Source organism: Oryza brachyantha, chromosome 2 (assembly GCF_000231095.2).
Source record: "Oryza brachyantha chromosome 2, ObraRS2, whole genome shotgun sequence".
NCBI classification, from domain to species: domain Eukaryota; kingdom Viridiplantae; phylum Streptophyta; class Magnoliopsida; order Poales; family Poaceae; genus Oryza; species Oryza brachyantha.
In genome coordinates, this window is record NC_023164.2 from 6,012,814 (window position 1) to 6,076,530 (window position 63,717).

The 63,717-nt window shown below is 38.4% G+C and overlaps 4 protein-coding genes and 1 long non-coding RNA gene across 14 annotated transcripts; 3 read left to right on the top strand and 2 right to left on the bottom strand.

Annotated features, from left to right (window-relative positions):
• Positions 1–7,273: 7,273 nt before the first annotated feature.
• Positions 7,274–8,517, top strand: LOC102707371 (peroxisome biogenesis protein 7). Its single transcript, XM_006647050.3, has one exon. It carries the CDS (start codon positions 7,408–7,410, stop codon positions 8,371–8,373), a length of 966 nt encoding a protein of 321 aa, XP_006647113.2. The 5' UTR covers positions 7,274–7,407; the 3' UTR covers positions 8,374–8,517.
• A 4,262-nt stretch (positions 8,518–12,779) lies between these two features.
• Positions 12,780–17,480, bottom strand: LOC102719083 (probable splicing factor 3A subunit 1). Of its 8 annotated transcripts, none has more exons than XR_005811205.1 (4): positions 15,299–17,480; positions 14,874–15,166; positions 14,536–14,587; positions 12,780–13,410 (listed from the first exon to the last, which is right to left on the bottom strand). XR_005811205.1 is itself a non-coding variant. In XM_040521483.1 (3 exons), the coding sequence occupies exons 1-2, from the start codon at positions 17,387–17,389 to the stop codon at positions 14,897–14,899; spliced, it is 2,361 nt and encodes a 786-aa protein (XP_040377417.1). In that variant the 5' UTR covers positions 17,390–17,480; the 3' UTR covers positions 12,780–13,410; positions 14,874–14,896. The 8 variants fall into 8 exon arrangements, 4 of the variants coding, with proteins under 4 accessions (XP_040377417.1, XP_040377416.1, XP_040377415.1 ...); XR_005811204.1 differs by lacking the exon at positions 12,780–13,410 and adding an exon at positions 13,446–14,151; XR_005811203.1 differs by lacking the exon at positions 12,780–13,410 and adding an exon at positions 14,159–14,423.
• A 4,490-nt stretch (positions 17,481–21,970) lies between these two features.
• On the top strand, positions 21,971–25,585 carry LOC102707646. Of its 3 annotated transcripts, XR_423144.2 has the most exons (4): positions 21,971–22,239; positions 23,566–23,628; positions 24,768–24,885; positions 24,962–25,585. It is a non-coding gene; the product is annotated as an uncharacterized LOC102707646 (long non-coding RNA). The 3 variants fall into 3 exon arrangements; XR_005811049.1 differs by having other exon boundaries at positions 24,768–25,585; XR_005811050.1 differs by lacking the exon at positions 21,971–22,239 and adding an exon at positions 22,250–22,445 and having other exon boundaries at positions 24,768–25,585.
• Positions 25,586–36,875: 11,290 nt separating this feature from the next.
• On the top strand, positions 36,876–43,361 carry LOC102708123 (phosphoenolpyruvate carboxylase 1). Its single transcript, XM_006647051.3, has 10 exons — positions 36,876–37,236; positions 37,342–37,733; positions 37,799–37,883; positions 38,709–38,931; positions 39,261–39,364; positions 39,455–39,542; positions 40,628–40,782; positions 40,868–41,866; positions 42,247–42,633; positions 42,789–43,361. The coding sequence occupies exons 1-10, from the start codon at positions 37,054–37,056 to the stop codon at positions 43,080–43,082; spliced, it is 2,910 nt and encodes a 969-aa protein (XP_006647114.1). The 5' UTR covers positions 36,876–37,053; the 3' UTR covers positions 43,083–43,361.
• Positions 43,362–44,633: 1,272 nt separating this feature from the next.
• Positions 44,634–49,800, bottom strand: LOC102719360 (polyadenylate-binding protein-interacting protein 9-like). The gene is made up of 10 exons (XM_040521118.1): positions 49,161–49,800; positions 48,419–48,529; positions 48,287–48,331; positions 47,311–47,383; positions 47,115–47,227; positions 46,937–46,996; positions 45,829–45,876; positions 45,329–45,397; positions 45,141–45,202; positions 44,634–45,055 (listed from the first exon to the last, which is right to left on the bottom strand). The coding sequence occupies exons 1-10, from the start codon at positions 49,605–49,607 to the stop codon at positions 44,998–45,000; spliced, it is 1,086 nt and encodes a 361-aa protein (XP_040377052.1). The 5' UTR covers positions 49,608–49,800; the 3' UTR covers positions 44,634–44,997.
• Between the last annotated feature and the right edge of the window lie 13,917 nt (positions 49,801–63,717).

Sequence of the window (63,717 nt, forward strand, 5' to 3'; positions counted from 1 at the left end):
AGGCTGAGGGGGAGGCAACGCAGGCGGAGCAGCCGCCAGAGCAGCCAGCAGCGCACAAGGCCCTAGAGCCGCAGGTTTTAGGTGGCCACACTACTCAGCAGGAGTTTGTGTTTGGTGCGCCTCAGATGGAAGAACCAGCACAGCCAGAGGTTGCTGCAGAGGCAGAAGTCACTGAGAGTGATGGCGTCTAGACAGAGGACGAGACTGCGAGCGTCAACTCCGGTGCCACTGAGATTATCGTGTCAGATGATGATTGACCATCTCATTCCCCTGCTTGCTCCCTTTTCTTGTGTATTAATGCCAAAGGGGGAGAAGTTGCAGAATTGAGAGGGGTCAAAATGTTTCTGAGTCTGTGTCGGCCGGACCGTCCGCCCTGAAGTCGGACAGTCCGGCCCCTCTATCATGTTTCCTGAACTTTTGTGTCACTGGGATGTTCTGATTGTCGGATAGATCTTATTTTTAATACCCTGCCTGTGATGTGTGATGATTGCATGAGCCTTGTTGCTTTATGTTGTTTTTGGCTTAAGTTTCATGCATATTTGTGTATTGATGTTGGCATACATCTAGGGGGAGTTAGATGTTGGCATCTAGCCCCTAAACGAAGTTTTAGATGATTAATGACAATGCTAGCCAAGCATGTGTGTGCTAATGAGCTCTGATTGCAGAGAAGTTTAAAGGATCAATTCGATTGAAGGATTACGCGACTTACTTGATGCATGTGTGACCCGGAGCGACCGTTCTATGAAGACGAAGGAGATCGAAGGAGATTTTATTTTTTGTTTTGAGTCATAGGTGCTATTAAGAGGGGTCACCAGAAGCTAAGCATGCATCCAAGACCCGTGTTGGTCTTGTGGGAGGAAGCTAAGAGAGGGAAAGGATCGAGAGAGATCCCACTCGCAGGAGCGTCTCAACAGAGAGTAGGATCGAAAGATCCGAACTACGGGATAAATCTCTCGTGTTATTGTTATTGTGATTTTTGTGTTCTGTTTCTGTGTTCTGTTCTCGTGGAAGGACGACTCCGTTTGTAAGTAGTACTAGTTACATATCCATGTGTGGTAACAAAATTATATTTGACAAGAAATAATTAGCTCAAAGCATAAATTTTATTTCCGGAATACCAGAAAAAAAAAAGTTTTTAAATTATTACACATATAAACACAAAGAAACAATGATGTGGATAACATGTAATGAAAAGTAATAACACTGCTAGAAAAAAAAAAGATGATTATAAGTTGCAGCCGGTAGCGAGGGAGCTAATATATTTGCATATGCCTAACAGGCTAGGGGATTTGACAAGCTGCCTAGATGGTTTGTATTAGGGCGTGTTTTCACGAAAACAAAATTTTGAGTGTCACGTCGAATGTTTGACCGTATGTCGGAAAGAGTTTTTGACATGAATGAAAAAACTAATTTTATAACTCACCTGGAAACCACGAAATGAATCTTCTTAGTCTAATTAATCCATCATTAGCATATATGGATTAATGTATCACTTATGACTAATTATGGACTAATTAGACTCAAAAGATTCGTCTCGCGATTTTCCTCATAACTGTACAATTAGTTTATTGAATCTATATTTAATGATCCATATATGTATCCAAAGATTTGATCCAAAGATTTGATGCAATATTTTTGAAAAAAATTAGGAACTAAACAAGGCCTAAATATGAAACAAGGAGGCAATATATAGCCAGTGCAACCTACACTACACTGGCAGCTTTGTTGGGAACTCATTTGATCCCAACGATTGGCCTATCTAATAACTTTGGCGCCACCATCAAATGAGCAGCTAGCCATGATGTAGCAGCAACAGCAGTATTATCGGGCCAACAATACTTCCAGGTCCAGCAATAATAGCAAATGGTGATGATGTCACCGCAAGAACAGTATAGTAGATACTAAACAGGTAAGATAGATTAGACTGGATTGCAGAAGAGACGAGGAAGTGCTGGAAAGGCACAAATGTGTTCTGAATGAGAAAATTACGAAAAGTCACATTTTTTTTATGAATTGTGAAATTGTTGAAGCATTTCACAATTAGGCAGCGTGAGCAAGAAGCGAGAAACTGAGATCTCAAATGGTCGAATTCTATAGAACTCTTACCATCGATGAAGTAGGTCGAGCAGGGGAATCCGTGGGAGGACGAGGCGACGGCGCATCCCTCGTCGTCGGAGAGCCAGTAAATATTGCATAAATATAGAAGCCCAAATTTAACTTTCGCAGGTGGTAAGTTGTAACAAAAACATGAAACACAAAATAGCGGACTGATACAACATGATTTCAGATCAATTTTCACTGTTTCCTCCACAAGCTTGCAAAAATTCAGAGATCGTCTGAGAAGTAAATCTAGAGATGATGTGTAGTATATGTAGAATGAATGCATTCTCAGCGATCTGCAGTGTAGCAATGGATACATCATGCAGTGTAGCAGCACTTCGATTCCCCTCTGCCGGGAGTTGGCCGCAAACACATCCATGTGGTGTGGGAGCGGCCGAGCATGCCAACAATCAATCTTGTGCCACACACAAGAGAACATGCCACAGCCCACAACGCACGGGTAAGTGGCGGTGCCGTGTGAGGTGGCTTCGCCGGCGGCGGATCGAGAAGCGGTGGCGGCAATGCGGATCGGGCAGCGGCTGCGTCGGTCGGTGTCGGCGGGAGAAGGGGTAGATATTTTTCGTGTTTCGTCACGATTATAATTATTACTAAACTAGCAAAATGCCCATACGTTATAACCGAGTAAACAAAAGTTGAAAAATTATAAAAATATTCGATTGGCCAATACTTGTTTAATATTATAACTAATATGTCTTTTTTATTTTGTATTCGAGCTTGAATTTTTTTAACACGGAAAATTGACGGTTCCAAATATATGGATGAAAATGGACGGGAACCCTATTATTAGAATTTTATTTTAGAAAGAATTCAACTATTAGTGCCAGATTCTAAAGTAGATAAAATACATCAACTATGTAACTATGTAGTAGGGACTTCTGTCATTATGTGTATACAGTATTATGTCGTGCTACTTCTGTGTACACAATATTCTTCGTATGCATCTTAATAAAATTTTGCTTAGAAGTCTTCTTTCTTTTCTTTGAATAGGTACCACTCCTTATATTCTTCTCACTCATATTTTGTTGGGAATGTCTTTTCTTTTTCTTTGAATTGTCATCGTATACTGCTACAACGATCTTTATTTTTTTTCTTTTGATGTGGCTATAAAAGTGCGACATATAACTGACCACGAGAAAATACTGCTTCCGGTAAGTACACGCCAACATATGGTATTGTTTGACGTTGTGCCTTGTTTATTTTCATGGCAAAACTTAGCCTTATAGGAAATTGTTTTCTTTTAAATCGAAACGGGAACATCTCATTATCAGATGAGCACAATGGGATTCGAGGAAGGAAAACTTGTGCCCTAAATGTTGTCCTAACATAATCTCCGCGTCAATGGTATTTTTTTTAAAATCTTCGCACCATCAACCTTGTACCATTACAATGTCTATTAGCTAGGTCAATATTCAACACCCGTTAGACTTTTCGAACAATGTGTGCCTTCAAAACAAAATTTTGTGACATCACGGCGTAGTAGTACAGTGTAGTATATGTATTCTTGTGCACTGTGTAACAATGCTAATTAGACATATATACTATTCACCTTGAATTTTTTAATTGATGTAGCTGACTTTTAGATCTAAGTTTGACCTTTTGTCTTATTCAAATTTGTTAGAGATATGGGTCCGGAGGTATCCCATGTGTGCCAATAGCGCGCGGTGACCATGGGACCACGGACTGAAACACCCGAAAACAGAGGTTGGGCTCCGGAAAGCCACGTACCTCCAGGAGGTCAGGCCTGGAATGTTGCCGGGCAGCCAAACGCAGAAGGGGTCAGGCCGCCCTCGACCCCCTCAGCATGAGGGATGTGCATTGCGGGGCCCACCTATAGTGTAGTGTATGTATTCTCGTGCACTGTGTAACAATGCTAATTAGACATATATACTATTCACCTTGAATTTTTTAATTGACGTAGTTGACTTTTAGATCTAAGTTTGACCCTTTGTCTTATTCAAATTTGTTGGAGATATGGGTCTGGGGAATCCCCTGTGTGCGTATGGCGCGCGGTGACCGTGGTCCATGAACCAAAACACTCGAAAAGAGAGGTCGGGCTCCGGAAAGCCGCGTACCTCCAGGAGGTCAAGCCCGGAACGTTGCCGGGCAGCCGAACGCCGGAGGGGTCGGGACGCCCTCGACCCCCTCAGCCTGAGGGATGTGCATTGCGGGGCCCACCCTACGTCTGCACCGGCCACAGTACCCAACCACCACATTTATGGTGATGGGAGGGCGCCAGACGTGCACCTCCCTGAAAGCACAGTGACATCACTATCACCGTAAGGATAACCCGTCTCCCTCGCGTCATTGTCGCATTAAATGCGACGGACGACTATGTGAGAGGATCGAGCGGCGGTCCCCCGTTCAGACCACTGAGTCAAGCGGGGTTGCTACCCACTCATCACTGGTTGACTGACAGGAACCATCGGTAGGGGTATGGCGGCTTATTGACTTGCAACATCTACAACAATCCTAAGAAGAAAGGTTTCCACCTATCATAGGGGAAAATCAAGGCCGTTGTAGTGTCTCCTTACACCATAAAAGGAGGTCATGGATAATAGAATGGAGGACAACACCAGACAAGTAGAATATTCTCACATAAGCTTGTAACGCATTTACTCTAGTATTGCACAAGCGACGAGAATATGGTATTACGTCTCACGGTGGCCTGAACCTATGTAATTGCTCTGAGCCTATCGAGTGGCCCAACCCCTTAGGTCCCTCTTGCTTTGCTTTCTTTTTTTTACGAAGCTTTGCGCCCTAATCCACTCCTTTGGCCAAACTCACAAAGGGGGCCATAGTCCCCGTTTGACAAGCTCGCGCTCCGACAAAGTTTCTTGCAAATATATAAAATTATAAATTATACTTAAATTACTATAGCACTCAATCAAATTATAAGAAAAAGAATTAATAAGTATATAGATTTTTAAATAAGATGAATAATATTAAAAAGTTAACATAGTCATTTAAAAAACCAAGTACTATATGTTGGTACGGCCACGACGTACGTAGGAATATGCGGCGCGCGGAGCGGCGTGTGCATCGTCTTGAAGAAGCCGTCCCGCTCCACCAGGTCCACGCCGTCGCCGGTGCCCCACTTGAACTCACGCACGAGCGCCGCCACGTGCATCCTCAGCCCCATGCCCGGGGAGAACATCCACCCTGCACCGAACGGCATAATCCTGTATTCCTGTTTCGTCTCCGGCGGGCCCATGCATTTCTAGAACTTTTTCAGTTATTCCTAAGAAAAAGGGATCGGAGAGAATTGAGGAGTAATAATTCCACAGCTCAATAGGTGCGGAATAAATCACTTTTTAATCCTCTTCAATCCTTCCACGAGAGGGATTAACCGAAAGGCCTAAAGAGAAAAAATTTCATCAGAGGTACCTAAACTTAAATGCGAGTTTGTTTTTCGTCTCTTAACCATAACACAAAAAATGTGTATCTCTAAACTTACTTACAGAATCCGTTTAAAAAAGTCTCTCTATAGTATTGATTTATTTTTTTAACTAGTTTTACGGATGTGGCGTTTGATGGGTCTCACATATCATTTTCTTTATTTTTTTACTCTCCCTTCCTCTCTCACTCTCTTCTTCCTCTCTTCTAGATGGCACCGACGGCGACGAGCAGCGTCTGCTCCCACCTAGGCCACCACGCCAGCTGCAAGAACGTCTCAAGCCCACACATGGCGCCCCACGACGCCACCCAAAGGGTTCGCCGTTCATGTCAACGGCGTTGAGGTGAACGCGAGCATGACGACCGGCAGCGCCGCTGCTAGGAACCACAAGAACGGACCGCCGCCACCGCTAGAGAAGGAGGGAAGTTAGGAAGAAGAGAGAAGACGAAGGGAGAGAAGGAAAGAGAAAAAAAAATCTGATATGTGAGACCCACCGGACGTCACGTGAGCAAAACTGGTTAAAAAAAATAAGTTAATACTGTCGAAAGATGTTTTTTAATAGATTATGTGAGTTTAGGTGTACGCATTTTTGATATTGCTGTTTAAGAAATAAAAAACGAACTTATGTACCTCTGGTAGACTTTTTCCATGCAAAGAAAGGATGAAAGTGATTTACGTTAGGCCTGATTTGACGTGGGCCTGCTGGGCCTAATGTATTAATCGATGTTCTGTTTGATTTGGTGTTGATGCGAGTATTTAGCATATGCGTACGTTATCTTATCTTGGAAGCGACGGACAGACGACGGCACAGACGCAGCCAGACGAAACATTTTGCCAGAATCAATACTTCTTTTAATACTCCTTTTTATAATAAGTAAAGACTACGTTACACCGGGTTAAGTAAATTTTATTTTTTTCAAATTAAAATAAACTTTTGATTATTTGTTTACTTTTGATTATAGAATATTTTTAACGTACAACGGAATAGTTTTTCATTTTTATAATATGTAAAGATAATGTATGTGTGCTATACCGGGTCAAGTTAATTTTAATTATGTAAATTAACATAAATTTTGAAAATAAGTTTTGAAAATAATTATGTGTTTAAACAGGAATAATAAATTATAATCAACGTATAATTAATTTGAAAATTATATGTTGCAGAAAAAGCTTATAATTAAGGACAGTAAACTATGTTCAACATCATAAACAAATTAAACAAGCTAGATATGAAAAAGGAAAAGAAAACAAATTAAACAGGCTAGCAATGCTGAAAAGAAAAAAGAAATTAAAAACACATGTGTTGACGGCTGAGGATGAACCCACGACCTTGAGGGATAGATAGCAACGCAGAAAACTAAATTTAAATTCTCGCCTATGTAACTATGTCGAGGGTCGAAGCCCAATCGAAGTCTGGATGAATTGATCAAATAAATTTGGACCGTTGGATTTTTCAATAATTTTAAGTAATAAAAAAGAAAAAAAAAGAACGGAGACGACGTGCGTGGGCCGCGCGTTCTGCGCGCTGTGGGCTGCACGCTCGAGGCTGGCTTTGGGCCGTCAACGGACAACCGCATGGGCCGCTGCCACACCCCTGCGCTTGGGCCGCGTGCTCCAGGCTAGCTATGGGACGTGACTGACCAAAAAATTGGCAAAGTCAATATTTCTTATATTAGTATAGGTATTAGTATAGGTATAACCCGACACTAAATAAGTATTAGTAATCGTAAACAGAATACAATAGTTAATACAGGAAAAATAAAAAGGTAGAAGGAAAAGACAAAAAAAAAAGAGAGAGAAAGATAAAGAGAGAGTGGAAGAGCAAGTCTTCCCAAGTCACCCGTCCGTCCGGATCCGTTCACCACTGCCGATCCGCCTCGCCGCCGACGACGATGCCGGCGTTCAAGGCGCCGGCGCCGGGCTTCTCCGTCCGGTTCAGCCCGTTCCACGAGCACCGCCTCCTCGCGGCGGCCTCCCAGCACTTCGGACTTGTGGGAAACGGCCACCTCCTCGTCCTCGATCTCTCGGCCGCCGCCGCCGGGCCCGCTCCGGCGCCGGCGCCGCTCTTCGCCTTCCCCACCTCCGACGCGCTTTTTGACTGCGCCTGGTCGGAGTCGCACGAGTCCCTGTGCGCCGCCGCGTCGGGGGACGGCTCCGTCCGCCTGTTCGACGTCGCGCTCCCCCCCGCGCAGAACCCCGTCCGCCTCCTCCGGGAGCACGCGCGGGAGGTGCACGGCGTCGACTGGAACCCCGTCCGCCGCGACGCCTTCCTCTCGGCCTCCTGGGACGACACGCTCAAGCTCTGGTCCCCGGACCGCCCGGCCTCCGTCCGCACCTTCCGCGGCCACGAGTACTGCGTCTACGCCGCCGCCTGGTCCGCGCGCCACCCGGACGTCTTCGCCTCCGCCTCCGGCGACCGCACCGCGCGCGTCTGGGACGTGCGCGAGCCGGCGCCCACCCTCGTCATCCCGGCGCACGACCACGAGGTGCTCTCCCTCGATTGGGACAAGTACGACCCGTCCATCCTCGCCACCGGCTCCGTCGACAAGTCGATCCGCGTGTGGGACGTCCGCGCGCCGCGGGCGCCGCTCGCGCAGCTCGCCGGCCATGGCTACGCCGTCAAGCGCGTCCGGTTCTCGCCGCACCGCCAGGGCATGATCATGTCCTGCTCCTACGACATGACGGTGTGCATGTGGGACTACCGGAAGGAGGACGCGCTGCTCGCGAGGTATGGCCATCACACTGAATTCGTTGCAGGGATCGACATGAGCGTGCTCGTCGAAGGGTTGCTCGCGAGCACCGGATGGGATGAGATGATCTATGTGTGGCCATTTGGGTCTGATCCTAGAGCAATGTAACAAAATTGCATTTGGGGAAACACGGAACGCCTTTTGGTATTGGATTATTTCTGTTGCGTTTTGCATTGGTCATACTACTAATACATGTGGATTAACTCCTTATGAGTTGAAGAAATTGCAATAAAGATCCCATTGTTGTCTAAAGCACCTACTAGTTGTTAAGTTCTTCACTTAACACTGTCATTTGTGTTGCTAGTATATGGAAAATGAGTGGGAGTTTTATATCCCCAATAGTGCATAGGGCTACGTATGTCGTCTATGACATAAGGAGCTATGCAAAGCACATTAAAACCTACAACCTATGCAGTTCTGTTTGCAATTGATACAACTCCTCTCATACTTCTTATTGCCTTGCACCAATAGCCTCGTAGGCCTTCTTTAGATAGTGACATAATCTAGCAGCCATGCCAATATTCCATATGCGCTACTGTAATTTTTAAATGGTGACATGTGCCGTTATTAACATATTGAGAACATATAAGTAGAGTTCATCTACTCCCTCTGTATCACAGTGTTTGTCAATTTTGCTAACTTTCACAATGTTTCTATGCTAATAAAACCAACATTGTAGCTATTGCAACATTTGCACTCCTGAACCTAATTTAGTGCAGTAAAAGAGGTTTAATATTTGTAGTGTGTGATTTGATAGAGGTATATGTGTCAACAAATACATAACCCTATTAAATAACTGCAGTAAAAGAGATTGAATAATTGTAGCGGTGTACTTGAGAGGAATGAATAATTCGAAAAAGTTTGACTTGAGACGTCCAATATGGCATGCTTTTTGTTACCAGAGGGAGTAACAGGAGTTAAATAATTGAACACTGTGTATGTAGCAATATGTCTTGTATTCGAACAATTAATGAGATGATTCAGTTTAGAGTTCAGATTTATCATGATTAGGATGTAATCATGTAATGTGTTCGGGTGCTTTATATACACTTTTAAGCATGCGCGTGGTGACGTGTGTATGGGTTGCGGAACGTAATACAAGACTTGCCACTTCCATCTTATCTCAACATAAATATTGTCGGAATAAGGGAAGTGTTAAATTTAGCACAACATGTCTGTGACACAAGTTGCTTGATTTGGTATTCTTGGTTGCATCAGTTTGTTACTGCTACATGAATTATACAAACACTATTATATTGACTCTCTTCTGTAAATTTCTGACCTCAATAGATTATCTCGATTGTACTCGGTTATGACTTGGGTTCGAAAGTTAAATTTTACACGATATGTGCTAACTTTACTAGTTACATGATTATTCATCTACTTAGTAAATTTTATTAGTGTTGATCAAAACTTTAAAGTTCCAAGAGACATTATCTGTGTGAGGAATTCTTACCATCTGGCTATTTCATGTTCAATAACCAATACTAGCCATGTGATGTCTCTAGTGTATTGTTTATTCTATTTCCTCTTCTGGTGATCTCTTAAGTCATAAGTGACACCACTATTTTCCCTTGACACAATACTAAAAATCTATCATTTATTACTGGCTAAACAAATCATACTATTTACTTCACACGATCACAACAATGTAACAGCAATTTTACAATTGACAAGCCCGTTGAATCCAAAATATACTATCTTGTTTCAGTTGCTACATTTTGAGCATGATGTTTCTCCAACGCATCGTTTTTGTGATGGGGCTGTTAGCATTGTCAATCACACCTTTTCACTTTAGCTTATATATTTATATTGTCTTTTCTGCTTCATAGTCAACTTGGTTTATGGCTGATCGATTTATAAATATTCCTTATTTATTATTTTTTTGGCATATTTACTCTCAGTGGCATAATAGCATGGCACACATTTGGGACCTGTTTGAGATGTCTCTGATCTCTTGTATATATTCATTAAAAAGAAAAGTTTTGTAGATGTGTGATGTATTTTATTTTATTAGTATTGCATCAGTTGAATATGTGTGTATGTTGTATTCACTAATCAATTGTTGATATGATTATATATATGCAACTTTTAGATTGAATGTGAATACTCTTTAGACCTGCAATTTGTATATACTAATTTGAGATATAGTCCCATCATATAATATGGAAGTGTTTGATGCGTGGTGTAAAAAAATAAGTGAGTTTTATATGATTTCAAGATAATAGTTGGTACTTCATAAAAACTAATGTCAATAATGTGTTATAGTAGGCTGGGTAAATGTCTCCTATCCATATTAACTCTCAACTAATTTAGAAAGTATGGATTTGTAAATCTGATGCTTTTGTTCTCCGAGACTTAAATTATCCCGCAATTATGAATGGTGGATACTTGAGAAGATTTTACATAATTATGCCCTGAAGTTAGCTGTTTGATGTCAGCTTTCTCAGCTCAAAGATGTACTCCTTCACCATGTTTCTGTTTGTAATACCTTTGGAATTTGGACTCTGAAGTTTGAACGGATGTTAATTTTTCACTGCTTCTATCTGTTTATATTCTTCCGTTGCAATTGTCTACCTACCTCCTGGTGTGCTTGCGTCCATGGTTCACAGATGAGTTTGTCCTGTTATATTGACCAGACGTTAGGAATCTAGCAAGGCCATCTAGCCATGTTTGGATGGTCCTGAGCAGGCCACTTTCCGATATCTTCTCTGCATTGTGGTGATGTCTTGAATTTGGTCACCCATCTAAGTTATCAATATATAAGCTTGCACTGTTATTGGTGCAGGATTGTTGCCCAGTTATTTGTTTGTTAATCAGTTATTGTACATGTGTTTGTATGCCTCATTGATGGTGCTGTGAATCTGCCTGGCTTAACTCTCCTGAATCTAAGAAAATTAGCTTACATTTATGCCTCTTCAAATGAATTCCTGTGCTAACTTGATTCTATTTCAAAAATCAGATTTGATTTCAGCTACTAAGACACAAAGCGACATAAAAGAAATGATTTTTTTCCAGTACTGAAGCTATTTGTTATGACGCCAAAGTCGGGTATGGTAAGATCATCCTTCAACCGACCTCGCTGCTGCGGCGCAATTACAATTTTGCAGTTTGCTTCCTTAGATTTGTACTGCCTTTAAGACTAGAAAGTTGCAGTTTTAATGAGTATTGATGAATATTCAACTGTTTTTAATGGAAACAAATTCACAAAACAAAAGTTGGTATTTTTTTGTGACAATCTAAATTGTAGCCATTTTTTCTAATAATAAGTTGGGTCTCAAACTGATTCCATTTTAGGGTCTCCTAATCCGGCCAGCACGAATGAGCTGCCACCTTACGAAAAGCCCAAAGAAAATGTGATGAATTTTTTATTTGCTTGTCAACGGTCCCCTAAGTTTGAAGCAATTAAATCTATTGATTATTTTGGTGCATATGTTGTATAGCGTCTGTTGATTGTCCAACACTTAGTTTATGCGTAGCAATGCTTTTTCCTGTCATTTATATTGGTGCTAGCAAGAACTATCAGCACACAGAACCAGGCTTAACTGCTACGATGATATATAATTGACCGTTACATGTTTGCTAATGGAAGATGACAAGCACGAGGGGTTGAAAATGGATCCGAAATTTTTTGGAATTTGGACCTGTTTTCGGAAATGGAACTAATCGGTCAGAATTTTTTGGAATTCTTTGGAAACGGTATCGGAATTAGAATATTTTTTCAGAAATGAAAACGGATACAGTAAAAGTATCGTCGGAACACGGAATCGGTCAAAAGTACTGTCCAGCGGAACACGGAATCGGTCCGAAACTTTTTGGATTTTTTTCTGGATTTTTAAACAGTAGCTTCAGCAAAATTTGGCCCAATGGCCCAACCGGTCAGGCAGGCCCAAAGCTAGCACTGAGTGTTGCCTGTGCGTGCAGCACTGCCTGAGCTGAGCGTTGCCCGTGCGTGCAGCAGCGTACGTTCGTGCCGAGTCTACCGATGCGGCCGCCGTCCAGTCCCTCCCCGGAATCGCTGCCCCTTCCAGCCTCGGCAGCCCCTGACGCCGCCTCCAGCAGTGGCCGTCGACGCCACGCCACGGTGCTCGTTCCTCGCCGGTCGTCACCCTCTACTGCTCATTCCGTTTTTTTTTTTAAAAGAAAGATCTGGATACCCCGATAAATTTTCGATACCCGATAAATTTTCAATACCCAATAAATTTTCGATACCGTATTCGTTCTGCTCCGTATTTGCTTTATTTTTGTTTTCGATAGTGCCCGATACTGTTTTCATATCCGGGGTTTCTAATTCCGGTTCCAAAAAAAATTATAGAAATGAAAACGGTAGAGATGGTTTCCGTCGGTTTCCTTGCCGTTTTCATCCCTTAGTATGGTCTTCACACTGCCATTAACAGGTGAAAAGGTCAGCACTCACAGAAACATATATCGTCATTACAGATTACACTTGTATCCATATATGCAGATTCATTCATCAGCACAAGAGAGTATCAAACATATGCATACATTACATGGCTCATTACCAAAGGTTAGCATTACTAAAAATAACAGATATAGTCATACTCAACATACAGCAGTGTTCCCAGCTCATCTTGGTGCTCTTACCAGGTAAGAGTTAACACATCGTCAAAACATACCAGTAAATACTTCCATGACTCCATTAGCAGAAACATAAGATGAACTAACAACATACAGGCTGGACTGCATTTGTTAAGGAAAACAAGATGCAACTTGGAACAGATTGTGCTTTGCATTTCTACATGAAAAAAGCACTGAAGACAATGGTTTATATCCTGTAGCCTTCAACTACCAATATATACATAGATGATGCTTCAATATAAGCATATATAGAATATAGGTGCTTGAACCTTATGTAATATGCAGACGATCATACATGTATAACGTATTTTGCTGTAATTGGTAGTTAGATAATATACATGGCTACCTCCCATGCATACACCAAAATTCTCTCGCCCTGCAGTTCCTACCATCACCAGGTCTTCTGTAGGGCAGGCTTCACGCACCATGCCTCCTAATGCACTTAACCCGTGGTCTCCTAAAGGACTAAAGATAAGGTGACCGGCTAGGTGGCTACATTGTTGGATCATAGAATCCTCCAGTCATCTTTGGGGCCAAAAACAGCATCTAAAAAAGAAAACACATGTATCAAGTAATCGAGGTGTCTGGAAAAAATTCAAACAAGAATACTCGCTCCTGGACTGAGACTAACAGTCAAGAATTTGACCTATAGAGACAGAGTTGGTCCAGTTGCACCAGTAGTGTGAATAAAGGAAAGGAATCGTGGTCAAGTATAATGCCTACATGCCCACCGTTTACTCCGCTATCAAACATTCTCAACAATAAGTCCCAGAAAATGTTAAGAAAAAAACAGCTGGTGAGAATATACATAAGTTTCCTAAAAGAAAATGGTAGAGCATACAAGCTAGCCTGATGTACACCCAAAAAAAAACTACTTCCCTTCATTATTTATCTGATGCACAGAACATGCTTTAATTTCATTGCACAAAATGTGCAAATTCACCACCAATACTTTCAAGTAATATAAGTTCGGTGATAATGTCCAAAAACAATATGTATTTGCAGGATCATGCAAACCAACATGGCAGAACATGAACAGGCAGCAACAGTCTGCTGAGCTTAATGAGTTCAAACTAAAAATAGCAGAACAAGAAACAACATCAAGAGCATATTAACAAATGTCTGAATCCCTCTCTCCTGCCGAATTTCTGAAAGCATGAACAAAGCAGCTCAACCATTGTTCGTAACCTTTTTTTTCTGAAGAATAAAAATATATATAACTATTGTCATACAAGAAAACAAAAACATATCTTTCCATGTCATGTTCTGCATCAGCAGCACTCGGAACTGCAAATGAAAAAGAAAAGCTCAACAGAAATAGCATGGGAATGGTAAATACCTCTTAACAAAAAACTTAAAGTATGTGCAAGTGAACAAAAAAAAAGCACCACATAACACCATAACTGGCATGCCAACGACTTCTGAAATTTTGGTTAGCATACAACAATCTGTTCTGCAGCTCCTTGTATAAAACTTAAGGCATTAGACCAATGCAGGTAGAGCAAATACAGAATGAAGCCTCCAACTAAAAGCATTTCCTATTTCATTAAATATTCATGCTGTTCTGTCAAAAGGAAAATTTTCAACATCAGAAGCATCATCAACAAGTCTAATGTAACCAATAATGGTACAGGAATACATATAAAGAAACAATCATCATCTTGACCAGACCTTTATAATAAGCCCTTGAAGAAGTGCCTTCACCCATGCAGTACAGAAAAATCTATACAATAACATGCAAGCATTCGCATAAGTGAACATCTCATAATATGGCAAGTAAGCAGAGTACTTTCAAGACAAAGCACATTTCACAACAGAAAAACAACAGAAGCTAAGGTATTTTAAGTAACAGATGGCCCTAAAGAGATATGTATGTTTGACATTCAAATAGTGCACGTAACAGTGCTTGACCACATTTGAACATAACATGAGAACATAGAAATAAATAGGCAGCAACCAACAAAAATATTCTCCTTTATGGCTGCTGAAGTTCGGTTGCAAGCATTAACCTGCCAGTGCGATACAAGAAAGCTCATTTCTTTCTCCCACCACGCTCCCTTAGTGTTAAATTGATCACCACTCCAGGGCCAATATTGTAGTAAGCAAGAGTAAGATTGTCCTTGAGGAAACTAGTCCTCACGCTCAACTTCTGCTTATTAGCAGGGAGCTGCAACTCTCCAGCAATCTGCTCCTTCAGACTGCCAACTGTGTCTGAGAGTGATTGGACATCGATCTCCAACACTTGGCCTCGCAGGTTTCCTTCATCAAGGTTGGGTACAGACACTGATATGTGAGCAGGGCCCTGCAGGAAAAAGAAGAAATTAACACATGGAAATTTTTGAAATGCAATGTACGCATATCACAAGAACAAGATTGACAAGAATGTGTAGTAGAAAACAGGAAAGTGGAGTTGAAATATCTGAAGAGCTATTACCGGGTGCTGGGCAAGGAACTGTTCTGCTGGTACAAGAGAAGCATCATCTGTTCTCAGCCTTTTAGGTTCTGGTTCATCAGGTTGAGGAGGCTGCTCCTCAGCAGGTGGTTGTGGAGGCAAAGGTGGTTGACCCTGAGGAATCCCAATGGGGTTGACCATGGTTGGCATGTGTGGCGGTGGAGGCATAGAGTATGGACGTGGTGGGCCAGGCATGAAGGGATTTTGGCCTGGTGGAGGCGGAGGTATATTGGGTGGCATATGACCCATTGAACCTGGCATCCTAATCATTTGTGGCTGACCTGGTATTGGCGGTGGTGGTGGCGGATGCATGGTAGACATCATATGTGGAACCCCTTGCATGAGATGAGGTTGTGGATGTGGGGCAGGATATGGCATTGCATTAGGTTGAAAGCGTGGAACATTAACCAGAGGAAGGGGTTGAGGAGGTCTAAGCAATGGCATGGGAGGCCGGGGGAGTGGAGCTGGACCAGGAACATTCGAAGCATCAACATGTTCCTCGCCACCCATAGACAGAGCCTGTGTGGCAGTACGACCAATGCTACCAGAATGGCCATCCCAAATAACCTGCTTTGGCTGTTCATCCTTTTTCTTCTCAATTTCTGCCTTAACAGCATTAGAGACCTCTTCCTCTGTTGTTCCAAAGATATCTGGCCTGGTACGGGCAAGACCCACAATGTTCCTGGAGATTTCATCATCAGGAGCAAGTGTTGTCTCCTTGATTTTTGCCAACATCCGCTCTTTCTGCTCCTTATATTTTGGATCAATAAGCGAGATGCGCATGTGCTCCTCCATCTCACTAATTGGAATGAGCTCCCCAGTTATTGGTGAGACAACGAATTTTGTTGGGTCCCTCTCCGCAGGGATTCTCTCCTCAGGCCTCTTATAGTTCTTGACAATTCTCATAGGAGGCTCCTCATCACCAGCAAGCTTAACTTGAGCATCTCCTTCATTTCCCTCGAGCCTCGCTGCGCGCATTCCTTCCTCAACAAGTTGCATCTCCTCCTCGTCCATATCCATCTCAACATCCTTCGTTGGCTCAGCCAATTCAATGGTTGCTTCCTCCTCTCCCAGGTCCTCAATCCTCTTCCGACGCTTCAACTCCTCCAGCGTAAGTGGCACAGGAAGCCCCTCGCTCTCATCATCTGCAAACTCAATTGTCTCGACAACAACAAAGTCATGCCAATCGATCATCTGCATCTGCATCCTCTCCTGTTCGATTTCATCCTCGGCCTGCTGCCTCGCCTGCTCCTGTGACCTGTCCCACTCCAGGCGGTTCAAGCACCGCTCCAACACGGTGGTCAGGTCCTTTGACCCATCTCGTAGCTCCTTCAGTAGCACGGGCATGCCCTCGACCGGATTCAGCACCCTCGAGTAAGTGTCCGTGAGCTTGGTGAAGAACGTGAACATGCTGTGGGTGGGACGGATGAAGTGGAACTGAGGGTTGGTGTTCTCGCGCTGCGCGAGGCTCGTCAGGAAGCTCTTCCCGTTGCGCGCCACGAACTGCGCGGTCAGCTTGATGATGTCCAGCTCCTCCCCGGTGATCCCCTCGGGCAGATGCACCGTGTACAGCTCCGCCTTGGGAGGCACCAGCACCTTGGTGGGCGGCGGGACACGGAAGGGGGCAGAGTGGTCCTCCTTCGCCTCGGCGCCATCGGCGGAGTCGGCGGCGGGTGCCGGCGCCCCGGATTCGTCGGGCTCGGGGCCGCCGCCGGCGGCGGCGGCGGCGTCGGCGGCGGGGGGCTGGGCGGCGAGCTCGGAGACGCGGTGCTGGTAGTAGGCGTGGTAGGGGTCGGAGGGCTGGAGGAAGTTGAACTTGGCGTTGCCAGCGTTGTGCGAGATGATGCGGCGCTCGAACTCCGGGCCGTTCTTGGAGACGAAGGTGGCCGTCTTCTCGATGATGACCCTGATGTCGGGGGGAGGGTGGATGATGCCGATGGTGCGGGTGTGGGTGGCCACCGTGGGCGGGGGGTCGGGCTTCGCGCCGGGAGGAGGAGGGGGAGGCGGCTGCGCCTGGGGCTGGGGCTGGGAGTCGCCGTCCGGCGCCGGGAGCGGCAGGATGGCGGCCCCCATGGCGGCGGAGGCGGGGGGATTAGGGTTTCGGCGGCGGAGGAGGCGCGGGTTTAGATCGGGGAGGATTGAAATCGATGACGTCTCCTCCTATTCTGGTCCGGTGCGTTCCGGGGATCGGCTGGGTTCGGTCTTCTCACTGGGACAGTGACGGGGTATAGTCGGTACTCCAGCGAGTACGGTAACAGTACTCCGAACTGTCTAAATTAGCTAACTCTCTTAATCATTATATAAGTAAATTTGTTGACGTGAAAAAAAAGAGAGAAAAGTTATTGTCATGCATGGCAACGGCTTAGAGTTGACTCTCAGCATGTATGAAAGGAAACTTTTCAGCATAAGAATGTATAAAAAGGAAACTAGCGTAGTAAAAAATATTTTATTGTATTAATAAAGAAACCACACCTAACTCTACCTTTGTACGTATCATTATAAAATAGATTCTTATTGCTGACGTGGCATGAGATAGAGCCCACAATGGGCTCTACCGTTGAACATGCCCTAATGCCCCGTGCAAACTACTATACCGTCGTCTTACTGTAAGAACATCCACAATATGTATCTAAAGTGGTCTTTCGGGCGTTCATAACCAGGTTGAGTCAGCTAGCTATTTGGTTATACATATCAGCATGTATTATATATGAAGGAAAGAAAAAGTGTAAAAAAAATCGAGTCGACAACTCTCATGTCGCTCATCTCGCACACACGATGAATTTGTAGAAGGGACTGGGGGTATTGTTCTCAATTTAGAATGCAAAAATATTGCGATTGTATTAATGAGGATGAGCTAAATCATCGGCTTCCTCGCCTTCTGCTAGCGATTTCACTTATAATCAAATTTGTTGCGTGCGCCGAATCCTTCTTCTCCCCCGTCTGCTACGTGTGGATACTCCCTTTTCTCCTGCGTCCACCGCGCGCGAAAATCCTTACTCAATCTAGCTGCTCCCGTCCTCGACTCTTCCGATTTATTTCTAAAGCCCATGGAACCAAGGTTTGTTTCTCTTCTTATTTTTCTTCCTCCGCTCTATTTATATTCGTATGATTCATAGCTAGGGGTGTGATTCAAAGATCTAAAATCCATTTGTTGCTTGTGGTGATGAGCCACCGAACCAAGCGAGAGATGGCCCCGCCACCACATCAAATTGGATATGCTCCTTTGTATCATATTGGATCCACGTTTACTGTTGCGAATCAAGTGCCTACTCTTGTTCCTACATTTCTTGATGATGGTTCTACGATTCCTAGTACCGGAGATCAAGCAGGTAATCGATTTTGCTCCTGGTTCTTGTACTTACCGTAGCCCTATGTTGGTTGTGCAAAACCCCCTGTGGCAATGTCGATTGACGCTCAAGCGCTCAGCGCAGGCGCCGCAATGCCTGTGCAATGCTAACTGCTAGCCGTCGGTGCCTCTTGCTTGCTGCCTACCCTGTTGGCTTGCTCTTGCGTGTTGTTGACATGCTTGTTGCCTGTCTTTTTGCTGCCTTGTTTAATTGGTGTTTGTGGGATTAATAGATTATATTAAGGTGCTACTGACTGCTATCTACTAATAAGAAGTATTGTTATCAATTAATCTTTAATTTACCGTATATTAGTTATTCATGTGCATCTGTATGACTACGTCATTAAAAAATAGGATGACTTCTTTAAACTAATGGCCGAATGGCATGCCTTGTATGGTGGCCTAGACTTTCGCCACAAGCCACATCTTCAACAACCACACCTCCACAAATTGGTAAGTTTTTTTTTATATGTAATTCTCTTGTTGCACTAGTTGTCATAGTATTATGTTCAGAAACAGGTAGTTCACTAGATATGTTAGTTTATTAGAAGTAATGATATGGGTTGCTTGATTTTCCAGTGGTATGGATTATTATCCACCTGGTGATTTTATGAACTTTCTACAAACTAGACAACCATTCATTCCTAATGTTTCGGCACCATGGCCACCTACGGAAAAGGAATCTCAATTAGCACCACCATAAAATAGCTCAGGAAACCATAATGCTAAAATTAGATCGAAAGGCAAAACTATCATCAACTTAGATGAAGAACATAATGTTAGGACTGCAAAGCGTCTGGTATGATCCAGATGAGGATGAGAGGCTAGTAAGTAAAATCGTATCACTCACTTTCTTTTTGTACCTTTACAATGTATGAACCTACAACTAATCATGTGTGCTAAACTCAGGTCAGTGCAGGGCTGTTTCACTCGAATGGCCAATCAATGGGAATTGCAAGAAAAATGAAAGCTACTGGGGTGATGTACATGAATTGTACAATAAAACTATACCTACAGACCAAAAAGGAGAGGTGAAACATCTCAAAGATCGCTGGCAAAAAAATAAGAGATGGGTGGGATTCTTTTATGCATGTTGGATGAAGGCTACCTCAATTTATCTTAGCGGATATTCGGATGACCAGCTAAGAGACATGGTTAAGCAATTTAATTTGGATGACTATCCTAAGGAAGGCCCATTCATAGTTGAGTAGTGCTGGAAGATTCTTTGAGATGAACCCAAGTGGCATGCAGTTTTGGAAGAATTTGAAAAACCAAATAAAAGGAGTTTGGATGATGAAGTCGAGGCAACTGACATCTCAGGTGTAGGAGAAAAGGAACGTCCTATAGGGAAAAAAGCTAAGAAACAACGCAATGGTAAAGGAAGAGTCGAAGATGATGATGATATTAGTTTAGATGAAGACTTAAAGAAATTCATTGTCAGTTCTATATAGACTACTTTATTATTGTGGAAGGGGGCATTAGGGAGTGAAATAGGATAAGCTACCTTTAGCTATAAGGATTACCCATATGGATTAAAATATATTATTTCTCTTCTCTCTCTTCTCTCTTGTGAGAGGGAGCTGGAATTATTAGATAGGATTTATGGGTCCTATCTTATGTCTATTACTATCTGTATATATTGTGTAAATTGAAATAGTAAAAGATCACATATGTGGGTCCCATCTATATGGACCAAGTTGTCCATATACATTGATGATGCTCTAAGCGATTGATATATAAATCTCGTATCTTTATTGCAAGTACTATGGTGAGATAGAAGAGAAAATAAGTCACTCTTCATCCTAAGACTAGATGTAGTATAGAGATGATACATCGTATGAGTTGTTTATATAAATAAAATTATAAATGGCATAGTACATCGCTATTATAAAATTTGCTTTTATGTATTTATATGTCAGTGACTCACTTTTAGATGGTGGTATATTAGAAGACTCCTTGTGGAGTACTCCCTCCGTCCCAAATTTTGTGTGCAGCTATTAAGTAAAATGTGTGAAAACTACTTCTAAAAATCACATACTAATCATGCACTATAATTAGCGGATGGTTGGTAACATGAAGTTAATGTAAGTGGCAAAACGTATAAAATCGTTTGTATTTGTACTCATTTATAAAAGAGAGTAAATTTCACAGTATGTTTTCTTTAAAATTATTAAGCATAAATATATTAGTTAAATATGATGTATAAGTTAAAACGTGGTTTTTAACTCATTAGAGATAGGTATGAGATGACCTATTAAGACAACAAGTCCAAATGAGTCGAGTCATAACGAGCCAAAATCCACCCACTAGCCGCCACCACCACACTCTAAATCCTAATCGCACTCCAGCAAAAAACCTTTTTGCTGACCCGTCTGCCCGTCTCAAGATATTTAGAATTATGAAGCCCTAAAATGTGGCTTTTGCTAAAATATCATTGCTTAGATGTGATTCAATAGAATGCCATTATCAATTGAGGGATGTTCGCTCCATTTATTCTATTTTCTCCTGAACTAAAATGAGTTTGTTCTTGCTTTCTCCGTTTTCTATTATGTCATTTGATCTATCGTAAACCAAACATATATAACTTTGATCAAATTTATAGAAAATAAAACAATATTTATAGCATAAAATAAATATATTATAAAAATATAATGACAGGTTTAGCGAGACTATGGCCGCGTTGGTTTGGGTTTGTTTTTGATAAGTTATCTGGCATGAAAAACGTAGTAGTCCCTCCATGTTTAAATATATGACGTTTGAACTAACCAATGTGATATAAAAAATGGGAGGGAGTAATAGATTAGTACATGTCAATTAATTATTAATTATAAAAATTAAAAATATATTAATATGATATTTTAAAACAACTTTTCTGTAAATTTTTTTCACAAATACACACCGTTTAACAGTTCAGTAAGTATACGCATGGAAAACGAGGGAATCTGGATAAGTAACCGGAACAGCCGCACGAGGCTTTTTTGATGTAAGTATATGTTTTTGCTTCTAAAATCGATCAAATTTAAAGATGTTTGATTTAGGATACAACCAAAAACAAAAGTAGTGAGGGGATGTATGGCCAAACTAAAAAAGGAAAATTTATAATCATGTCATTGTAATTTTACAAAGTTAGAGATATGTCATTGATATCTTCAGAGGTGAACAGAACCCAAAACTCGAGTAAGGGCACCTCACTATTATAATGTTATAATGGTTAGTGATTTGAAAATTTACAAATGACATTAGGATCAAAATGATATATATCTATTTAAAAAATTATAACAACACACTTAGCAATTTTCCTGGTAAAATACCACCGAGAGGCTAATGGCTTTGTTCCCCGCCGACGAAACACCCGCGGCGAAAACCATGACCTAGCTGGTGGCGGCGCAGCTACCTAGATCCTCTCACCGGCCGAGGACGGCAGCTGGTGGACGGAGGCGGCGTGGCCGGCGGGGACGGTTGGCTCCGGAGGGAGTTGCCTAGTTTCGTCTCTCGTCCGGTCCTCCCGTTCCCGTTGCCCCCCAGGAGGAGGTCTCCGCGACCAAGCACGCAACAGGGCGCCACTGTGGTGGTGCTGGTACGTACGCACATCATCGATCGCCTTGCATGCCATTGCCTTGCCTTGCTTCCTGTTCTCTTCTCCAGCAATTTCCTTCCCCTCCAAGGAAGGAAGCTATCGGTGTTGGAAACTGGGTGCGTGTGTTCTGTTCTGGTCCGGTGCCATTGTGCGTGCCAGGTGCTCGGAGAAATCCCCATGAAGCATATGCGACCACTCGTGCCAAGGTGGCTGCCGCTTCTGCTGAGTAATATACCAAGTGATTAAAGTTAATTTACTGATGAGATAGCCATGTCGATCATTATAGAGTGCTCGATGTGCTGGTTAGCGCAGGGTAGGAAGAGTGTCTTGACAACTGAAGATTAGGAAAGTATTTTTCTTACTCCGTTGTATATCCATTCATTTCTAGCATGTCACCTAAATAGTTATTAATTTTTTTTTGAAAGATGGATTAATACGAGATTTATCACTCCATAAATATGCAAATTTAAATTTAACTTGTACATGTTGTAACAAAAATAACAAATTTAACTATGAATGTGCGCATACTAGTTTATTTATTTATTTCTTTATAAGTTTTACATGTCTAATTTGAACATGCAAATTTGTGGAATGATATATCTCATATTAATCCATCTTATCATTTTTTCTTTCAAATTTCTTGACAACTATTTAAGTGATATACAAAAAAGGCGTGTATGTTCAACCAATAGATGATCATCTATCTCCCTAAATCAGGGAATACTAATTAACCTCACACAATGTGGACGCTACCAAAGAAAAAAATGTTTGTATTGGACCAAACATCAATCCTCGTTCATAGTTATTTTGAGTTTAGCTCAACTCTACTTTGCTAGCTAGTAGGTGGATCTCTGCGTATATGTACAATACAACGCAAAATGCACATACTTTGGCATGCAATGTGCAGCCCTGACCAAGATGCATGTCAAATACATCTTATCCCAATTGTCGGGTTCTGAATGAAATTAAATTTTCAGATCAACGAGTCCGTATGTTGTAGGGGATTTATCATTATACAGGTGCATCGGTGCTTGTCATTGCTTGTAAACTTATGGCAAAGTTGCAGCTGTTGTAACATGACTTTCCTCCTTGGGGTTGCTTGAACTAGATACTAGGAGTATCTCCTAGCTCTGTTTTAAGATATATTTCAATCTTGAGCTTATTGTATCATACAGTCAGCCAGTCAGGATTGCTACTCTAAACCATTTTTTTTTCTCCTTTACATGCTGAAAGAAGTAATGGTAGTAACATGCTGTATATTTCTTGCTCATGTAAACAAATAGCAACGATTTGATATTATCTCATCACCTTTTCATATTGCTGTAGAATGATAAAAAAGGAAAGGTTTGTGAAAGCAAGTCAGCAAAAAGGTCATTTTCAGGTCCACAGGTAATTTTACAATCAAACAGATAATTTCAGCAAAAATGGTAGTAGCAGGCTGTGCTAGTGGCATCACATTGCTTAATTCAAATAAAGGAAGGTAAACTATCCATGTATGCTTTCTTGGCAGAGATTGTGATTCTGAGAGGCCCTTGGGCCATTCATTACCTTAGTTTTTTTTTTAAAAAAAATTGTGAATTAGTATGTCGTGAACTCATGTGATACTAAAATTGCTGTTCAGATGCCTATGAACCAGTTAAGTTCTAGTATATTCTTAGTGTAAACACATCATTATGGCACAAAACGAAATCCGGTAGATCTCACTGTATAGACAATCAGGAACTCTCCATGAACTAAGCTGTATGAAGTATTTGTTTTCTCCCAAATCAAAGGTGGCCAGAAACAGGATTTTTTATGAACACATCTCATCTTGTGGCACATTGTGAATTATTTGTAGTCTCAAGATCTCAACTTCTAGGAATTGATCAAAGCTGTATATGCAGCATATGAACCATCAAAGTCAGACTTGGTGCTACTCATATGCAAGCTACCATGGAGATGGATTTTCATCATTCGGTTTGATATACACTTTTTTCTTGCATGCCGCATAAATAGTTATTAATAATATTGACAACATGAATTAATATGAGATATATTAATCCAGAAATATGCAAGTTCAAATTTGACTTCTACAAGTTGTAAAAGAAACAAATTAAATAAAAACTAGTATGCCCATATTCAAAGTTAAATTTTTTATTTTTTTATAACTTGTAGAAATCGAATTTGAACTTGTATGTTTATGGAGTGATATATCTCATATTAATCTATCTTGTCAAATTAATTCAAAATTGATGACTATTTAGATGATATGCAAGAAACGCGTGGATATTTAACCGAGTGATAAAAACACCTTTCCCAGCTACCATTAAATGTAAAAACTGTCCATTTACCTGACAACATTGGAGAACTATACATACTCATCTCAAATGTCTCTTTCATCATCATTTCATAGTTCATAACCAAATTGAGCTACTTTCTGTTATTGTCAATTCAGCTACTAAATTATATGAAGCCCCAAAGTCGCAAACTGTTTTGCAAATGTTATTTGTTGCTACACTTCATTTATGAACTGAATTGATTTGTTTCAGGATTAGTAAGAGTAACAAGGAAAATGGACCCGCTGTTGTGGTTAACCAGTACATTGGAAAGTTAATAAAGAACTGCAGGATCGACTTCTGAAATCTCAAAAGGACCTATACCTTCAGTGTTAGTATCGATGTTATTCCTTTACATCTGTTCTAGGTTTGCAACCGATCCAATATGTTTGCCATGACCATGTCAGGTACAGAAATATGCTGCAATAATCTGCAGATTTTGCAAGACTGGCACTTCATTAAGTCTTGTTTGAAATCAATGATTCTTGGCTAGAGCTGGGTGATAAATCTGTTGAACTCTTACAGATAAATGTACTTGACTATCTTTTATGGGCAGATGCACTTGACCAAAGTTTAGTTCTGCTAAATATCCTTTTCTTATTGTCTGCTTGAAGTTATTGAGGAGGGTATTTCTATGCTGTCGATATGTTAGGTTGCTGATCTGTCAGGAGAGCTAATGAGGCTTGCAAGCGGGCGTATATCTGTTGAATATGCCAAAAACATTTTTGTGCATTTGTACGTGATATATTAGGACGATAATAGTCAGATGAAGGAGAAGATGGAGACTATGCTGCAAATTGATTTATACCAGATTCCTTATTCATGACCTTTATTTGAAAATACCTGTAACAGCATGACTAAGAGTTGAAGCATATTATCGTTTCCTTAAGTGAAACTATATACAGGTATGTTATACATAGATCAGCACTTTTTAACATGTTATATAGATTAGTTTTTAACATGCACAGGCCTTTGTAACTTAGTTCCGATGTATCTTATTATTAATGCTTATTTATACCTGGCTGTTAATAATCTTTCTGCCGTGGTTTCTACTATCTGCTAAATTCTATCTATATTTTGCCCAATCGTAAATATCACACTTTTGTTTGGTGACTTGTTCTTTTATCCAAGATCTACTTTTCCTTTTTGGTACAACTGACATGGAATTTTTGTTTTGTAACTTGCTAAGCTATTGAACAGGACAGCAATAGGTTGTGAGACGAGGTATTTACTTTCTTGATTGCTATATTAGATATTCAATTTCGTATTGTTCTTGTTCGTATTCTTTTAGGTTTTCTTTTGTAATTCCCACGGGAATCGTTCTATTTCATATGAAGCCCACACGTTTTAAACACTACTTGGGGATTGGAAACTTAATGAGTAAGCACAACTATAATTGGGTTCTTCCAACTGTAGTACCCCTCTTTGTCGATGCTTAGCTATTGATTGTGCATGTTGCTACTAAACTTTTGTAGCATTTGTTTAACAATTAATCTTGCAATATATAGGGTATATGGCAGATAAACATTTCATTGTTATATGAATATAAGTGGTCATCATTTGGCTTTTTAAGAGAAAAGGTGAAACAACATGTTCTCAAACAAAAAATAATAAAATATTTATATATATGTTCTTTGTGATCTAAAAACAAATGTTAAAAATAAACTATGATTAAAAAGCCTAAAATTAACTCTAATTTAAGGTTGAAGTTTTAAATTTCGGCTAATAAGCAAAAGATAAGAGTGTGATTGTATAGTACATTGACAACGGAAACGTTATGTTTAGACCGTATCAAGTTGAACCAATGCAAAGCTTATATTTATTAATGGAGAGGTATCGTATTTCATTTTGGACACTACTTTTGATATTCCAGTAAGAAATAACATGAAAGAAAAATATATACTGTCCATTCGACCTCATAGAGAGTTCAAGTCTGCAAACCGCAAAGAAAATAGAGATGGACAGGACAGTACGGCATAGGTTACGCAACAAACTGAGGTGGCGTTTAGTTTGCAAAAAAAATTTATAAAAACATCACATCAAGTTTTCAGATACATATTTGAAGTATTAAACATAGTCTAATTATAAAATAAATTTTAGATTCCGGCTGAAAACCGCGAGACGAATCTTTTGAGTCTAATTAATCCATCATTACTACATGTTGGTTATTGTAGCACTTATGGCTAATCACTTTCTAATTAGGCTCAAAAGATTCGTCTTACGATTTTCTCCATAATTGTGTAATTAGTTTTAATGTTCATATATATTTAATACTTTATTTATGTGTTCAAATATTCGATGTGATGTTTTTGATGAACATTAAAACTAATTGCACTTCTTCCAAAAATTTTCTTAACCTAAACACACATAGTTACAGCTGTTCCTACTCTACATGGTCTCTCATTCTTTTTTTTTTCCTTTTTTCGAGAATACACAAAAGTCTGCAGATCGGTCATTGATAGAAGAAAGGACATTTTTCCCTACTATATAAAAAAGAAATACTTTTCCTTTTGTCTTTCAGCTTGTGCTTTGCCTCCAAGATTGCATTCTGATTGCTGCCCTGTATAGCCCAATGAATTGTACTCTTGTGTCAGGTGCTGAATCTGATCCCATGTGATGCCCATGTCCCCTAATTTCTGTCAGTGTAGTGGGCTTGGCATCAGCACTGCCTACCTACTTTAGGTGGTGCATAAAAGCTGTTTTTTTTATCAGATTATTTCTAGGTTTTCTGTGAACTTTTTTTTTCAAATTATTAAATTTTGTATTTTTTAAAAAATATAGAAGCTCTTCGTCTTACCTTTGAGAATATATTTTTAATTTTATAATAGTTAATTTTTATCACTTATACTATTAGTATTTATAAAAAACCATATAATCTTTTATCTTTTATTAACCAAAAGCCAAAGATGTTTGATCGATTCCATTTCATCATAACTTTCTATGTGGTTAGTTCTATGATACCTTTCTGAAGGCCTTTTTGCACTTTACAGTTCTTACTGGTTTCATGCTAGTGTTAACTAATGAAAGCTTTAGGGAGTGTTTGTTTCCCTAAGATTTTTTTAAGTGTCTGTCACATCGAATATTTATACACTAATTAGAAGTATTAAATATAGACTATTAATAAAATCCACCCATACTCTGAACTATTTCGCGAGACGATTCTATTGAGCCTAGTTAGTCCATGATTAGCAAATATAATGCTACAGCAAACATTTGCTACTCATGGATTAATTAGGCTTAAAAAATTTGTCTAATGAGATAGCCTTTATTTATGTAATTAGTTTTATTATCAGCCTATATTTAAAACTCCTAATTAAGGTCCAAACATCCGATATGATAAGTGACTATAAAAAGTCTCTGGATCTAAATAGCCACGTAAGTCATGGTCCAGTTAACATAGCAAGACATCAATGATGCTTTCCCCCATTGGCTTTGATCAATGCAGTGTAGAGAATATTAGTAGTACATGCTGTGGTATAACACCAAACGTAATCATCGTATGAGTACCCTCTGTTGTCCTGCCTATTAATGACCACACGTTGCAATTGTAAAGGAGCCAATGAGGGTTATGGGGCACAATGATGGTGGCAGAGGAATATTCTTCAACAATTAGGCAGCTTTCTTAGGAGAAATGGCAGGGGGAGGAAAAATTAAATGCAGAAGCTTTAATTCCCAAAAACATCGCATTGAATTTTTGGATATCTAAACGAAGCATTAAATATATATAAACATTAACACTAATTACATAGTTATGTAGGAAATAGTGAGACGAATCTTTTGAGCCTAATTAGGACGTGATTAGCCATAAGTGCTACAGTAACCAATATGTGCTAAGGATAGATTAATTAGACTCAAAAGATTCATCTCGCGGTTTGGGAGGCGGAATCTGAAATTTGTTTTGTAATTAGACTACGTTTAATGCTTTAAATGTGTGTTTAAAGTTTAGATGTGATGTTTTTACAATATTTTTTTTGCAAACTAAACAATGCCTTACAAGTAGAATTTCAGTTAGCCTTTTCTTCCTTCCACCCAATTTGTTTATCATGAGATACAGAAGAGGACATGAATATGTCATTTTCTCCTTGCATATCCAAACAAGACAGTTGAAAATGACATTTGCATATTCCTTTTTTTTTCTTATACCAAATCTCACCCCCATATTTTTGCTTATGGTTGTGCTTAGAAGTTAAAATTTAAATTTCTAACATCAAATTTAGAGTTGATTTTGGGGTTCTCATCGAAGTTTATTTTTCAATTTTGACTTATAGATCACTAAGAAAACATATATAAAAGTTGTGATCACAATTTTTTTTCCGTTTGCAAATATGTCGTCTGGACAATCAACCCCCCAAGGCTTTGCATATTCCTTTGTTATTCTCAAATATTGTAGGCAAATACATCCAAACAATCATATCCCCCCTAACTAGTTGGAATTCTTTTCATGTAGTGGCAGGACAGTAGGACACCATCTGAATTAATAAAACTGTCCAATAAGAAATCTTCCAAGCTAATGGGACCGACATTTCAAAATTCGGTAATTTTGTAAAGTTTCTGGATGGGTATGTAGCTAGTTTTTGGCAGATAACCAGTTAAATTCCTGCAGAGTTTTAACATTATCATGATTTTGTTCTCATCTTTCTACCATTTTGACCACTAATCAATAGAACCCTATGCAATTTTTCTTTTATTGGTATAATTTTATGATTTTTTATTTCTTGTGCCTTTTAATATTTATTTTTAGAACAAACATCCTTAAACTTATTTTTAAAATATGCATCATATGTCCACGTCACCCTACGTAGCGCAAAAATACAACATTTTCGTAGCATAATCTGAATTTGTTCTAAAAATAAATACTAAAAAAGATACTAGTAATAAAAAAAATATAATTTTACATTACCCTTTTTTTCGGGTGATTGATGACATCGATGTAAGTTTGGTCAATGGTGCCTTCAATGCTGCTAGTGGAGCAGAGCAACATCACACGATAATATACAAAAATAGACTGTGGTCAGATGTACGAATGGGAACAAATCCGCACGGAAACAAGTTGAGACTAACAAACGAAATTACCCAAGTTGCAATTCTACATGGGATTTATCAGTATTTTTTCTCTTTTTTTTTTGAAGGAGTACATGTGATTATGAATCAATTCACATGCAGCGACAGCTTTCTTTTTGAGGGAAAGTAGTATCCTTTTTCCTTTGAGACAGTGATATGCTTTGAACTCTTTAACTTTAGGATGAGGCTACTTTTGCAACTTAATTATTTTTTTCATAATATAAGAATTTTTTAGTCTTATCTATATCCATGCTAATTAATAAATTTAAACATAAATAGATGAGCCTGTTAAGGTTAGAATATTATTTTAGATATAAAATGGAGAAAGGGGTACTTAACGTCTGAATAAACCTAATTACCTTCTCCGAAGTTATATCCTCGCTTATGCTTATAAGCTAAAATGTAAATTTTCAAACTTAAATTTAGAGTAGATTTTGGATTCATTTTTATTTGTTTATTTTCAAATTTGGCTTTTAGATCGCTCAGAACACATATATAAAAGTTTTAATCATAAATTATTTTTTATTTATAATATATCATTTGGTTTTTCCCTAACAAAACGAAACAATTACCTCATAGGTTTGGCGACAATCAAGCGTAATATACTAAAATGTTATGCTATGCTCTGAACGATGTTCCTGTCTTGCTATGTTACTCCCTCGTTATGCGTGCACAATAGCACGACTAAATTAGATGATTCCCGTAGAGAACCAATATGTAAATAATAATAATAATCTACGGCATGGGAGAAAAAAAAAAATCAAAGCTAATCACAAATTATTGTGAGCACAATCTTTGAAAAAAAAATGAAAAGTATTCCATGGGATCTTCGATATCTCGAAACTGTACCAGGCATTTTACGCAGTTGAATTCTTGCGATACTCATAAATTTAGATGAGCAAAGTACGCGGTCTATTCTTAAATTTGCATTGGACCAATTTGTCATCCAGGTTTATTAACTCGTAAATTAGGTATCTGAGACTCTAATCTTTATCAATGTATTTACCCTCGTTCGTCTGTGCCCCTAATAACCCAAATTCTCTCTTTTTCACGCTTATGTTTTCTAACATGTTAAACGGTATATTTTTTACTAAAAATTTTATATTATATAAAAGATACGCTAAAAATCATATTAATGATTTTTTAAAAAAATTTATATAGCTATTAATTAATTAATTAATTAATTAATAATATGTCAATTCGATAGTACGTTTTCCGGTTACTGCCGCCAGCCAAGAACATGGCCTACTGTAGTTTGGATTCTAACCGTGGCCGCCACTGTGGTGACAACTGACAAGCCCCTCTACTAGATTATAGATTTGGATGGGGATTGATTTGAGGTTATTACAGTGGATTGGTCTAAGGCCTTGTTTAGTTCTCAAAATTTTTTTTTCAAAAACATCATATCGAATTTTTGGATTAGTGCATGATTAATTATAAGTGCTACAGTAATCAACATATGCTAATGACGGATTAATTAGGCTCAAAAGATTCGTCTCGCGGTTTCTAGGCTAGCCGTGAAATTCGTTTTTTCATTCGTGTCCGAAAACCCCTTCCGACATTCGGTCAAACGTTCGATGTGATGTTTTTGCCAAAAAATTTTGGTAACTAAACACCACCTAAATGCAAAATGATGGCCACCGCGGATGTTGATGTTAGCGATTGAGCTGCATCATATGTTTTTTCTTCTCATTAGTAAGTATATGCATATTGTCCAAAAATGATTTTAACTAAAAATATTATTAACTCATTATTATCATCATTTTTTCTACATATCATCAATCGGTACATTGATTTATAAATTTGTTAATAGAATGTGGGCTGATCGCCTCCATATTATCTTTTTCTTCCAACATGTAAAGTAGACAGATGGTGAAGGGTCACTGATATGTGGGCACTTTGCTGCCTTTAAAAAAGATGGGGAAGAGTAACGCTTCGTTCTTCTATGGAAATTATTCTCGGTTTTTTTCAATATGTTTTTTTCGCAAAAGTTTGTATATACAAAATAATCATCTCACATTTTAAAACTAGATTTTTAACTTTAATTTTATTGTTTATACTATTAAATACTTATAAAATATTAGATAATCCTGCATCTGGAAAATACAACATATGTGGTAGACTGGTGAGAGATTCATCACTACCATCACCGTAATAACTTTTTTAAAGGAATATAGATCTTAAAAAGCGCTATACAATTTGGACCTACATAGATGGTACATTGGTCCAATTTTAAATTGACCATGTATGTTGCTTTAATTTACAACCAACTGAATGCGACCATATTTTTGAGTTCCAATGGCTTCACTTGACTTAGGCCGTGTTCTTCGCCCCCGTCAAGTTAACTTATCTTCTCGCTTTTCGCACGCATGTTTCCGAACTACTAAACTGTATATTTTTTGTAAAAATTTTCTATAGGAAAGTTGTTTTAAAAAATTATATTAATCCATTTTATATATTTTTTAATAATTAATAATTAATTAATAATATACTAATCTATTACAACGTTTTTCGTGTTAGGAATAAGTTAACTTCCCCTTATCTGACGAACGCGGCCTTAGTTCGGTATGGATTGGCGTGAATTTTCATGCTATCCTATGAGTTGCCATTTGCCACGTTGATAAATGAAAATAAAATATTGAGTTATTATTAAAAGCTAAAATTTATTTTTTAAAGCAAATATATATATATATATTCACGGAACATAGTATTTAGCCGTTTAAAATATTGCTAATAAAAATAGAGGAGTAGCCTGACCAATTAAGTTGTTTAAAATAGAGCTGATTGTGTATTTTTCTCCTCTTTTCTAACTTCTTTTCACACGTTCTCCGTGTACATGTTTTCTAAACTATTAAATAATATTTTTCAATGAAAAATTTCAATGAAAAGGTGGTTTTAAAAAACCAACATATTTTTTAATTTTTTTATAGCAAGAACTTAATTAATCAAACGGTAATCCACCGATCAGCATTTGCGAATAGGGTGAGCCCTGTCGTTATATAACACACCATGGTCCTTGACCTTGGGGACACCGAAGAGGAGGACCCTGCCCTTCGTTGTCCTGTGGTGTGCGGCGAACAATTTGACCATCATCGGTTTGGCATTGGCATGTGGAGCGCCGCTGCATTTTCGTTGAGAGATCCAATCAAGATTCCGCCTCAAATCCCGTGCTGCTGCTGCTTTCTTCTTCTTCCTCCCTCTCGAGGCAGCAGCACATTGGAACGTCTGGATCAGGGCCGGCCTTTTTTTTTTACTGAGAGGCCCCCGTAGACCATGCAAATTACTTTTTTTCCCTTTGCAGGTAGAAGTAGAACATATAGTTTATAATTTCGTCGTTTTTCGACCAAATTTTAACAGTACTCCTAAGTTCATCTCTACTGGAGGAAAATATAGCAGTGGACCTCAGGGTTCGTGAAACTGTAGTAACCACCACGATAATCGTGGTTACCGTATGCTCCGTCCGGACACGGTAGCAGTAGGGCGTGGTTTGAATTGCTAAATTTCGTCGAAATACAAAAAATTGAGAGTTTTTTAAAGAAAAATATCAATGATATGGATCGATTTATGGAGTTGTCTAGTGAAAGAAATATATGAAATATGTGAATTTTAAATGACGATTAAGGTCCAAAATTTTTAACGATGAGTAAGGTAAGAGTAACTATAAAAAACATATAGTTAGACCCTGTTTGGTTTAGGTGACTAATACATTAGTCACTCCACTTTAGTCTATTTAGTACCTAAAAACCTAAACATGGGGGACTAAAATTATATTAGTCTATTAATCCCTTCCATAGGTACTTATTGAAACTAAAACTTCATTTTACACCTGCCCCCTAACAAAAATTTCTATATACGATACACTTTTAGTCTTTTTAACCAAATAGTAGGGACTAAAAATTTTAGTCCAGAGACTAATTTTTAGTCCTAGGACTAAAGAACTAAACACCACCTTAATCAGTTTGGGTAGCACGTACGTAAAAATTAAGGAAACACTTAAGGATAATCTGAACAAAGAACGTATCAGTGAGGGGGGCTAGAAAGCAATAAACGAAGAATTTCATCTTATTCGCGTCGATGCAAAGGCACCTTTGCTAGGCACAATTAGCCAAGATTTATTCTCTTTTAAAAATATATATGGTAAATTGAACTTATTTTAAATCGAAGTAATATTTAGTCTGTAGATAAAACAGTTCCTGGAGAGATAATGACCTATTGAATACAGAATGCTGATTTCGGCGGCATCAACGGGAACATTTGTTTCCTCACCCAAAAAAAAAACATTTTATTAGAGTAGGTAGTGGTGGTTGAATTGGGGTATGACTCTGAATTTTGTGTCAAGTGCATTTTAGAAAGTCTTCGTGATATCACCTTTATTAACAAATGGCTCGGCGTGACAGTGGATGTCATCTTGACTGTATGGTCCACTAGAAGCGGAAATTAGAGGCCGTGCTAAGGAAAATCATGGCAAAAGGAGGACTAAATCATCTCCCATTGAAAACACAATAGTTTATCATATTCCTTGTATTTCTAAAGATTATCATTTATCATGTACATGTAAATGATACATATTAGAACCTCAATGTGGTTCATATTGCTTCGTATGACTGCTCCTTTTTTTTTACTAAGTGGAAAACAAGGCTTTAAAACAAGGGGATATAGTTTTTTTTTCGAAATCTTTACTTTTGTGAAAACAAAGTTGTCAAAAATGTCTACTACTGTAAAAATGAAGTTGCCCCCGTTTTAATACAATTTTAAGCCTAATTTTTCAAGTAACTTGATCGAGCTCGATTTGAAAAGCTGTTGAGATTTATGGACGGTCTCTGTCCCTACATCTGGTGATAATTCGTTAGATTATATGTATATATTTGCGAATACTTCCAGATAAAATAAGGTTAATTACCCTGTTTGGGCTGTGATGTTCTCCGAAAACATTAGAATTCTCCCAGTTGTGTCAAAAGAAACCAAATTCATGATATTAATAGGAACAGGGAAGACATTAATGAACAAAAGAATAGAGCAAGTGGACTGTATACTCAGCACAGCATCACATGCAATGTAATGATGTAACTAGGTGTGCAACTCCATGTTACTATCACCGTCCTATAATAACTTTATTTTTTGATTTCTATGTCCAAAGTTTAATCATTTGTCTTATATAAAAATTTATAAAAAAATAAAAAAATAGTCATGCATAAAGTACTATTCATATTTTACCATCTAATAACAATAAAATTATTAATCATAAAAATATTTCAAATAAAATGAAGAGTCAAAATATTTGAAAAACTGAAAATAAATTTATTTCGGAACGGAGGTAGTAATTAGAAGTTAAATTAACATGCTCCACTCCGAAACTAGTAAATGCATATAGGTTAGAGAAGAACAGAAGCAGCACTTAATGAAATGAAATAGTAGACTCTCTTCATAGAAAATCACTCGATCACATGTAGAGGATATTTTCTCTATTTTATATTATTTTATATTATAAGATGCTTTGACTATATCTCGATGATTTATCCATAGATTTATAAATATGTTTTATATACGATGTGTTGTCTAGATTCATTTATTCTATATGAACCTAAAGAGAATCAGGATATCTTATAATATAAAATAAATATAATATATAATTAGCTTAGGCATAGCAATAAAATTTTAAAGAAATTAGTATCTACTAAGTACCACACATCGCGTAGGTTCATGTTTTCACCCGGGATTCGAACCAGTACCTTTGGGTAGGCTCACGTTTGGAATCATCGAAACAATTGGAAGCATATATAGAAATCAATCCATAAATAATATATTGGGATATAAATTTGAATCCTACGAATACTTATACTACATATTTGAGGGGTACTATATTCTATATATACATTGTGAGAACATTGTGAGAGAGAAGTGTCCTAAGTTATTGGTGACTTTAGCCTACACAACACATAGGCTCTCGGTCATAAGGCTATTTTGCATTGTAAGAGCAAGTTAGTCAACTGCGTACAAATATGGAGGAGCGAAAATGAGATACTCCATTCATCCCGTAACATAAGAGATTATACCTTTTTTACAAGAATTAACAAAATAGAAAGTCACGTCACAAAGGAGGCATACAATTATTTGCCCCCAGTAACGTATTTACTAGACCAACATATCAAAGATACTTAGATTAATAGATTAATTGTCATATCTAAAGTGGCAAATACTTAATGAGAAAATTAAAAAATACCATTGACAAACATCTAAGTCTAAGAAATACCATTGATAAATACAAGTTCTAAGAAATGCCATTGTACAAACAAATTTATCTGAAAAATGACATAACCGTTAGGGTTCTGTCCATTTCTACCGTTAAATGCACTGTTCACACTATATAGCACTTAACGGAAAAAAGTTAACGGAACCCTAACGACGATGACATTTCTTAGACAAATTCGTTTGTATGATGATATTCTGTAAAACTTACGCTCATCGATTGCATTTCTTAGAATTAAGTGTTTATCAATGACATTTGTTAGATTTTCTCTACAAAGATGGTAGTAGGAGGAATAAAATAATAAAAATTGATAGGTGGAGAATAAATTAGCATAAAAGTTGATAGATGTAGAATTAAGTAGTACAAAAGTTGATAGATGGAATAAAGTGTTCCCTCATGATCCCAAAAATTTCTTATATTTTGGGACAAAATTTAGGAGTCAAATTTTATAAAATAAGATGGAGAAGGTAGATAAGGAGTGTTTGCTCTTACGCTAGAGCTAGCTCTACACATACTCAGTGGGAAAAAAAATATAATAGAGACAACCTTACAGTTAATATTACTCAGTCCCAACATAGAAGTAGTTATCATTATTTAGCAGGCATTAGAAAAAATGATAACATTGTCTTTTAATAAATAAGGAATAGATGGGGTGAAAGTGTGGGTGGAGATAAAATGAGAAAAGAATAAATGAGAAGTGATTGAATGACACGTTGTATTTTAAATATTGCTAAAAATACTTATATCTTGGGATAAAATTTAAATACTATATTTTGAGACAAATAGAGTATATTTTAGATTTTAGTTCTACCCACAGCTATCAGCTGGCTCTCTACTCGAGCTGCTCTAAATGCCCTAACAAATGGAAATACGGTGTTTCATAGGCACCGTTCCGCAAAAAAAGGGGGAACTTCACGAGATTTCGAAACATCAGTTTCTTCAAACCGATCCACCCCGCAGCCGTCCCATACAAATAGCACTGAAGCACCAGCCGCCCACACCCACACCCACACCCACGCTCTCCCCCTCCCAATCCATCTCCGCCTCAATTCGCGCCTCCTCCTCCTCCTCGCGCCGCCGCCTCCTCTTCCGCCGCAGGAGGCGTCGCCTGTGCGGGGGGACTCCCCCTCCCCTCCCGTCCCGCAATCGTCCGGTGGCCGGGATTCGGGACTGCTTGGCGAGTGGATATATATGGCGGCTGCCGCGGGGGGGAAGGCGGCGATGGAGCGGCACCAGTCGATCGACGCGCAGCTGCGGCTGCTCGCGCCCGGGAAGGTCTCCGAGGACGACAAGCTCGTCGAGTACGACGCGCTCCTCGTCGACCGCTTCCTCGACATCCTCCAGGACCTGCACGGCCCTCACCTCCGGGAATTCGTACGCTCGCTCGCTCGCGTCCAGATCCACGTTGCTACTGCGCGCCACCTGTTCGATGCTGTGCCTCACACCGGGTTTGGGTTTGGTTTTTGGAATCTTTTGCAGGTGCAGGAGTGCTACGAGCTGTCGGCGGAGTACGAGAACGACCGGGACGAGGCGCGGCTCGACGAGCTGGGGAGGAAGCTCACCAGCCTGCCCCCCGGCGACTCCATCGTCGTCTCCAGCTCCTTCTCGCACATGCTCAACCTCGCCAACCTCGCCGAGGAGGTGCAGATCGCGCACCGCCGCCGGATCAAGCTCAAGCGGGGGGACTTCGCCGACGAGGCGTCCGCGCCCACCGAGTCCGACATCGAGGAGACGCTCAAGAGGCTCGTCACCCAGCTGGGCAAGTCGCGCGACGAGGTGTTCGACGCGCTCAAGAACCAGACCGTTGACCTCGTGTTCACCGCCCACCCCACGCAGTCCGTCAGGAGGTCCCTGCTCCAGAAGCACGGGAGGTGCGTCCATGAGCTGTCCCTTCTCCATTTTCTCGAAATGCTCTTGATGTTGACTCGTTGTGCAGGATCCGGAATTGCCTGAGGCAGTTGTATGCGAAAGACATCACTGCTGATGACAAGCAGGAGCTTGATGAGGCTCTGCAGAGGGAGGTAAATTGACAAAAAAAAAATGACAATTTGTTTTTATAATATTGTAAAGTCAATCATGATGTTTCATTGCAGCAAAGTGTCCACCACAACCTTTTGGTTATTTAACTGTTATCATCTCAATGACTTTTTCTTCTTGATGATAATATATTATGGGGTTCTGTGCTTGATGAGAGGCTTTTGTATTCTCACAGGCCATAGCATATTCATCGCCATATTTTATTTTTTTTAAAAAAATAGAATTAGGTATCCCCTAACCCGAAGTGGAAAAGCAACTTTGTCCCTCTTTTTTCTATGTGGCGCCTATCATGCTGATCCTGCCAAAAAATTTAGAACTCTATCTCCATTGTCTGTACACCATTCTTTTACATTAATTTATCGGACAAGAAAAAACATTGAACAAGGCAAGGTGATTTGCCAAAAAAAATTAGAACTCTTATCTCCATTCTCTGCACACTATTTTTTTACATTAGTTCATTGCACAAGGAAAAACCTTAAATAAGACAAGGTGATCCGCCAGAAAACAATCAAGTATGTTAAAATGGAAGTGTAGTATCTCCATATCCTCAAAAGGTATCATCTTAAACAAAATTAATAGTCCTGTACTTTGGACCCTGTCTTGATGGTTATGAAGCCCACTGCCGATAGTTTTTTTCTTTAATATATTTGAAATAAGAGCTCTTTGTGGTTGCTCTGAATGAAATTCATCATCAATCAAAGAGAAGTTTTATGTGCATATTGCAAAATTTATTCCGAAATGATGTGTCGCTTTCTACTACTCTGTTCTCATCATGCCTTTCTGATGGTGTGGTTTAACACAATTCACAGATTCAAGCGGCTTTCAGAACTGATGAAATCCGCAGGACTCCTCCCACTCCTCAGGATGAAATGCGTGCTGGGATGAGTTATTTTCATGAAACTATATGGAAGGGTGTACCAAAATTCTTGCGTCGCATCGACACTGCTCTGAAAAATATTGGGATTAATGAGCGTCTTCCTTACAATGCTCCTCTCATCCAGTTCTCATCCTGGATGGGTGGTGACCGTGATGGTACCATCTCCTATCCTAATTTATACAAACGTTTTTGTTTAGAAAGGACAACAAAACTTTGTTGATGTTCATCACATATTCACATGTGCTGTTGAGAGAAAACCAACTTATTGGTCCTCTTAATGACATCATGGTATTAGTTCTAGCAATTGGCTATCTGTTCTCCATCCCCACTTTCAAGTCAACCAAGATTCCATCTTTTCTTTTTCTCAAATGACCGTATTCTTCAAGTCTAAATATTTTCTCGATAGAATTGCAGCCATTTTTGCTTCTTGTAATCCTTTCTGTTAAATAGAAAAAGTTCAACTCTAAAACTGACTTGTTTTTAGGAAACCCAAGAGTTACACCAGAGGTTACAAGGGATGTATGCTTGTTGGCAAGAATGATGGCTGCTAACCTGTACTTCTCTCAGATAGAAGATCTGATGTTTGAGGTACTGTAACAGCAGAAGTGCTTATTTTCATTGTTCTTAAAATAATACTGTGATGTTGAATTCTAAGTTTTAATTATCATGTTTTCCTAGCTCTCTATGTGGCGCTGCAGTGATGAACTTCGGGTTCGTGCAGATGAACTGCATCGCTCCTCCAGAAAAGCTGCAAAACACTATATTGGTAACATTACAATAATTGTGATGAACTCAATCTCTGTATTTGTTTATTTGTGTATCATTATGTAATCTGAAGCAAAAGCTTTTCTTTTTGTTTGCTTGCCTTTCTTTTGGCTTATGAAGTGAACATTTCAAGCTTTTGGATAGAGTTCTGATACAATGTTCATGCATAATATTTTTACAAATGACTGATATTTTCATTTCTTTATCACTTTTATCTTAGAGAAAATCTAACAAATGTCATTGGCAAACACTTAATTCTAAGAAATACTATCGACGAGTGTGAGTTGTACAAAATGCCATCATACAAATGAATTTGTCTAAGAAATGTTATCACCGTTAGAGTTCCGTTAGCTTTTTTCTATTAAGTGCTATAGTATGAATAGTGTATTTAACGGCAATAAATGGATGGAAACCTAACGGTAATGGCATTTCTCAGACAAATTCGTTTGTATGATAGCATTTCTTAGAACTTTCATTCGTCAATGGCATTTCTTAGACTTAGACGTTTGTCAATGACATTTTTTAGATTTTCTCTTTATCTTAACCACTCATATGTTTACCTGTGGAGCTAACCAGCCTAGCTTTAATTTTATCAAGTTTACCTGCACTGTAAAATCAATGGGTGATTTTGCACTTCAAAATTGTGCATGCTAATTGCCAATTGTTGTTTGGTGTATGTCGTGGATACCGGTGTTGAATTATAAGATAATTTGAGAAGTGCATGTGCTAGTTCAGAATCTACTAGAACTTTAATCTTAAAGAGAATAATTTGTTTAGCACAATATAACAATGCTACTTGTAGTTGAGATTGTTCTTCCAGAAGGTGAAATCCTCACTGAAATCATTGATCAAGTTGACTAAAGTGATGAACTTACAATGAACTGGAAGCTTTTATCTCCTGCCATGGATGCATCACCTTTCGGCATTACTACATTGACTAGTTACATTTCATCTTTTTTCAATTTGCTACTCATGTAGCTGAGCAGCTTGGGTGGAAATCATGCATGACTTTATAATTGATTGATCGACTTTTTTTAGCAAATGCCTACTGAATTGCCTCTTACTAAGAAAATGTTAATGGTGCAGAATTCTGGAAGCAAATTCCTCCAAATGAGCCTTATCGTGTCATACTTGGTGGTGTCAGGGACAAATTGTACTATACACGTGAACGTACTCGCCATCTATTGACAACTGGAGTTTCTGAAATTCCAGAGGAGGCAACGTTTACTAATGTTGAAGAGGTATGCTCCATTTATCAGATATGTATTGTTTTGAATGTCATTGTTGTATTTATTGTAGTCTAACTATTGCCTTCCTGTCCTGCAGTTTCTGGAGCCACTTGAGATGTGCTACAGATCATTATGTGCTTGTGGTGACAAACCCATAGCTGATGGAAGCCTTCTTGATTTCTTGCGTCAAGTATCAACTTTTGGGCTTGCTCTTGTAAAACTTGACATAAGGCAGGAATCTGATCGACACACTGATGTCCTTGATGCTATAACTACACATCTTGGGATTGGATCCTATGCTGAATGGTCTGAGGAGAAACGCCAGGATTGGCTTTTGTCTGAACTAAGGGGCAAGCGTCCATTGTTTGGTTCCGATCTTCCTCAGACTGAAGAAATTGCTGATGTTTTAGGAACATTTCACGTGCTTGCTGAGCTTCCAGCAGATTGTTTTGGTGCCTACATCATCTCAATGGCAACTGCACCTTCTGATGTGCTTGCTGTGGAGCTTCTCCAGAGGGAGTGCCATATAAAACAGCCGTTGAGAGTTGTTCCACTATTTGAGAAACTTGCAGATCTTGAAGCAGCTCCTGCAGCTGTTGCACGACTATTTTCAATAGACTGGTACATGAATAGGATTAATGGCAAGCAGGAGGTCATGATCGGATACTCGGACTCTGGTAAGGATGCCGGTCGTCTTTCTGCAGCATGGCAAATGTATAAGGCACAAGAGGAGCTTGTCAAGGTGGCAAAGCATTATGGTGTAAAGTTAACAATGTTCCATGGAAGAGGTGGAACAGTTGGCAGAGGAGGTGGTCCTAGTCATCTTGCCATATTATCTCAACCACCAGACACGATACATGGATCACTTCGTGTAACAGTTCAGGGCGAGGTTATTGAACACTCATTTGGAGAGGAACACTTGTGCTTTAGAACTCTGCAACGCTTTACTGCAGCTACTCTTGAACATGGAATGCATCCTCCGATTTCCCCCAAGCCAGAATGGCGTGCTCTAATGGATGAGATGGCTGTTGTGGCAACAAACGAATATCGATCAATCGTCTTCAAAGAGCCACGCTTTGTTGAATACTTCCGATCGGTAAGTTCACTTCAACTCTTGCTCATAAAAACTTCTGCATTTAGCATGGGCAGAAATTCATGCTTGATTTGAAGGGTTCTTCACAAAACTATTCTGTAAGCTAATTACATATACTCATGAACTCTTTACAATTATCATAGAGCTTGGTGGTATTGTTGCGAAGCTAGATGACAAATGTGTGCAGGGTATGCTTTTTTTTTTTTTTCTGAACTTCATGTCCTATCACTGAGCTGTGTTTGTTGACTTATTCATGAACAACTGTAACTCTAGGACTCATGCATATTTTGGTTCTCTATTATCAATTATTTGGTGCTTTATGTTTAGCTGAGCTAGAAGTTGATGAGTACTACTGACATGGACTTGTCCATCTGCTGTTTCAGGCAACACCTGAGACCGAATATGGTAGGATGAACATTGGTAGCCGACCATCAAAGAGAAAGCCTAGTGGGGGCATAGAATCGCTCCGTGCAATTCCTTGGATTTTTGCTTGGACGCAAACAAGGTTCCATCTTCCTGTATGGCTTGGATTTGGCGCAGCGTTCAAACATATAATGCAGAAGGATATCAGGAACATCCATATACTGAAAGAAATGTACAATGAGTGGCCATTCTTCAGGGTCACCCTAGACTTGCTTGAGATGGTTTTCGCCAAGGGAGATCCAGGAATTGCTGCTTTGTATGACAAATTGCTTGTGACTGATGATCTGCAATCCTTTGGTGAGCAACTGAGAAACAACTTTGAAGAGACAAAACAGCTTCTCCTCCAGGTAAGCTGCTCTAGAATTTTTTTAAAAAAAAAGGCTACGCTTTGACATTAATTCTGCTTGAATCTCAGCTACCCCTCTTTTGTATCAGCAGATACTGGTTAAAACTTTTATTTCGTTGAATTCCAAGGTGGTATTAAAGTTGAAACTTTCTGCAGGTTGCTGGGCACAAGGATGTTCTGGAAGGTGATCCTTACCTGAGACAGCGTCTGCGGCTGCGTGAGTCGTACATCACCACCTTGAACGTCTGCCAAGCCTACACCCTGAAGCGGATAAGGGACCCCAGCTTCGAGGTGAAGCCGCAGCCGGCCTTGTCCAAGGAGTTCGTGGACGACAACCACCCCGCCGAGCTGGTCCAACTCAACGCCGCCAGCGAGTACGCGCCGGGCCTGGAGGACACCCTCATCCTCACCATGAAGGGCATTGCTGCCGGCATGCAGAACACAGGCTAGAGTGAGTGCGTGTCTACCAAAAGAAAAAAAAAAAGAAAAGAAAAGAAAAAAACTCTTCCAGGGTGCATCAATAACTCCTTCCATGAGATGCTGAAATATGTTTAGCTAGTACGTTCGCCCGATGCTAGTGAATTCTGGAGCCGTTTCGTTTCATTTTGCACGTACGTTTTTTTTTCTTTTGGTTGTGTACTTGATGTAAATGTCAAGGGTGGACTTATTCGGCTTTTGAAAGCCCGATCCCAATAAATAAAATATGGAACAATTATTCACCGAGGTTTACTTTTGAACACTTCAAACTTATGTTCATACCAAATGGCATGTTTTGGTATAGAACTAGTATCTTAATATATCATATTTTTCAATTTAGTACCTCAAGATATAATTTATCTTTGATATGTTAGAATTTTGTTCTAATTTTTTTTAGAACCTTAAAGATACATTTCAAACATAATAAAAAATCTCAATAATTTAGGTGGTTTTAGTCACCGAGGGCTCATTGCCCCCTCACAGTTCAGAAATCAGAAGACTGCTTTATTGAGTTACGGAGTCTTTCGTTGTCAGATTTGACAAAAACTAAGATTCGCCACGAGACAAGAAGTCGACGTCGATCTGCACGCGCGTCAGGAACAAGAACCAGAAACATTTTGTCAGCGAAGATCATCTGGAAAACAACTCGACACGTGGACCGGGACTAGTAGCAGCGGTCACCAATTCACCTTGTCCCGTTTTCGACGATGACGACTCAGCTGATGGAGCGTACAAATCACGCACGACACTTGCACAACAGTTGCGTACCAACGGCAGCCTGATATTTCTGATTTTTGTTTTCTGAACCTCACGTACTACTTGTATACAAACAAAATCGTGCTCCATATCCACGTTGACATGAGTTTTCACCCCTCCGTCCAAAAAAACAATTATCCGATCTTAGCTATATACAACCTCTGTTTCAAAATAAACGAATTTCTAAGTTTTTAAATAGAATTTTTAACTCTTTGTCTTATTTAAAAATTTTTTATGATTAATATTTTTATGGTTATTACATGATAAGACATAAATAGTATTTTATGTAACTATTTTTTTTAATTTTAATAATTTCCTAGAAATATCAGAAATCTTCTTTTTTTGAACAGAGTAGTACTAATTTGATGATCAATCATATTTATAAAAATAAAGTATGTTAAACACAAATCAACATATTTATAAAAATAAATTATTTCAAACATAAAGAACATTATATTATGATAGTTTGTATAATGATTTATGAATCTAGAATTATCGTTCTTACTTACTATAGCTCTTTTTTTATTTTTTTAGTAATTAAAGTTTAAATGTTTGATTTGATATAATTCTAAAAGTAGTTATATTTTGTGATGGGGGAAAGATCATGTCAAGCACAAAACATCAAACTTGAAAAAAAAATATTGCAAACAAATTTCGCAGAATTTTCACGTGAATCGGTTCAATTTTCACCGCAAATAAAAAATAATCCTGACATTTCGAAGGAACTCTACTGATATGAAATTTTAACCACATGAATAAGCTGAATACGAGACAGAAAAAGATATAGATATTATTGTTGGAATGCCTGCAAAGGCTGTTATAGAATCCATCCATAATTAACATAGCATCATACTGAACAAAAGAAACGGAAAACGTTGCCTCTCCCAACACACAGATGGGTCTCTGAACAGACGAACATCAGCAGGCAGGTCGGCATTTCTACTAGGACCTAGAAGAGATTTGAGATGAGATGATACTGCGAGTACTCTCTCAGAACGGCAGTTACCGATTCCGCGAAGCTGACTGACAAGTTTTCTGACGCCATGACTAGAGAATCAAGCTCTGCCTGCCTGCCATTGTTGAGGCAGCCTCAAGCTTCATGGGCAGCAGCAGCTTCAGGAACAACCCGGACTCAGTTTGACATCACGCGAGGCGAACGCGGACGCACGGGTGTCTTGGAAGGGCTCACCCTGAAACAATGGATCATCATGAATCTTCATGATGCTGTTGATTGCATGAGCTTTGAACATGGATTTGGCAATGGTATTTATTTACCTGATAGGAAGTGCACCAAGAACCATACCACTATAGTTCAGGGCTAGAATCGCGCTTTCTGCCTGCAAAAAATAATAATATTGGAGTCGGAGTTTTAGAAACACTGGACAAGGACCAGATCCTGGGTTGGAATGGAGTTACTTTTAGGGCTACAAAAATATAGCACAGAGAAGCCTTGTTCTACTTACTTGAGCAAACTCAACAAATGCAATGCATGTCGAGTGTACATAATCGCCAAGGAGCCTCAGGCGAGAAACCTGACAAAACAGTGTAAGGCACAGTTAGTTTCAGCAGAAGGTCTAAAAGGAAGATAAAATTTAGGGGTTATTTAGATGGGGCTAAATTTTTTAGCCCTATGTTACATCGGATGTTTGGACACTAATTTAAAGTATTAAACATAGACTAATAGCAAAACTAATTTCATAAATGAGAACTAATTCGTGAGACGAATTTTTTGGGCCTAATTAATCTATAATTAGCAAATGTTTACTATAGCATCACATAGGCTAATCATGAATTAATTAGGCTCATTAGATTCGTCTCGCAAATTGGTCCAAGATTATGGATAGATTTTATTAATAGACCACGTTTACTATTTATAATAAGCGCCCAAACATCCGATGTGACTAGGGACTAAAGTTTAGCCCATAGAAACAAACAACCCCTTATTAGTACTTATGTGGCACACCTTCCCACAAAGCTGCTGAAAGAAAATCTTTACATCCTCTTCTGTAACCTGCACATTTAAGAAGACAATTATGTAAAGCAGCTTGAGCAGACTCATCTTTTCGCGTATACTTATAAACTAAAACTTAAATTTACAGTTGATTTTAAGGTTTTTTCGTCATAGTTTATTTTTCACCATTTGTTTTTAAATCGCCAAGTACATGTATATAAAAGTTTTACCCATAAATTATTTTTTAATCGTCAATAGGCCGTTTGGCTTATGCTTAATATAAGCCAGAGAAAAAATGAAGCACTTGGAGAATCGGATACTTCAAATAAACTCAGTCGCAGGTCAATGTTACCACAGAAAAAAATCTAGAAAACTTCATGAGCCTTACACCCCATATTATCATCAGCTCTGGCAATTAACCACTACAAGGAAAAATGCTTAACACGCTACCATTTTCCCTAAATATCTATGTATTTGTAAGCATCTGTCTTGGAGGCACCTAGTAGTTGTTACCACATCAAAATAAATAAATAAATAACTTGGCACTCGTTAAGACTTCAGTGGAAAGAACGATGGTATTTAAAGTAGTCCAGAAGTACATAATAGATTACTTTATAATAAACAGGACCTTAATTCAATGTGGGAGTTTATGTATTAAATCATGAGTACACTGCCTGCAATGTTCATGGCTTAACAATGGTGCAAGATGGTTGGCTCATGCATAACACGATAACACCAGGCCCCAGAGGTTGTTAACACATCAAAATAATTATTTTTTAAGAAAAACAACTACGGAAACTTCAGTAGAGAAAAATCTCAATGAGTCATATCTTACTGACAAATTAGAAACAGGTTCATTTGCATATCAACCTCAGCTTCTTGTTGAATATTTAAGCAGATCATGTTGCTTAAGTAGGATTAAAAGACTCTGTTGTATTGTTTAGAATGTTCATCCGATTAAACTCAAAATAGCCAAGATCAAAATTCTGTTCAACAGGTTAGGCACACAGAGCAATATAACGCCATACTCTTAATTTCAAGACTTTAACATATTAAAGTGTCCTTAAGAGTTATCAAAATGATATGCACAACCAAAAAAAGAAAAATTGAACTCACATACCTTCTTATCTATGTTAGTACAATATACAGTCCTCGAGACCATTTCTTTCTCATCATCCGTCTGTACAAAATAGATCAGTACACATTACATTGGTAGAAAACTTTGATGCAAAAAAGGAAATGCTGGTAGTAAGCTACAAGTAGAATTGAATTATTATGTAATCTAATACTTTACTTACTCGAGGAAGAAATTTTGGGTTCACAGGCAGAATAGCTGTTTTAGAAGGTAAAACTCTAACAGGATAATAACCAAGCATAGTTCCCCCAAGTGTTAGTGCTGCCCTTGCGCCCGCTGTACACAACAAGGATAACTTCATGATTGCTGTTTAAGTGTTTATCTAAGTAGAAAACAAAGGATAGTTCTGAAGGTACTACCATCATCAGCAAACTCAATGAAGGCAAAGCGCAAGACTGAGTGTGGATCACCACAGATACGGCAATCTACCACCTACATGTAAAGAAAGATGGGTGTAAGTTATTCATCCAATAGAAACCATAGACAGAAAGTGATAAAAATACACTAATATCTGATGTCATTAAAAAAGAAACACACATTACTGTCCAAAAATATGGATGACTGTTTTGAAATATTTGTCCTTTAATCATAAATTCTAAGATGACTATGGTTCAGTCGGTTTGACCCCAGGCTACTCACCTCTTCTTCATTAATGTATTGATAGCAAAGTTCCTCCTTCCAGCCTTTTTTTTAGTAATATAGGTATTATTTTTATAGTCAGAGAAGACAAAAAAATCATTGATAAACAGAAGCTAAATGTTCACATGTTATTCATTATTCCTCCAATTGGTTATACAAAAGGATGTTTTCTCTCAAATCCTAACTGGGTAAGTTTTTATTTGTTGAAATATGGCATTCATCTTTGCACTCTAAAAGAATGTGCAAACCATGGATAAATATCTCCAAAACTAACAAGTAATTACTACTGAATCAACAAATGTTTTAATTTCACATTACAAAAATTACTACAGAAAGAAAACATGTAGCACAGCATAACAATTATCTCTGTAGGTGCATCAATTCACGTTTCAAAACAGATGGCGCAGAGGCATTTGATTTATAGTGCAAGCCAATGTGCTACCAAGGCATTGTTGCTTGGTAAATGACCTCCTTTCAGTTTGCAGGCTAGTCTCTTATTTTAGGACCATGGAAAGCAAATCATAAAAGTATCTGACAATAAAATCTGAAAGTAGGAAGGCAGATAACTGTTTTATCCGTTATGTGTTACATGAAAATGGAAGGCATACTGTTAAGAGCATCACATATCACATTCTTAAGGAAGTAAAACTTGTAAAAGAAACTGCCGCATTTTCGCAAAAGAATCTCATGACTTACTTGTCCACAGTTAGAAAACACTTCAGCAAGCTTTTGTTCAGTCACCTAGAGAGCAACAAAAAGATAGATGATTAGACAGCAAAAATACAAAAAGAGCACATTCAGATACACCACTCTCTTTATGTTGCTCACTTGCTGATCAATGTCAGACACATAGACAGTCCTCCGCACACTATCCTCCCTATCAGCCCGTCGTGTCCGGCCTCCGGCCCTCCTCCTTCCCTGGTTGAATCCATTCCTTCTCTGTTACCAGCAAGGTTGTGGTCAATTAATTGATCATGAAAGCATAGCACCACCAAAGTCAATCAATATATACACAATTATCAGTAAACTTGGCGTTTGTTCCCAAAATCAACAGCCGAAAAATGTAGGTCCACAAAAACCAATTGTAGACATCAAACACAGTGCCCCTTTCACATCAAAATAAATACACGTATCAAATCCTCATCAACCAGCGCACAACCACAACGGATCATTAAACAGTCTCTAGCATCCTGATTACCACCGATCAAACATCTGAAACCAGACTGGCAAGAACGATCGGATCGATTATGTTCTTTAATAGTTTTCAACACCGGGAAAAAAAAGGATCTTTTTAATTTGATAATTATCAAGACTCCAATTTTAACAAAGATTAAAAAAAAAGAAAGACAAGACAAAAGCAGAAAAGATTCTTGCAAAAGAAGACAAAAGAAAAACAAGGAAACTGATCACCGTGGCCTAAAACCTCATCATTTTAGGCGATCGCAATGCGTAAATCACCAAATCCTCACGCGATCACGAACGCAACCGAAAGGTCAAACCATGTCCGTCAAATCAATCCGCGTTGCAACGAAGAAGACCAAAAATAAAGAATTTTGTTCAGCGCACCGACCCGGCGATTCTGCGGCTGCCCGCCGCCGTTGCTGGATCCGTCGCTGCTGGAGTCCCTCCCGCCGCCGCCGCCGCCGCCACCGCCGCCCGCCTGCAGCTGGCCGGCGCCGGCGCCGGCGCCGCCGAAGTATTCGGCGGCCGACACGAACACGGGCGCGTCGGCGGAGAGCCCGCCCGCCGGCGGCGCCCCCGCCGCGCGGCGCGACGATGGCACGAACTCCTCCGCGCGGGGGTTCAGCTTCGACATGAGCTCCTCCAGCTTCCTCATGTCGCTCTTGTACTCCCTCTCCTCCTCCTCCTCGTCCACCTCCACCTCCGCCTTCGCCGCCGCCTCCTCCTCACCCTTCACCCCCTCCGCATCCACCTCCACCTCCGCCTCCGCCTTCGCCTCCGCCTCAGCCCGGATCGGGCTCTCCGCCGCCGCCGTCACCGCCTCGATGGCCACCATTATTGATCCTACCTCAATCTACCTCGCCTCAGAGCCTCGAACAAGGAGAGAAGAGATCAAATTCTCCCTCTTCCTCCTTGCGGCGGCGTTAGCTTCTTCTTGGCTCTCCTCTCTCCCCCTGAAGGAGGTCGAATGGAATGGTGAAGGAGAAACAGTGAATGGGGGAGAGGGGAGACCTGCGATCGCTTTCAAGGTGTTGAGATATAAATAACGTTTTTTTTAATTGGGTTTTCATTTCATTTCAATTTCATGAGTAAATCTAATCACTTATTTTTCTTAATCAGTAATCTTATTGGCACGGTGACTAAACTAGGTGACTTTTAATTGTTTGCGGTTTTCATTTCAATTTTGAGGGTAAAGCTAATAAGTCACTTTATTAATGGTCTAACCGTGGTAAATAAATCAGGCATGTTCATAATTTTAATCGACACACGGACACACCTATATTACTCTACCACGATAGGGTTTTGAGTTATTCAGAAAACTTGGTTTTTAAAATAATATCAAAATAGAATTTTAGAAAACAAATGTTCTTACACAGTAATAACACCTTAAAACACTGCCATTTTTTCTTTCTAATGTTTTTTAGCGAACCTCTTTCCATTTCTAACATTTTATATAAAATCTAGAATTTTTGCTCTAAGGAGTTCGAAGATATAACTTTTGTCCTTAGGTACTGTATTTATTTTTAAGAACAGATTAGTCGTCACCCCTATCAAAACATGAAATTGAGGCTCAGACAATTTATTAAACAATTCTAAAAAATAATATTTACATGTGTTTAAATCACTCCCATCCCTTGTAATATTCCTTTCAAAAAAAATAAAAAAAAGAAAATTAGAAAGTGATTTAATTATTATTTATGAAAATTGGAAAAAAAAAGAAAGGAGGAGTAGTTGGGGAGAGGGGAGAATCAGCAGGCGCGAGGCTCGGTCAGAGAAGAGCACCCATGGCGGACACGTCACTGGAGTGTGGGCCCCACCTGGCGGTCCACGGCCTCGTCCCCTTGCCCCGGATCTCATGCGGCTAAATTTAGGAGATCCCAGAGTTATACACTACCACCGCTAACTACGATGACGACGCAGTAAAAAGCCACTCGCCTTTGCCTAACCAGTAAAAAATGTTCTCTCTCCTTTTTTTTATTTATTTGCTTTTTTGTTTTTGAGATGTAGTAATAGCAACAGTAACGTCTTTGACTGCCTCTCTTATGCTAGTCTGTGTTAACCAACGGCTGGTTGTATAGTACTTTTGAAAAATGATTGAGAGAATAGAGTAATTGGAAAAAACACAATGTTATGATTAAAAAATACGTAAAATTTGAAACAGAGAATTACGTAGTACGGGAAAATATTTGGATGGTTGTTTGATTGAACCGCGAGAAACACATAAGAAAATTAGAAAATATGAAGATTGAAAGGAAGCTTTATACGATTTAATGGGATCCAAATCTTTATTTCAAATGGTCATATATAGAGAAAAATCTTGTAGAATTGGAATACTGTAAAACTCCTATGTTTTTATCTCGAATCAAAGATGACCTAATTCTTTCTCCTTTTTTTAATCTTTTCACAATGATTCATACGCAGGTTAATTGTTGTTGGTTTTCACATAGAGAAATGTTGGTTTATGCATGGTTGAAAAGGTTAGTTCAATCAAGTTGACAGATCATACGTATCTTCATTGACTGAAAGACATGGATAATGGCTAATCAAAATTCAAAAACATATATTATTCTTGTAGATGCCGTGTGTAAGAAGTTTTCAATTGAATTTTTTCTTCAAGAGAAAGAATGTTTCGATTGCAATACTTCTAGCTGTTAAGATGCAGATTCGACTGGATATATTCCTTGATCAATGCATATCCGACAAATAAGCATGGCCTGGCTGCTAGGATATATCAATCTTCAATAGTATTACTCTTTATTAATCGATCTTTGGTGGAATCGAAAAAAAATGGTTTTGCAGAGTATGAATCTAAACTGGGCCAACTGGCGATAGTTTGTGCAATTTTTACTCCGTATTTATTTCGTCGAGATGATTGTTAATGTCTTTACTTTAGAATATTTGCTTTCATACTCTTAGAAACAACTGTGTATTTTTTCTCTCTTTATATAATCTATTAATTACATAAAAGAGTTTTCTTTTCGGATTCAATATGTCTACATTATCTCCTAGAAGCAGCACAAGGGTTATAGATACATCAATCATACGTTAATGTTTAAATCCCGATGCCTACAATATCATACAGGCATGGGTGTGCTGTAGATACGTGGTGAGGTTAAGAATTTATCATTGGCATAATATTATATAGACATGATGTTGTTTCGATAATGATTTACTTAGATAAATGATTTGTTAGAATGAGATATGACCATCTATCTTTTTCGAGGTGTGTCAACAGATGCATATGAATATTAATAGGGGTGCTAACGGGATTGGTTAAAACTAGGTTAGACAAAAATGTCTGTGCCTGGCCCATAACATCATATCTGTTCTTAGCCCCAATAGCTTCTTCGGTAGGAAAACTCTTCCTGCCCTTAGCAGATCCACGGATCAGGCCTCGCATGGAAGTTAGCTAGTAGAGACAGAGGCGCTAAGGCAACGTGCACGCGAGGCAAAGGTATAGAAAGACAAGACACAATAGAACCAAGGGTGCATGAACTAGCAAGGTGTAGCCATCCCGATGAAGACGCTCGTGCGTGAAGAGCCAACGAGATGCGGAGCTGCAACCACGTGTACGAGCGGTAGGCGAGGTGGAGCCTTGCACATCTTAAAAATGTACGTACATGTTTTCCATGTAACGGAAAAAGTGTCTTTATGGTACTATATGTATTGTTTATAGCATCCATAATAAATTCCGATTTAAGGGCTGTGGTACTTCTAGCGGAAAAAATGTTAAAATGGTAAAATGGTGAGGATGATGATTTACAAAATTGTGGTTGCAACAAATCCACGCGAGTGTAATTGGCACACGTGATGAGCGAGAAAAAGAAAAGGCAACACAGTGCAATTACAGGTGGAGGTTTAGGATATTTTCTATTCATTTATATTGATAGAAAGGACAAGAGTTTCTCTTTCAGAGTAACGTGAGACCCGAAAACGTGAGCAAGATAGGAAAATGCTAGAATCAAACCTCGCAAAAGTTAATTATTTTCCAACTATAATCAGGTAGCGTTAATTCAAAAAATATAGGGAAAATAAGATATGGATAGAGCTAGATATCTGATCAGGCGTGCTCCATCAAACCTTATCATTATTTGACTATACGCTTCCCATTATAGTGCCTTTAATTTATGCTGAAAAAGTTCGGAAATATATATTTACATACACTTGAAATATATACTACAAGTAGACCATCTTTGCATTATGCAATAAATTTGTACCGAGTTATATCTATAAAAGATTCAGAGGAGGTGGTAAAGAATGGTGACCTAAAATTACTTCCAGTTAGCAGGCCCATCATTTGGCTTTTTTAAGAAAAAAAACAAACAATATATTTATTAAAAAATGTATAAATAAAGCTTGTATACAGTTGTTCTTACTGATCTAGAAGGAAAGACTGAAAAATAAACTATGATGAGAATCTCAAAATCAAAAGCAAAAAGACGTAAACCTTAGAACTTCAGAACAAAAGAGCACATTTTTGTTCCAATAAAATTTAGGCAGATTCTACAAGGCTTGGACCCCATGGAAGAACTCCACTATCTCTTGAAAGAACCTCTGAAAACATTTTCCTTTTATCTAAAACATCATCATATGATGCCGCGGTCAAATTAGTTATAATTTGGTTTCTTTTTTTCTTTTTCCCAAGGTCCCAAAGTTCCAACAATTCCCAGGTCATTAAATTTTCTTAAAGTAAATTTAGAAAGTCCTAAATATGATATTGTTGTCAAAGCTATTGATTAGTACTCATTACCGCTTGTGATAGATAGCAGTAAATTAGTATATCTATACTCTTATAAAAGTAGACAATCACGGTGACAGTGAACCACCAACACTACGGTATTTTTTTACCAGCCTTCATGTATTTTAATATTAAAAAATAGTTCTTCATATTTGTTTTATCTTATTTTATTTAGATTTATTATGCAAACACATTCTAATCTATAAGATTGAATTATTCTAAAACTCATAGTTGATTTGTTCTAAACAATACTAATATACATATAATTCATATTTATATATATAGTAAAGCACGAGAATTCAACCAACATGGTTATAAGGATTTTCGAAACCTGCAAGTTGAATCCCGACGAATCTTAGCATTTCTAAAACAACATAAGAGTTGAATAAATTATGATAACCAAACAACATACTATTCAGTGTATTACAATGTTTGAACTTAAATGATGGTTGTTTTCCCGAAAGAAACTACCTTTTGACCGATCAATAAACCCGTAACAATATGGCACAACTGCATAATACCCACTAAGATCTATAGGAAAACTTTCATGTACGTATTAATGGTAATTTAAAAGTTAATGTTGATAATAGAGTTTGGTGAAAAAAATAAAATTAACTCTAAAATTAAGTTTCTCAACTATTTTGGCCGTGGCTGATAAATCAAAGCAAAACGCCGAGAGGCCAAACCTAAAGTACGAACATTTTGTCCAAGAAAAAAGTACTACATACTGGACATATTGTTAAAGTTGGTGACGTAACAGTACGGAATTGTTGCACGAGGGAAAAAATTGCGACAAATTTACTGAAAAATTCACTCCATGTTTTTAATTGACATTATCCATATCATTTTTAATTTTTTAGATGATCGTGTTTTTTATTTGACATCGGTTAGTTCGATCAAATAGAATATATTCTTACCATAGACTCTCGCTCTTTTTTAGCTTATGCTTATACTATTTAAATTTTTGACTTTAAATTTAAAGTTAATTTAGAGTTTTTTCATCAAAGTTTATTTTTCAGATTTGATGCAAAATAGTACAGATTTTTTGGACATGCGTGGCTACAAACAGATCATCCGACAGGTGTACGGCACCAAGTGCTCCACACGTCAGCAGGTGGATGAGTCCCAGTGTTTCTTTAAAAAAAAAAAGAAAAGCAAAACCGCCTAAACGCAATTTCTGTTTACTACTAGTACCTGCATTAGCAACACAACACCTGGGAGAGTCTAACTAATCTTCGTTAATTAATTAATTGTCTACCACCAAGAGACTTCGACAAGTGTAGCTCAACTCAGCACCTAGGTTAGGCTACCTTTCGTTTTGCTAATTAAATTGCTGCAACCTTTTCGATGACGCTAATTACGTGATCCGGTTAAAGCTATCTTCTCCCTGTTGACTAGACCAATATCAGTTGGAGATTTTTTTATTTTATTTTGTGAAAGCCTTTTAGTTTTTAATTTTAAAACTAAACTCCATCGAAATTTTATTTTCGGACATGAATTTATTGATCACTTTAGTTGAACTGGTGTGGTAAAATATATTGTTATACTGGTGTTATTTTGTCACGCTAACGGGATCAAAAGCGTAAAACAAAATAAATTCTCAGTTGGAGGTAGAGATAATTAACCAGGCGAAATTAATTAATTAATTAATTATGTGAATTATCTGATCATGGAGATGGAATCGAATTAAAGCAAAATTGGAGGAATATGTATCATTTCGATCGACCTGGGGATCGAGGAGATAATAATATTCCTCCAAACACATGTCAGCTTTTGTTCAGTGCTTCCCATGAGGAAGTGCCGGATTCGTATCAGTTTTTTCAGGCTTTGATCGATGCATGCATCTCCAGTTGCAACTTGTGTGTATGTGACGTGTAAGCTGATGCGAAGTTGAACAGGAATCGATGCCACATAATTGCATGATCACAACGCAGAAATAACGATTGGTATAAAAAAAATCAGTTTATAGCATCTAGCTAAAATTTTTAACAATTAATAAAACTATTGTTTCAACTACAACTAATAAGATGCGGAAGACATTAGAGACAGATAGAGCTTTGCAAATATAGTTTGTAATTTCCGTAATGTTTTCATTTTCTCCCTGATAAGTCTGGTAGGATCGTAAAGGGTTTTTTCTATTAAAAAGTTAGCCATTGGAGTGAGGGCCTGAGGGGCTTCCTCATTTATATATTGGATCATTTGTTGTTTTATAACTAATATATTATTTAACAAAGTTGGTTGCGCAATTGTAATTAAACAAACCGAATGCATCTCTTCTTAATAAAATCAAGCCAGAACTTCTGCTGTTCTACTTAAAAAAAATACTAATAAGCCGTGAAAATTAAACAAAGCAATCAAAGATAATTTATGATAAAAAAATTTATGTTAGCCATTAGCGATTTAATTACCGTGTTGAAAATACATTATAATAAAATAAATTTAAAATTTAAATTGATGAAAGGCTCAACGTGGTAGATACTCCCTCCGGTCACAGAAATATCATGGACAGCATTTTTCTGCCAAAGGGGTGCGGCTTTGACTTTTGACTTTCAGTAAAATAATATGTCATTGGATAATTTTTTTTTCGTTGTTGGTGTGTGACTTTGACCATTTTTTTTATCAAAATAAGTTTATAAACATAATTATTTTACTGAATTGTCAAGATAATTTTCAAGACAACTTTATGCATACGACTTTTATATTTTCAAAGTAGGTACATTGAAATTCATCAGTAGCTAAACTTTTGAAACCTTAAAAAACAAACAAAAAATATATTTACAACTGCACAGAGCACATGGATATCTCCACGGGATTAAACCTCTCCCGTTATCCAAAAAGATCTCACTCCGTTTCGTTTGACCTGGTTACACAAACTAAACACGACCTAACATACGTTCTATTCAATCTTAAGCAACAAGGTGAGAGTGCATTTACTGTAAAGCCTATCTATTGGCCAGGTAATCCCCTCTTTGAAAATGACTCCTCAGTCTGATAATACATGGGGCGATTGTTTGACGGTATATTTACAGACTAAAAATAATTTATAAATAAAATTTTTATATATGTATTCTTAGTGATTTAAAAGCCATGGGCGAAAAATAAATTACAGTGAAAAAACTCTAAAATCAACTCCAAATTTAAGATTAAAAATTCAAATTTTTGGTTAGAAGTGAAAAGATTAGAGGTGATAAGGATATTTGGAGCTTTTTAGAGATATTAAGTTTTAGTGAAGGAAGTATTATGCTTGATTCAGATGAAGTAGGTAAAAAAGATAAATAAAAAATTCTGACCGTTTGAGATAATAAGAGATGTGAGAATATTTATATTATTGAACAAATTAAAATCTTTACATTTACGTATTTCTGCACAGAAGGTATAGTTAACTGATGCAATTAAGCATGAACAATCAGGCAGGGCAGGACACAACAAATTACTCCCTCTTTTTTATGTTATATGTTGTTTTTATTCTAATTAGATTTATTAATACATATTTTTTTTATATACGTGTCTAAATTTATTAGTACATCTACAAGTACAATCGTTTCGCTTTTCGGAAAAAAAATAAAATCGTATTTTTGCCAACAAAAAATTATTCATGGTTAAAACTTTTATATATGTGTTCATATCGACTCAAAATCAATGCTGTAAAATAAAACACTACAAAAAAAATCATAAAATTAAGGCTAAAATATTAAGTTTTAGAATTCAAATTTTATCTTATATAATCAGTTGTAACTATGAAACGATAGAAGCCTACAAATCTAGAAAAAAAAGCACAACATCTTATTATGTATACTAGCTGAATGCATGTGTTTTGCTAAAGATAAAAAAAATATTATGTTATGTGACCATCTTTAATAGGAAATATCAATATCAATTTGATTTTATATGGATATTCATCTAGATTTGATTAATTTTTAATATTATAAAGTTAGGGGGGATAAATTGTAAAAATAAAATAGAAGTAGGTGGCGGTGGTAGAGCATCCCAACAGCTCATCTAAATTTGGTCATCAATATCTTCATTTGGATGATCATCTAAAACAGTTTCATCCTTTATATCTCTTCGTAGTCCACCCGATCATCCATATATGACATCCTCTATATCTCTTTGGAGGATGGAGAGATCATCCAAATATGAAGGTTCTCTCCTAATATGGATGACATCCAAAAATAGATGATAGGATGGCTGTTCTGTTGGAGCTCAATTTATAGTCCTCGTCCTCTATTTTTAGATAGAGGATGGGATAGATGAGCTGTTGAGGATGTCATCTAAATTTGGTCATCTATATCTTTGTTTGGATGATCATCTAAAACAATTTCATCCTCTATATATTTGTGTGCTCCAGTAGATCATCCATAATAGAGCATCTATATTCTAGTCTATTATATTTTATTGATACATGTAACCACCATACGTTTGTTTTATGTTTTATAGTGGTTAAAATGGGGACATTTGAGTTTTAGATGATGGAGAGTTCTCTCTCGTAATACAGAGGATATCTAAAAATAGAGGATGGAATAGATGTTCTGTTGGAGCACTATTTTTACCCTGTATACTCTATTTTTAGGATAGATGATGGGATAGAAAAGCTGTTGGGGATGCTCTTGGATGGCTTTTATAGTAGTAAAGATATGAACATGTGCATGCGACGTGGTGCACCGTGGCATCTGCAGGAGGTAGGGGAGCTGAGAGCGATGATGCTACAGCCTACAGGAACAGTCCCTGTCGATCCATTGCTGTCTAGCGATCGAAACACCGATCACGAAGAAGAAGAGGACGAAACTGAACAACTGGACCGCATGCGTACGTTTTCTTCTTCGTCGACGAGATCCATCCATCCATCCATGGCGGCATAGTTGCATGAGCCGGAATCAATGGCGACGATAAGAGATGCGTACGTCGATCGTCAGACGTCGTCCCCAGCTCGTGAAAAACGCCCGGGGCCCCAGGCCTCCTCCGAGAGAAGGATCTCGGGAGATTTTGTTCAAGTTTTTGTTCTCGGTTATCCGGCAAACGAAGGAAGAAAAGGAAAATTAATGTCTCTGTCCTGTCCTCTTTCATATTATTAATTTCGCTGTAGCACTTAACTCTAAGCACTGACCAAGAGAAAAACTAATGCTTCTCGTGACAGCAATGTGGAGTTGTTACTAATGAAAATAAAAATAGTTTGCGAAGAGAACTTATTGAATGGGCATGAACAAGTTGCGCTAATAATATTGGAAAGGGTGATTTTAGCCTTTAGAAAAGGTTGTTTTGACCCAACTAATGATATATGCACATATTAAGACTCTTAAATTATGGCTATGTTTAGGGAGTTTAACATTCTAAAAACAGATGGTGAAAAGAAAACTTCTCGAAATGTGAAAAAATGGGTTTCCAGCATCTCACTTCTAATTTGTTTTCTAAATTATGCAACTGCATATTCTTAAAAGATATAAGTAATGTTTAGGAGAGCTTCTGGCTTTAAAGACTACTTAGTTGTCAGAAGTCTCTAAACAGACCTGTACGTAGTTTGTCAAAAAAAAAAAAAGTATAGTTCTATACCCCCATATCGTATGGCATGTCCCCCACTCAATATATCTCAAGACCACAACAGTATATCTTTCATGCCCACTTAAAAAGGCCCATTTTACAAACCGGTTATATTTGTATTTATTTTATACTTTAAAAAGCATGCTTTATGTTGAAATTTCATAGAATCATATCTAAAAACACAATCTATTGAAAAAAATATATGTTTTGTTGTACAACATTGCATGTAAGCAGTGGCAGGGCAGGGCCTAAATGTAAAACCATATAGAAGCAAATTAAAACAAAATGGTGCATGCATGAGCAAATATAGAGAATTTTTATTCTGTGGACCTTTTATTTCTATTAATTTCAAAACTGAACTCCAGTAAAATTTATTTCCAGCTCTATACCTTTTGGCAACAACACCAAGCCTTTTTTTTTGTGGGGGCAAAACAAAGTTACTAAGCTAGTTACTGTTGGCATGGAAGTATTATCATGCCGCGCCAATTAGACTAGGGAAAATTCGTTATATAGCATAGGTGGGATCCTGAATTCAAAAAATACCACAAAAAAATTGGCGCTCCATTCTATACCACAGGCCACGCTATTTTCTTCTATTTATGCCATAACCGTGAGCTACTGTCATTTTTTCCGTCTGAGATGAGCAGGGCCAGCGGCTTGATCTGGCAAAATGTCCACACTAGCCCGGCAATAGCAGTATGACACGAACCTGTCACCGGTGATAGACAGACCAGGAACACACATGGGATGGATTGATGATGGATTGATGGCTTGAATCAATCAATAGCAAGGTAATTGATCGAGTGTTCGGTTGTATGCATATGCATGTGACCCAGATTTACAGCAAGACAATGAGGACAAAAGAAAATTCGTGAGTGGCCTAGAATCTGATTAACTTGCAGTAACGCCGATGAGATTGAGGTGATATGCAGCGTGATGATTCCTATGAAGCCAGAACCTTGTGTAGCCTGATGAACTCGTGAGACGTGGATTTAGGGATTTTGGTCTGGGGGAGCTTGTGATTGGAAGATGAAGATCTGAAGGATATTCTTGTCCAACGTAACACCGTTAGTATGGAACGTGACAGTTATGCTATAAATCAAACAAAAGCACAACATACTGTGGTATTGGCCGAAGTTAAAAATTTTCTGTGGTATTTCATGATTTTGAGCTTTAAGTTGTGCTATAGACCAAATTTTCCCTAGACTAGACTAGCATGGCAAGGATACATTACACCCATCTAACTAACGTGGCCGACCAATACTGCTAAGTCAACTTCTTATGGTGTGACAATGTTATTTGGTTATGTCGTGCAGTGGCAAAAGGTCCATATTTGACAATAAATTTGGTAAAGTATAATTTTAAAATCAAAAAATAAGAAGGTTCATTAAAGTTTAAAAAATCTATAGATGGTGTTATTTAGAAGTTTAATAACTAAAATAATCTAACTAGTGTAGTATACCGGTGAGTCTGTTTAGTCTCCATGAAGCTCCATGCCTCCATCCCATTGTCAAGAATGTTATCCACTTTTTTCTCTGTTTTGTTTATACAATGAAATGTTTACATCATTTTGATTTTTTATAAAAAGGTAGAGAATGCACACACATGTACATATCTCTTTATGCTTATCTAGAAAAGATGATAAAAGAAGCAACAATCAGAAAGCAATCTGCATTTGTTCCAGCCACCAATCTTTAAAACGGCATATATGCTGGAATCACTCCCATTTCCATCCTGCCTCTTTGACAATGCCAAAAAAATAAAAATAAAAAAACTAGAGAAACCTTTTTCTATCCATCTGTGCAGCTGGAGCAATGGATGGTCCTGGCCATCCCAGGACAACCCAAGGCAATTTTCATGTGCCCTGTGGCTGTGATTTGAGGGGGGCAGTGTGGTAGTACTTGATCAGCAATCCCAACTGCAAGTTGATGGCAGCATTCAGGGATGGGCACAGGATAAAAAAGCAAGGGCAACTGGTCCTCCATGCCACTGTTGGGTGGTCCCTTCAGCTCAAACCAAGTATATATGATGAGTGGCTGGTTAATCCACTATGGTCCTTGTGGTATATGAAGCTGCTGATGTTGTTTACTAGCATATATATTAGTGGTTTTTCATGTTGTGTTAGGGTTTCCTGTGCTTTAGTGTCCTTGGAATGTACTGACCTTTAGGGCTAACTCAATGCAGCTAGCCTATTGTTTGTTTTTAATAATACTAGGCGAGTAACCCGTGCTTTACAACGGATACAAGAAAATAAATTATAATATTATCTAATATAAATACAGATATATTTTGTATTTGATTAAATATGTTAAATATCTTTTCTCCTATAGAGAACATTCACCTTAATTTAACATTATATATTTACGTTTGTTGTTTCTTAATATTAAGAAAGTTCAAGCATATAAGTTGCATTGTGATAGGTGGTATGTCAGATTGACTGTCATCACTACTATTCTTTTAGTTTGTGTTTTAGATTCATTGCTATCACTACTATTTTATTTATTTTGTGTTTGATTCATACGATGGGATGACATGGGAAGAGACGAGTCTATTTTTAGAGTATTTGGTTTGAGAACTGATGGAACAGAATCATCTCTAAAAATGGAATATTTCTTTAGGATCTGCAATATGTTTATCTTTTAAAATCTCATGGACCGATCGAACTCCATTCTCTCTCACTGACATGCCGGTCATAATGTACTATATCCTAAAAATTAGCACCATCAAAATCCCTTATGCCTCGTGCCAAACAAATAATTGGTACTGTCTCATCTGAAACACATACATAAGTCTGTTCCATGTTTTTAAACCAAACACATGCTTAAAGAAGTTTAATTAGAGAAGTAATTTCTAGTTTCTAAACCAACTACGTATGCACGCACGTACGTAAACCCTACCCCTATGAATATCTCCGAAGCTTGATCAGCGGGGACGGCGCCTACCCCTAAAAGCACATAGCACGCACGTAAACCCTATCCCTATAAATATCTCCGAAGCTCGATCAACGGGGACGGCGCCTACCCCTAAAAGCACATAGCCATTAGAAATTCCTGAAAAATTTGTTTCAACTAGAAGTCAAACCCAGGATCTTATGCGCTATTAAAGCACTTGTAACCACTAGGCTACATGCCCTTTCGTCACGTAGCTAGTATTTGTTGTGGTAGTCGAGCTAATTAATTTGTTTCGACTTTCGAGTTGGAATCTTGGTTGGCAACATTAAATTAAGAATTTGGAGCTTCTAATTAAACTACATATAATAGTGTTGCATCTTTAGCACTTGTGAAACTTCTGGAATCGCTGGTTTCCATGGAAGGTGTGGCTGACTCGAGAAATTTATGCCAACAAAATGTTCTGACCATTAAAAAAAATTATATTCATCTCTACTATACACCATGGTTTGATGTTGTGTTTATGTTGACAGCATGAAGCTGGGCACTCAGGATCATCATTAAAAAGGATTAGCCTGCTAGGCTATTGCCTAACAGTGACCAATAATAAAGTCAATGCAACAACAAAGGCAGCCCAGAAGCACAGGCATTAATTTATAGCCAATCCGGGATATGAAGACAATGACCGCCTTCCTAACAGTACTTTCAGAGCATCTTGTATCTAATAGCCATTAAAAAAAATCCATCTCTCTTCACTTTCTATAACTTGGAAAAATGGAACACAATTTAGCTTAAGCAATCAGGAGGCAGCATCACATGTACATGGTTTCTTGAAGCCGGACAAACCTACCCCCTTTGTCCTTGTTTGATCATACCAGTAGCAAAATAAGTACTATGTTTGTTCTAATAAGACTTCATTTTTAGCCATATTGCGCATACTAATATAAAATAAAAAGACTATAATATCATTTACTTTCTAAAAGTCCAATACATTTAATTATTGTTTCAACGATAAATCGTAGTGAGATAGATGAAGAGAGAAAAGCTACAGGACGGAGGGAGTACTAGCTAGAGTCTGAAAGTGATATACTATACATTTATATAGTTAGTCCTTTGAGCCATAAATCATGGCCCATAAAGATAGGCAATACATTACCAATTACGAAGCCTTATTTTTATATAGAATTCTTGTAGCATACCAGTGAGCCTGTTCTAATCAAAGAGAGTGACTGAAACCAGGCTTCTTGTGAAAAGAAAAAGGAAAAGGGATGCAAGATGTAACTTTTCTGAAATTTGCTCATTTTCTAGTCATGCAAGCTGGGAATAAGCTTCTCAGAGATTTCATTTCCTGCATGTGGATCACCTGAAAAGAAGCATAGTTTGAACACAGCGGAGTAATATATGCTGACCAAGTTATATATTCTCCTAGGTTGAATGGTTGGCATTTGAAATCAGTGGCAGTCACGTTTGGATGGATCATGGATCTTCTTCAGATCATATCCAGTCCTTGCCGAACAAACAGACTGGAAATTACGTGACAGAAGAAACAGGATAGGCTAAATGCAGACAGAGGAGAGGGAAAAAGAGAGCTTCAATGCAATGCCATAACCTGTTGCCACATCACCATGCACTTGGCAGTTGGCACTTGTGTTGTTATGCTGGAGTATAAAAGCAGAGGCTGGAAATTCAGGTATCAAAATCAGCATGATATCATCACTGATGTCACAGGAAGATCCTGTGGGGGTGATTCAGAGTTTCAGACTCGGAAAGGAACGGAAAATGCT

Excerpts from the sequence above, each read along its gene's own strand:
- LOC102708123 (XM_006647051.3), top strand. The coding sequence starts at position 37,054 with ATGGCGGCTGCCGCGGGGGGGAAGGCGGCGATGGAGCGGCACCAGTCG. Across the intron at positions 37,237-37,341 it reads GCCCTCACCTCCGGGAATTC|GTGCAGGAGTGCTACGAGCT; the intron begins GTACGCTCGCTC and ends AATCTTTTGCAG. Across the intron at positions 42,634-42,788 it reads CAAAACAGCTTCTCCTCCAG|GTTGCTGGGCACAAGGATGT; the intron begins GTAAGCTGCTCT and ends AACTTTCTGCAG.
- LOC102719083 (XM_040521483.1), bottom strand. The coding sequence starts at position 17,389 with ATGGGGGCCGCCATCCTGCCGCTCCCGGCGCCGGACGGCGACTCCCAG. Across the intron at positions 15,167-15,298 it reads AGTTCCTTGCCCAGCACCCG|GGCCCTGCTCACATATCAGT; the intron begins GTAATAGCTCTT and ends TTTTTCCTGCAG.
- LOC102707371 (XM_006647050.3), top strand. The coding sequence starts at position 7,408 with ATGCCGGCGTTCAAGGCGCCGGCGCCGGGCTTCTCCGTCCGGTTCAGC.
- LOC102719360 (XM_040521118.1), bottom strand. The coding sequence starts at position 49,607 with ATGGTGGCCATCGAGGCGGTGACGGCGGCGGCGGAGAGCCCGATCCGG. Across the intron at positions 45,398-45,828 it reads TTCAGCAGCTTTGTGGGAAG|GTTTCTCGCCTGAGGCTCCT; the intron begins GTGTGCCACATA and ends CTGTTTTGTCAG. Across the intron at positions 45,203-45,328 it reads CATTTGTTGAGTTTGCTCAA|GCAGAAAGCGCGATTCTAGC; the intron begins GTAAGTAGAACA and ends TATTTTTTGCAG.